Here is a 72,089-nt window from a genome sequence, read left to right as displayed (position 1 = left end):
GTCTCCTCCCTGATGGGCAAGATTCTACCATAGAGCTAAGTCCCTAGCCCTCACATGAAAATATTACAAAAAAAAATCATTTAAAGTTAACATTTGAAGGTTCAATTGTTGTAAAATCAGTGGCTGTTCTGTGTGGTGAGCCGCTTCTGCCGTTTCTGCAGACTATGGTCACCATTACAAGATGGCGCTGGCTCCGCTGTGGTCTGTGACAAACAACTCCTTATTTGGGAGAGTTGGCACATGGTTTTTCACCACCCTATGAGAAAGTTCCACGTGGCAGCTTCGCATTGGGGCTTGAGATGCTTTATTAAGGCTGGAAGGGGCATCCGAGAGAAAGAAGAAGAAATATCAAAGGCCTGAATAAACTGCTGAAAGAAGATTCCTGAGTTGCGTCTTCCTTGCGGGCAAGGGGTCGCGACAAGTGGTGCTGAGACCCGGGAACCAGAACTTTCAGCAGTCAGGGGTGGTGCACCGGTTAGTCCCAGGTAAGTGGGATCCGCGACCAAAGCGGGGTTAGTCCCAATAAGTGGGATCCGCGATCAAAGCGGGGTTAGTCCCAGGTAAGTGGGATCTGCGACCAAAGCGGGGCAGCTCCTCTGTAAAGAAAGAGAGAGCATTACATTTTATTGCAGCTGCACTGTGTACTTTCGCTTCTACTTTCGCTTTTGTTTTCTGTGTTTCTTTTGTTGTGTCATTTCGCTTTGTTTTTTGTGCTTCTTTTGTTGTTGTGACGACAGGGACGCTCCCCTGTAAAAGGAAGAGAGCGGGGACTTTTGTACTTTCACTTTCTTTATAGCTCTAAAAACATTATGGGCGTTGCTTCTTCAAGCCCAATTTTGTTGGCCCTAGATGGGTTGTTACATTCAAAAGGACTTAAGATAAAGCAGAGTACTTTGCAGATGTTTTTAAGAGAAGCTGATATAGCGGCTCCTTGGTTTGCTTTTTCAGGGAGTCTTACGGTTCCCAGCTGGGACAAATTAGGGAAAGATCTAGATTTTGCTCATGAGCAAGGTACCTTGCAGGGTGGCATTATACCACTTTGGAAGTTAGTTAGAGGATGTATAACAGATGGTAAATGCCAGGAAGCTGTGAGTGAGGGTCAAGCTATTCTTGAGCAACTGCATGAGGAAAAATCTGAAGGATCATGTAGTGAAGTGGCAGAGAGTATTAAAAGTAACAGTAGTGAGAAGGCAAAAGAGCCTGAAGATAAAAATAGGAGAAGGCTCTACCCAGACTTGACCGAATGAAAAACGCCTGAGAACACAAGCGACTCAGAGAGTTCTGAGGACCTTGATATATTGTTACAACAACTACATAAGATAAAAATGAAAAAGAAGAAAAAGGAGACACAGGGCACGCAGGCCTACTGTAAGAAGGGGAAGGGAGTTAATATCGGTCAACAAAACTCTGAGGAGGAGGAGGTAGAATATCTAGAAGAAGATATGGTGCCGATTGCCCCACCTTCGTATGTGGGGGGGAACCAAGGTTCCGGGAGATCTTTTCATGCACAAGTTTGGAGGACAGTTAATACAGATATGGGACTTGCATACCCTGTATTTCAGGACAATAACAGGGGAAGATATCATGAGCCTTTAGACTTTAAGATAATTAAAACCTTGGCAGAATCTGTCCGCACTTATGGCATAGATGCCGCTTTCACTCTCACTCAGGTGGAGGGACTTACTAGATTTTGCATGACTCCCTCAGATTGGGCTAGTCTAGTCCATGCTTGTGTTTCCCCAGGGAAATATTAGGAGTCCAAAGTTGGCTGTTTAATGTTTCTGGCAGTACCCAAGACTTGGAGCGAGGTAGGAGACTTAAAATTACTTCACACAATTCACAATTGTTTAATGCTACATTACCCTCCACAGCAGTCTGTCTCCAATCTCCGTTCCTGTTTCTTTTGGCTAATGTTACATTACAGGGGATGCTTAATTGTTCTAATATTACCTGTTATTTGTCTGAGTGTTGGAATGGCTCCTGGACTATGGCAGTGATTATGAAAATTCCAACCTTTGTCCCGATCCCGGTTACTGCAGATCCAGAATCCTTTCCTATTGTTGAACTGATTAGAGCCCGTAGAGAGTTTGGAATTACGGCAGCTATAGTGACAGCTGTGGCAGTGTCTGCTGCTGCAGCAGTTACAGCTGGAGTAGCCATGGCCAGCCAGGTACAAACTGCTGCCACTATTAATCAGGTTATTCAACAAACATCCACCATACTTGAGTCTCAAAGTAAAATTAATCAACACATTTTATCTGGGATTCTAGCTGCTAATCAAAGGATAGATCTGCTTCAAGCTCAAGTTGAGGAATTGTCTGACCTAGTACATTTGGGTTGTATTGATCAACGTGCACATTTATGCATAACCTCTGTCAGATTTAATGATTCCAGGAATGCCTCCCGCATCATTGGCGAATATTTGGCCGGAAATTGGTCCATGGCAGCGGAAGACATGATCCAGTCTCAACTAACCCAGATAGCTGTCTTGAACAGTACCCGTGTCGATCCCGTGACTTTGGGTCAATTCACCGATTGGATATCTTCTGCTTTTTCCTTCTTCAAAGAGTGGGTGGGGGTAGGCATTTTTGGTGCAATGTGTTGCTTCGGTATGTTCCTCTGTTTGTGGTTTCTCTGTCGCCTTAAGGCCCGCAGTGCTCACGATAAGGCTATGATCATACAAGCTCTTGCAGCTTTAGAAAATGGCAACTCACCTCAAGTCTGGCTTGCGCATCTTAAACAGTAAACCTTTGACATGGTCGTTACACCCCAAGTTATTATAACATTGCACTGGGATCGACATGACTTTCCTTGTTATTCTCTTAGTGTTGGAAAGCCCTTGCACTTTGCCGGTCTTACTGCCATTGCACGCAGATGGGTTTCCACACTAGTGCTTTTCTATCGCCTTAAAGTCTGTGCCTTTCTTTCAGGGTGCTGTCAACTTGTTTGTCATTATAAATAGCCACAGTTCAGCCTCAGCTATCCCCCTTCGTCCACCATCGTCACGATACAGGATGCGAGGCAAGGCACTGCACTTGAGTGATCCTTGACGTGGACCTCAAGGAGAGCATGTCCTATTGCATGCGGGTTAGACGCGTCCACGCCCCGCCCCATGAAAAAAGGCGTCGGCTGATATGGCTTCAGATCTGGGGAAGGGCCCTCCTTAGGACTGAGCCATACTATGCAGCCACTTCTGCACAGTGGGATAGGACCTCTACTCTCGCCTGTATTGTTTTAAGAAAACAGAAAGGGGGAACTGTGGTGAGCCGCTTCTGCCATTTCTGCAGACTATGGTCGCCATTACAAGATGACGCTGGCTCCGCTGTGGTCTGTGACAAACAACTCCTTATTTGGGAGAGTTGGCGCATGGTTTTTCACCACCCTATGAGAAAGCTCCACGTGGCAGCTTCGCATTGGGGCTTGAGATGCTTTATTAAGGCTGGGAGGGGCATCCGAGAGAGAGAAGAAGAAATATCAAGGGCCTGAATAAACTGCTGAAAGAAGATTCCTGAGTTGCCTCTTCCTTGCGGGCAAGGGGTCGCGACAGTTCTGTACCAATTACTGGCAGTAAGCCTTATGATTGATGTTAAGAGCATTGAGAAACCACACGATAAACCTGTAAATTGGGTCAAAAACCATGGTTAATGCTTTTTAGAGGAATGTCACATCTCCATGAAACTGAGCTTCTTTTTTTTTTCTTTTTCTTTATAAAGGAAGTTTTATTATCAAATAAATTTGAGAATCAACAGTAAATATTCTTACATTTATTGTCTGTTGGTTTTTGCATAAGACATCTGACATTAGGCTACTAATGTTTAATGATTGTTTGGCAAACATTGTTCTCATTAAGTTTTCTGGACAATTGAACATGGATAGCAATTTCAGACAATGTAGAATCTTCCTTTCTAGACAGCTTTGCTGAGTCTCGTATCCATGTGCATATCTAGAGTTCCCATCTACTTCATAAAAAATTTCTGGACCTTGAAGTGTCAGAGGTATGCGCCTTAAAGCCCATTCCCTGGATGGGCTTATGATTGCTGATGGGGCATTCTTAGTTACCACTTCCTTGAGGGCAGAAAAGCCCTTATCCCCACCACTCTACATTGTGGGAGCCATTCTGCCTGGGCCCAAGCTGAAAAGAAAGAATTCTAGGGATTATAAGGTTCTGTTTTATGCATGAGGAAAAAATAGGATGGGGATGCTGATGACTAGGCAAATAATAGTGGTTTTTTTTTGAGAGTTTTGAGAAATTCCATCATGCCTTTTTTTTTTTTTGTGTGTGTGTGTGTGTGTCATATGCAAACTAAAGGCAATTCCTCCTAGACATACTTGAGTAAAATTTTTCTTAATTCATTCTTTTTCCAGCATAGAAAAATAAAATTGTTCTGATTCTCTTCACTTAAGAAAATAGAAAATAGAAAAGAAAAAAGAAAAAAAAAACATGGACACGGACTTCTGGAAGCCTTCCAGAGTGAACTCACCTGCTCCATCTGCATGAATTACCTTAAGACCCAGTCACCATAGGCTGTCGACATAGCTTTTGTCACCCTTGTTTCTGCCTTTACTGGGAAGAGCCCAAACTCCTGACCATTTCCCTATGTCAGGGAGCCATCACAGCAGACTGACTTCAAGAGCAACACTTGTTTGTTTGAAGAATCTGGAATGCATTTCCAGACAAGCCAGTCTCAGGCATTTCCTGAGCTCTAAGGATCACATGTGTGTGACTCACAAGGAGAGAAAAAGATCTTCTGTGAAGAGGAAAAGACCCTGCTGTGTTGACTCTGGTCCAACACTCAGGAACACAGGACTCAAGGACAGTGTCCCATTGAAGAGGCTACTGAAAAGTAACTGGTAAGTGATGCTTCAAGGGCACTGAGAAAGCTAAAGTCCAGGATGACTAAGACTATAAGGCCAAGAATCACCATTCTTAACTGATTGTCACATAGAACTGTGGGTACCAGTGATAAATTGTGAATAAAATATGAGAGCATATCTGCCTTCATGGAGCCTGGGAGACTGATGAACCTAATTTATTTTAACTTCTTATATAAATTGATTACATGGCATACTGCTTAAGACATTTTAAAGTTCTAATGAGTATAAAGAGTTTTTTATAGTAAGAAAACTAAATGTTTATCTAGATGTGTTGGTGCACACCTGCTATCCCAGTTACATGAGATTAAGGCAGGAGGATACTCAGTTCGAGGATGGCTTGGGAAACTTAGGCCCTGTCTCTAAGCAAAATAGTAATAACTTTAAAAGATGACTGGTGATGTAGCTCAGCAGTACAGCACTTTCCTGGCATGCATGAGCTCCTGGGTTCAATTGGTAGCACACTGTGCGGGGAAGTGGTACTACAAATTCAAAAGGCTTCCATAGAAGATACAGTACATTGAAACTCACAGAACATTAGTGTCATTGCATCTAAATTCTGAAGTGAATTGCCAAACTATCTAAGAATTTACTAAGCTTTTGTATATGCCAATTTATCCAGGGAAATGGTTTATTACATTGTATGATTTTATAGTGTGAATCTCCTAAAATTGATAATTATCCATATCAATCCTAGAAACATCATCGTTATCTTCCCCCTAAAGGTTTTTTTTTTTTTTTTTAAACCTAACATCACTTGAAATTTTCCATCATTATGGGACTGAAACCAAAATCTACTTGCTTGTCTAATGCTCAAATTTTGTTCTCTTACAGGAGAAGTTCCTAAACAAATGAGATATTTTTAGAAAATGATCCAAGGAAACCAGAGAAATATAAAGGAGGAAGCTGAAAAAAATCAACCAATGGGTTGTAAGCATGAGAGTCTATTTCCCTCTGAAACAACTTAAGACAGGAAAGGTAGACATTTATCAATTCATCACATGCATTGGAATCATCACAGGATTGTAGGAAGATCTTTGTTGATGGCTTCTATTTGTGGGAGTACCAAACAATGCTGCCACTTGAAGAGAATGATTGGGTTATAGATAAGGGAAGGTTTGATAATATTGACCTACTTACTAACAGAAATAAAATTGTTGTGTACAATTATTTATGCATTATTATTTTTCTCTATATAGAGAGAAAACCATATTTTTTCTTCATCTGAGAAACCTCTGGATCATGTTGGTATGTTCCTTGATTTTCATAGTGAAAATATGAGTGCTTTGAATGGTGCCCAGGGTTCCTTTATATGGAGATATTCTGCAGGGTCTCTGAATTTCCCTGTCAGGCTTTTTTGTTTTGTTTTGTTTTGTGTTGTGTTGTTTATGTTTGTTTGTTTTGTTTTGTTTTTTCCCCGTAGTACACACATAATCACAGATAGTTCAGGAACCAGACTTCTCTGCCTTAGAAATCCATATTGAAAGGACCCATTCTTAGTTGAACAAAGCAATGATATTTTAGCTGTATTCTTTTCTTATCTTAATCTAACCCCATTTTATTAAATATGAACATATGATACAATGTAAAATTTTGCTGGCTCAAATTGCCTTTAATAAAAACCATCTTTAGTAGTCCATTATCTTTAGTAGTCCATTATCTATAATATAGGCTATGGTTGACTTAATGTTTTGTTACCTTTGTATGATTACAAAAACATGGGTTTGTAGTTCCAAATCAATTTCTGATGCAGGAACACAAGAATTTGCACATTTACACCAATCTGGCTATCCACAACACACCTGTCAGTTTGAAATCTCCCTCTAAATCTAATAAGTCCTACCAATCAGTTCACCTTAAGGGGAGAAAAGGCAATATAGGTGCATGTGTGTGTGTGTGTGTGTGTGTGAGTGTGTTTGTGTTAAAATCATGGTGTATGGGTGTGCACATATTTTTTTTTTATGTTGAGGTGCTGAGGCTATTGCTCATTAGTAGAAGATTTGTACTGCATGAAGGTTTGATTTCTAGCAGGGGTAGTTGTGTGGGGAGAGGTCCTAAGCAACTTATCAAGACCCTGTCTCAAAAGTAAATAAGAGTTGTGAGTGTAGCTCAATGGTTAAGTACCCTGGGTCAATACCCAGTATGAAATAAAACAAACAAACAAACAAAAACAAAATAAGAAAACCATTAATACTACACTAATCATAAATAAGAAGCTGGCCAGGAAGAAATGAACTGTCTTGAAATAAGGTGATTATCTCCAAATGAGCTTTAGCTTTGGGTTCTGTGTGTTCCCTCTCAAGTGAATCATCTCAAGTAATAGACCAACATTAATTCCAATGACTATGATATCAGATAATATAATGCAAGTAGAGTTTACCCAAAAACTTAAAAGAGTATCCAAAAATAAATATTGGCAGCATATATTAAAATATAATTAATAGAACCCCCAGCCCTTAATATGCATTTTCTTCACTGCTTTCTACCATTGACTGATCTACAGAGTCAAGTGCTCCAAACAAGCCCAGTTGACCTTCTTTATTCTCAATAGATAAAGTTACAGTCTACCCTGCTAATAAGATAAAATTTTTGCATTCATGTTCATATCATGTATTCTTAACATTGACAGTAGTTGCATTAGTGCATTTCAGTTGTGTTCACATAAAAAGGAACTTAACATTAATTTATATTTTTTCCTATAGAGTACATGTTTTATGAAAATGACTGTCTTATGCTTAAAATGAATTGTTATGCCCTAGGTCTGTACAGTTTTCTGTATCCCCCTACTAACATTAGAATTAAAGCATAGCGTAAGCACATATTTTGCTAGCTTGAAGAAAGTTTCCAAAGTGCTGATAACTTAACAAGACAGGAAAATGTCAATGAAAGGCAAGAAAGAAAGAGATTTTTAGATTTGCATGTTAAAGAGAATCCACTATTTTCAAATTATTACCTTATTTTGTAGTGTAAGGTTGATTTTGTCATTTCCCAAGTGGTAAAATATGTACCAGTGGAATACGAAGATGTATAGTGATAAGGAAGCATAAAATTTGACTTTGTCTGATGTAGACAATCAAAAATAAAATTGACATATTATTAAATCACTTCCTACACCAAATTGCTATAAATTTCCTCTATTGTGTTAAACACAAAATGCTTTTACAGTTTAAAGACTAATACAGATGAAAAAGAATATATATTTTTATAACAAATGAGATATCTTAATGAGATATTTTAAAAAGAAAGAAAATATCTATTATGGGGGCATATCCATGAGAAAAATAATGATTTGTGAAGAAATTGTACAATTCCACCAAACTGAGGTTTCATTTCTCTTTTCTCTCTTTTCTCTGTGTTGATATTGTAAATTGTACTCAGGGGTTCTTCACCCCTGAGTCACATCCCCAGCCATTCTTCTTCTTATTATTATTATTATTTTTTATTTTGAGACATGGTCTCAAGTTACTTAGCACCTCACTAAGCTACTGAGGCTGGCCTCAAACTTGTCTTCCTCCTGTCTCAGTCTCCCAAGTTGTTGGAATTACAGGTGTGAGCATGTGGCCTAGGGGGTTGTTTCTCCAGACACTCAGTATAAGTTAAAGCCTCTCATGGGATCTGTTAGGGCACAGGCCAATTAATGTCAATTTTAAATCAATTGGCCAGTGTTTTGTTCTCACTTGTTTCTTGAAATATAGAAGATGGTTAAAAGGAAGAAAACAACTGGGATTTTATCTGTGGATGCAATAAAAGGCAATTTGTTGCCAAGTGCCATCCAGTAGGAAAGCTGAAAAACATCCTTTACAAGGAAGCTTGACTTGGGAAATGGCTTGGTGTTTTCCACAGCATATCTGTTTCATCCTATAGGTTCAAACTTATCCTATGATACACCAAGCTACAAGATATTTCTTGGTTATCTGCATAAACAATGACATGGATTTATTTAGAAGGAAAAAAAAAGATATTCACAAAAGAATAAACATTCAAGAGTTTATATTCAGTGCAATAACGTAATTTTTTTTTCCAGTATTGAACCCAGGAGCTTTTAACAACTAGACCACAGCCCCTGTCTTCTTGAATTTTTTTTTAACATATTCTGGTGGAGAATGGGATCTCACTAAGTTGCTGAGGGTCTCAGTACTTTGCTGAGGCTGGCATTAAACTTGTGATCCTCCTGACTTTGCCTCCAGAGTGGCTGGGATTACAAGTGTGGGCTACTGTGTGCACCTGAAATTAAGGTGATCTTTAATCAGGAATGTGAGGATTCTTGAGCTGCAACCAGGAATGAGTACAATTCAAGAGTGAATAAATTTTATTTTTGAACCTTGGTGATGTGTTGAGTGTTCTTATTTATGGTGTGGGTAAGTGAGGGTCATATGGCAAGGAACAGCTTACTTACATTTAATTTTAACTGAAACAGGATAAATTCTACAAATTATCAAAATCCTTTTCAGAAATGTTCCCTTATTTTTTTTGAGATAATTTGTTTTTTATTAGTTCTAATCAGTTATATATGACAGTAGAATGCTATTTGATTCATTGTATACATATGGAGCAGAACTTTTTGCTTCTGTGGTTGTACATGAAGTAGAGTCACACCATTTGTGCAATCCTACATGTAACTTGGGTAATGATGTCCATATCATTCCACCATCTTAATTACCCCTTTGCCCCATCCAAAGTTCCTCCACTTATCCCAAATATCCCCCACCATTATGGATTAGCATCCAGTTTTCAGAGCATACATTCAGTCCTTAGTTTTTTGGACTGGCTTATTTCAGTTAGCATGATGTTTTCCAACTTCATCCATTTATCTGCAAATGCCATAAATTTATTCTCTTTTAATGCTGAGTAATATTCCATTGTGTACATATTGAGGTAATTCATTTGGAAATAATGTGGACCACAATATTCTGAATCACTTGTGAGCCATCAAGGCTTTGCATACAGTCAATTATATACTCTTTTTTTTGATATTTATTTATTTTATTTTTTTTATTTAGTTGCTCAAGACAATACAATGGTCTTGACATATCATACATTTGATTCAAATGGGGTATGAATTCTCATTTTTCCACTTGTATTGATTGCAGGATCACATTGGTTATATAGCCACCTATATACATACAGCAATACTAGTGTCTGTTGTATTCTGCTGCCCTTCCTATCCCCCCTCCCCTCCCCTGCCCTCCCATCACCTCCCTTATTCTTATTCGCTGTATCAACTAGACTAAATAGTTGCCTCTCTCCTTCTGTTCATTTTACATAGTCCTTTATTAGCTAAATATATTATTGAACTTTTTCCTCAATATGACCAACATATCTGACAAGAACAACTTAGAGGATGAAGTGTATTTGAGGCTCATGTTTTTTCATAGACTTCAATCTATTAAAGGTTTACTTCATTGCTCTGGGTTAAGAGTTAAACAGTACTTCAGTGAGGGAGGGCCGAGCTAGAGGAAAGCTGCTCCACTTGTGGTGGCTGCAAGAAAGAAGTCGGGGGAGGGAATGAGACCAGGAAAGATGTACCCCAGGAAAAAAAAAAAAAAAAATATATATATATATATATATATATATATATCAATTTGGTAATTTTTCCAGCCATTATAGCAAGAACTTCTTACTCTAATGATGCTTCTATAAATATTTAATTACATTTTTTAAAACTTTTGTGATACTGGAGATTAAATCCAAGGGCACCCTGCAAATGAGCCATATCCCCAGTCGTTTTTATGTATCTATCTATCTATTTATTTATTTATTTTAATTTTGCTGAGGTTGGCCTTGATTTTGTGATCCTCCTGTTTCAGACTCCCAGATCATTGGCATCATAGGTGTGTACCAGTGCACCCAGCTTGCTACATTTACTTAATGTCTTTCAGTTCTTTAGACCTATATTAGAATTATTATAACCTGGCATACATAACAGAGAAGTGAAATCAAGGCATAACACTGGAATCCTTATCAATTACAATTTTTTATTTATATGCCTCTTTTATTTCTTTTCTGGCAGAAGAATAATTCTTCATAGAAATAAGAATAAAAATTGATGTAGAAAACATACCATGTTAGAGTTCTACTGGAGCAGATGAAATTGTGAGAGGGAGAGTTACAAATTGAAAAAGAAAATCTTTTGGACCTACGCAGGACCCAGGCTCACAGTAGGCCTGGGTCCATCCCACCAACTGCAGACACCAGCTGGAGCTCAGGCTCTGGCACAGGACTGCCTCTTCTGACCAGCAGACTACCTTGGGAGCACAGGACCAGCCCAGACCTGCCCACACTGGCTTATGCAGAATCCAGGCCCAGGGTAGGTCTGAGTTCTCCACCCCCCACACACACACCTGGGAGCGCTACTTCCATCTTGGGACACTGCAGCCATTGCCATACCCTTCCCTGTGAAGTAGCCCCTATGTTTTTGATAACAGACAGGGCCTAGAAGCAGCTATATCTCAGAGCAGGCATCCCAAATACAGTGAAAAGACCACCCTTTCAACCCCATCTTTGTAAGACACTGCATCAGTCTTGGGGCACTTCCATTATTATCTTGAGTTACCTCAGTTATTGCTCCTTTCATTTTTGGTTGCATAGCATACACTGAGGGATACCAGGAAGGTCTGGGAGACCAACATCAAGGTGAGGAACAGACAATCTGCACAGGTACTACAGGAATATAAGATAGAAAGTGTAGTAGCTCAGATCCACACAGAAATAAAAAAAATAAAAAAAGATACATAGACAACACAAAAAACCAAGGGAGCAAAGTACCCCAAACAAACCAGGATACTACAATAACAGAACCCATGGGCAGTGAAGTTGATGAAATGTCAGAGAAGGAGTTCAGAAGGTTCATACTTAATGAGAAAATATGAACAAAAAATTATCACTCCAACAAAGAAATAAGAGAGCAAATTCAGGTACCAAAAGATTACTTTATGAAAGAAAAACAGAGTCTGAAAAAAAAAAATCAGGAATGCTTCAAATGAAGGAAACAATAAACCAAATAAAAAACTCAATAGAAAGCATAAACAACAGACTAGATCACTTGGAAAGAAGAGGTTCAGATAACAAAGACAAAGTATACAATATGGAAAATAAAGTTGATCATACAGTGAACATAAGAAACCATGAAGAGAACATCCAAGAATTATAGAACAGCATCAAAAGACCAAATATAAGAATGATCACAATAGAGGAAGGTGTAGAGTTTCAAACCAAAGGAATGCACAATCTCTTCAAGGATATATCAGAAAATTTCCCAAGCATAAAGAACAAATTGAAAAACCACATATTAGAGGCTTACAGAACAAAAAATGTACAAAATTACAACAGATCTACACCAAAGCACATTACAATGACAATATTTAGCATACAGAATAGAATCTTAAAAGCTGTAAGACAGAGGAATCAGATCACATATACAGAGAGACTATTTCGTATCTCTGCAGATTTTTCAACCCAGACCCCCAAAGCCAGGAGATTGTGAAACAACATATACCAAGCTCTAAAAGAAAATGGATGCCAAACAAGAATCTTACATCCAGCAAAATTAAGCTTTAGATTTGATGATGAAACAAAATCGTTCCATGATAAACAAAAATTAAAAGACTTTACAACTAGAAAGCCTACAGTAGAGAGCATCCTCAGCAAAATTTTCCACAAAGAGGAAATAAAAAACAATGATAAAAATCAACCAAGGGAGGTATTACACTAAAGGAAAAACTAATGAGAGGAGAATTCAAATCAAGTTAAACATTCAAAAATGGCTGGGAACACAAATCATCTCTCAATAATAACCCTGAATGTTAATGGCCTAAACTCACCAATCCAAAAACATATACTAGCAGAATGGATCCAAAAACAACAACAACAATAACAATATGCTGCCTGAAAGAAACTCATTTCATAGGAAAAGACATCCACAAACTGAAGGTGCATGGTTGGGAAAAATCATACCACTCACATGCACTGCAAAAGTAAGCAGAGGTTTTCATCCTCATATTAAATAAAGTAGAATTCAAGGTAAAGTTAATCAAAAAGAATAAAGAAAGACACTATACACTGCTGAAGGGAACCATACACCAACAAGACTTAACAATTGTAATTATATGTGCCAAACACTGGAGCATCTATGTTCTTCAAATAAACTCTTCTCAAGTTCAAGAGTCAAATAGTCCACAGCAAAATAATTTTGGGTGACTTTAACACACCTCTTTCACCAGTGGATACATCTTCCAAAAAAAAGCTAAACAGAGAAACTATAGAACCCAATAATACAATCAATAACTTGGACTTAACAGACATATATAGAATATTTAATCCTTCAAAGAGAGAATACACATTTTTCTCAGCAACACTTGAATCCTACTCTAAAATACATAATATGTTATGTTACAAACCAACTCTTAGCAAATAAAAAAAAGTAGAGATACTACCCTGCATTCTATCAGACCATGATGGAATGAAATTGGAAATTATGATAAAGTAAGAAATAATACCTATTCCAACATCTGGGGACTAAATAATATGCTACTGAATGAACAATGGTTGCAGAAGACATCAAGGAAGAGATTTTTAAAAAATTAGAGGTGAATGAGAACACAGAGAAAACATACCAAAATCTCTGGAACACTATGAAGGCAGTACTAACAGGAAAGTTCATTTTTTTTTTTTTTTTTTTTTTTAATTTTTTATTGTTGGCTGTTCAAAACATTACATAGTTCTTGATATATCATATTTCACAATTTGATTCAAGTGGGTTATGAGCTCCCATTTTTACCCCATATACAGATTGCAGAATCACATCAGTTACACATCCATTGATTTACATATTGCCATACTAGTGTCTGTTGTATTCTGCTGCCTTTCCTATCCTCTACTATCCCCCCTCCCCTCCCCTCCCCTCCCCTCCCCTCCCCTCCCCTCTTCTCTCTCTGCTCCCTCTACTGACATTCGTTTGTCCCCCTTATATTATTTTTCCCCTTCCCCTCACTTCCTCTTGTATGTACTTTTGTATAACTCTGAGGGTCTCCTTCCATTTCCATGCATTTTCCCTTCTCTCTCCCTTTCCCTCCCACCTCTCATCCCTGTTTAATGTTAATCTTCTTCTCCTGCTCTTCGACCCTACTCTGTTCTTAGTTACTCTCCTTATATCAAAGAAGACATTTGGCATTTGTTTTTTAGGGATTGGCTAGCTTCACTTAGCATAATCTGCTCTAATGCCATCCATTTCCCTGTAAATTCTATGATTTTGTCATTTTTTAATGCAGAGTAATACTCCATTGTGTATAAATGCCACATTTTTTTTATCCATTCATCCATTGAAGGGCATCTAGGTTGGTTCCACAGTCTAGCTATTGTGAATTGTGCTGCTATGAACATAGATGTAGCAGTGTCCCTGTAGCATGCTCTTTTTAGGTCTTTAGGGAATAGACCAAGAAGGGGAATAGCTGGGTCAAATGGTGGCTCCATTCCCAGCTTTCCAAGAAATCTCCATACTGCTTTCCAAATTGGCTGCACCAATTTGCAGTCCCACCAGCAATGTACAAGTGTACCCTTTTCCCCACATCCTCGCCAGCACTTGTTGTTGTTTGACTTCATAATGGCTGCCAATCTAACTGGAGTGAGATGGTATCTTAGGGTGGTTTTGATTTGCATTTCTCTGACTGCTAGAGATGGTGAGCATTTTTTCATGTACTTGTTGATTGATTGTATGTCCTCCTCTGAGAAGTGTCTGTTCAGGTCCTTGGCCCATTTGTTGATTGGGTTGTTTGTTCTCTTATTGTCTAATTTTTTGAGTTCTTTGTATACTCTGGATATTAGGGCTCTATCTGAAGTGTGAGGAGTAAAGATTTGTTCCCAGGATGTAGGCTCTCTATTTACCTCTCTTATTGTTTCTTTTGCTGAGAAAAAACTTTTTAGTTTGAGTAAGTCCCATTTGTTGATTCTAGTTATTAACTTTTGTGCTATGGGTGTCCTATTGAGGAATTTGGAGCCCGACCCCACAGTATGTAGATCGTAGCCAACTTTTTCTTCTATCAGACGGCGTGTCTCTGATTTGATATCAAGCTCCTTGATCCATTTTGAATTCACTTTTGTGCATGGCGAGAGAAAGGGATTCAGTTTCATTTTGTTGCATATGGATTTCCAGTTTTCCCAGCACCATTTGTTGAAGATGCTATCCTTCCTCCATTGCATGCTTTTAGCCCCTTTATCAAATATAAGGTAGTTGTAGTTTTGTGGATTGGTTTCTGTGTCCTCTATTCTGTACCATTGGTCCACCCGCCTGTTTTGGTACCAGTACCATGCTGTTTTTGTTACTATTGCTCTGTAGTATAGTTTGAAGTCTGGTATCGCTATACCGCCTGATTCACCCTTCCTGCTTAGCATTGTTTTTGCTATTCTGGGTCTTTTGTTTTTCCATATGAATTTCATGATTGCTTTCTCTATTTCTACAAGAAATGCCGTTGGGATTTTGATTGGCATTGCATTAAACCTGTAGAGAACTTTTGGTAATATCGCCATTTTGATGATGTTAGTTCTGCCTATCCATGAACAGGGTATATTTTTCCATCTTCTAAGATCTTCTTCTATTTCTCTCTTTAGGGTTCTGTAGTTTTCATTGTATAAGTCTTTCACCTCTTTTGTTAGGTTGATTCCCAAGTATTTTATTTTTTTTGAAATTATTGTGAATGGAGTGGTTGTCCTCATTTCCATTTCAGAGGATTTGTCGCTGATATACAGGAATGCCTTTGATTTATGCGTGTTGATTTTATATCCTGCCACTTTGCTGAATTCATTTATTAGCTCTAATAGTTTCTTTGTAGACCCTTTTGGGTCTGCTAGGTATAGAATCATGTCATCTGCAAATAGTGATAATTTAAGTTCTTCTTTTCCTATTTTGATGCCTTTAATTTCTTTCGTCTGTCTAATTGCTCTGGCCAGTGTTTCAAGAACTATGTTGAACAGAAGTGGAGAGAGAGGGCATCCCTGTCTTGTTCCAGATTTTAGAGGGAATGCCTTCAATTTTTCTCCATTCAGAATGATGCTAGCCTGAGGCTTAGCATAGATTGCTTTTACAATATTGAGGTATGTTCCTGTTATCCCTAGTTTTTCTAGAGTTTTGAACATAAAGGGATGCTGTACTTTGTCAAATGCTTTTTCCGCATCTATCGAGATGATCATATGATTCTTATTTTTAAGTCTATTGATGTGGTGAATAATATTTATTGATTTCCGTATATTGAACCAGCAGGAAAGTTCATTTTATGGATTACATTCCTTAAAAGAAGAAAAAGCCAACAAATAAATGACTTAACTTTACATCTCAAAGCCCGAGGAAAAAAAGAACAAATCTATATCAAAAGCAGTAGAAGACAGGAAATAATTAAAAACATAACTAAAATATCTAAAGCAACCCTTAGCAAAAAGAGTGAAGCAGGTGGTACCATTATTCAAGGTCTTAAACTGTACTATAGAGTAATAGTAACAAAAACAGCATGGTATTGGCACCAGAATAGACTTGTAGATCAATGGTATAGAATTAAGGACACAGAGTAACCCACATAATTACAGTTATCTTATAGTTGACAAAGGTGCCAAAAACATACATTGGCAAAATATAGCCTCTTTGACAAATTGTGTTGGGGAAATTGGAAATCCATACGCAAAAAAAAAAAAAAAAAAAAAAATAATAATAATAATAATAAAATCCCTACCTCTCATCATGTACAAAACTCAGAGTGGATCAAGGATCTAGAAATTAAACCAGAGACACTGCATTTATTAGAAAAAAGTAGGCTCAAATCTCCACCATGTCAAATTAGGGCCCAAGTTCCTTAATAACACACTTATAGTACAAGAATTAATATCAAGAATCAATAAATGGGACGAACTCAAACTAAAAGCTTCTCAGCAAAAGAAACAGTCATTGAAGTTTATAGAGAGCCTACTAATTGGGAACAAATCCTTAGCACATGCATGTCAGATAGAGCACTAATCTCTAGACTATATACGGAACAAAGAATCTTAACACCAAAAATAAATAAATAAATAAATAAATAAATAAATAAATAAATAAATAACCCAATTAAGAAATGGGCCAAGAAAATAATAGACACTTCTCAGAAGAAGATATATAATCAATCAACAAATATATGAAAAAGTGTTCAACATCTTTAGCAATTAGAAAAATGCAAATCAAAACTGCTCTAGATTTCATCTCACTCCAGTCAGAATGGCAGCTATTAAGAATGCAAACAACAGTAAGTTTGGTGTGGATGTCAGGGAAAAGGTACACTCATACAGTGCTGGTGGGACTTCAAATTGGTACAGCCAATATGGAAAGCAGTATGAAGAATCCTTGGAATACTGGGAATGGAATCACCATTTGACCCAGCTATCCCACTCCTAAGTCTATACCCAATGGACTTAAAAATAGCATACTATAGAAACACAACCACATCAATGTTAGTAGCAGCACAATTCACAAGAGGTAAACTGTGGAACCAACCTATATGCCCTTCAGTAGATAAATGGATTTTAAAAATATAGCATATATACACAATGTAATATTACTCAGCAATAAAACAGAATAAAATAATGGCATTTGCAGGTAAATGGATAGAGTTAGAGAAGATAATGCTAAGTGAAATTAGCCAATCCCATAAAAACAAAAGCAAAATTATTTATCAGATTTAAGGATGATGATTCATAATATGCTGTGACCCTGGCATAGGGTGGGAAGGATTAAAATGAACCCTAGATAGTAAAAAGAAGAAAGGTGGAGGAAGAGAAAGGGAGGGACCCTATGGGTAGGAAATACGGTGGAATGTGATGGTCATCATTACCCTAAGTACATGTATGAAGACATAAAGGATGTGACTATACAATATGTACAACCAGAGATATGAAAAATTGTGCTCTATATGTGAAATATTAATTGTAATTAATTCTATTGTCATATATAACAAATTAAAATTTAAAACATATTTAAAAAAATAAAAACCAACAAGTGAAGGGGCTGTGGCTAAGTAGTAGGGTGTTTGCCTAGTATGCATAAGGCAATGAGTTCCATTCTCAGCACCAAATATAAATAAATGAATTACATAAAAGAAGAAAAAAAGAAAAAAAAAACACCAAGTGAGAATGTTACGTTAATGGTCAATATTTAGTTTTGTTTCAAAATAGTAGGGCTACATAAGCCATGTTTAAATACTAAGAGAAATGAGAAAAGGAAAGTGAATTAATACTGGAAGGCAGTTATTGAATAATGTCTCTGAAGATAGTGTGGAAGTCAGGGAAGAAATGGAACAAGGAGCCTTTGACAACAAGAAGCTAGCAGCATAAAAAGAGACAAGGATCTGGGGAGCATGCCATTGTGGACCTGGAAGAAAAACATTTAGATAAGATCTCACCTTACCCTATGAAGGAATATTTACCATTATTTTATCAGGATGATGTGTAAGTCTGTAACTAAGATATTGGAAGATAAAGTAGATTAAAGGGATTTAGTAATCAGGCAGTTCCTATATAACATAGAATTATTAATTATTAAATCATACTATTTATTTTTTTAATTATAAATTACTATTTTTAATAAAATGTGGATGTTTGATGGAAATTAATTGGAGGTAAGATATTGCCTTATGGTACAACACAATAAACAAATAAATAGAAAATAAGGGATAAGAGAAAGAAAAATAATCCTTTTGTCCCCCCTTTTTTAAGTGAATGTGGACAGTTGGTGAATATAAGAAGACAAGGTATATTTAGCTTTACTTTCTGAAAATTTAAAATGTTTTTTTTTTTTCCAGGCTAAGATGCCAGTTGATAAGAGTTGTTGTTTGCAAGAGAGTATGTGTTTCATGAAGAAAATTAACATTCCTGATATAAAGTTTATATAAAAGTTTATACAAGACCTGGACAAAAGCAGCCTGAATACATGGTCTAATGAATTCATTGTCCCATCAGTGTTATGTGAATTTATGGAGGAAGATAATCTATGCTGACTATTGAAAGGTGTGCCAACCACTCTATGAGGAAAGGCATCATCATGTAGAGCAATTGGAAAAGCAAAGCAGAGATTTTTCAAAAACTCAAGGAAAGAAGACAGGCTTCCCTGAAGGGGAGGCTCATAGGAGAGATGTATGAGGAATTAAAGGAAATGTGTCATAAAGCAGATATGGAGTTTCTCCAGGTAGGAACTGAGGAAGGGAGGGAGTCAAGGTGTGCTGGGAAATAAGGACCTCATTCTTTTTCCCTTCTATTGTTTGTTTGAAAAGCTGCTTCCTCAAGATATATGAAAGGATTGCCTTTGCAGGTAATAAAGAGAGGCCAAGTAAGATTTTCCTTTTTCTGAAGAAAGAAACAATAACAAGACTTAGTGGAAGAAATAGGAGTAATCAATCACTCATGGAATGTTTTCTTCTAAAATTTATTTGATTTCTCAAAAACAGCAATAGAAAATTTTCTTTTTTTTTTTTAAATTTTTTCTTGTTGGCTGTGCAAAACATTACATAGTTCTTGATATATCATATTTCACAATTTGATTCAAGTGGGTTATGAGCTCCCATTTTTACCCCATATACAGATTGCAGAATCACATCAGTTACACATCCATTGATTTACATATTGCCATACTAGTGTCTGTTGTATTCTGCTGCCTTTCCTATCCTCTACTATCCCCCCTCCCCTCCCCTCCCCTCCCCTCCCCTCTTCTCTCTCTGCTCCCTCTACTGACATTCGTTTGTCCCCCTTATATTATTTTTCCCCTTCCCCTCACTTCCTCTTGTATGTACTTTTGTATAACACTGAGGGTCTCCTTCCATTTCCATGCATTTTCCCTTCTCTCTCCCTTTCCCTCCCACCTCTCATCCCTGTTTAATGTTAATCTTCTTCTCATGCTCTTCAACCCTACTCTGTTCTTAGTTACTCTCCTTATATCAAAGAAGACATTTGCCATTTGTTTTTTAGGGATTGGCTAGCTTCACTTAGCATAATCTGCTCTAATGCCATCCATTTCCCTGTAAATTCTATGATTTTGTCATTTTTTAATGCAGAGTAATACTCCATTGTGTATAAATGCCACATTTTTTTTTATCCATTCATCCATTGAAGGGCATCTAAGTTGGTTCCACAGTCTTGCTATTGTGAATTGTGCTGCTATGAACATCGATGTAGCAGTGTCCCTGTAGCATGCTCTTTTTAGGTCTTTAGGGAATAGACCGAGAAGGGGAATAGCTGGGTCAAATGGTGGCTCCATTCCCAGCTTTCCAAGAAATCTCCATACTGCTTTCCAAATTGGCTGCACCAATTTGCAGTCCCACCAGCAATGTACAAGTGTACCCTTTTCCCCACATCCTCGCCAGCACTTGTTGTTGTTTGACTTCATAATGGCTGCCAATCTAACTGTAGTGAGATGGTATCTTAGGGTGGTTTTGATTTGCATTTCTCTGACTGCTAGAGATGGTGAGCATTTTTTCATGTACTTGTTGATTGATTGTATGTCCTCCTCTGAGAAGTGTCTGTTCAGGTCCTTGGCCCATTTGTTGATTGGGTTGTTTGTTGTCTTATTGTCTAATTTTTTGAGTTCTTTGTATACTCTGGATATTAGGGCTCTATCTGAAGTGTGAGGAGTAAAGATTTGTTCCCAGGATGTAGGCTCTCTATTTACCTCTCTTATTGTATCTTTTGCTGAGAAAAAACTTTTTAGTTTGAGTAAGACCCATTTGTTGATTCTAGTTATTAACTTTTGTGCTATGGGTGTCCTATTGAGGAATTTGGAGCCCGACCCCACAGTATGTAGATCGTAGCCAACTTTTTCTTCTATCAGACGGCGCGTCTCTGATTTGATATCAAGCTCCTTGATCCATTTTGAATTCACTTTTGTGCATGGCGAGAGAAAGGGATTCAGTTTCATTTTGTTGCATATGGATTTCCAGTTTTCCCAGCACCATTTGTTGAAGATGCTATCCTTCCTCCATTGCATGCTTTTAGCCCCTTTATCAAATATAAGGTAGTTGTAGTTTTGTGGATTGGTTTCTGTGTCCTCTATTCTGTACCATTGGTCCACCCGCCTGTTTTGGTACCAGTACCATGCTGTTTTTGTTACTATTGCTCTGTAGTATAGTTTGAAGTCTGGTATCGCTATACCGCCTGATTCACACTTCCTGCTTAGCATTGCTTTTGCTATTCTCAGTCTTTTGTTTTTCCATATGAATTTCATGATTGCTTTCTCTATTTCTACAAGAAATGCCATTGGGATTTTGATTGGCATTGCATTAAACCTATAGAGAACTTTTGGTAATATCGCCATTTTGATGATGTTAGTTCTGCCTATCCATGAACAGGGTATATTTTTCCATCTTCTAAGATCTTCTTCTATTTCTCTCTTTAGGGTTCTGTAGTTTTCATTGTATAAGTCTTTCACCTCTTTTGTTAGGTTGATTCCCAAGTATTTTATTTTTTTTGAAGATATTGTGAATGGAGTGGTTGTCCTCATTTCCATTTCAGAGGATTTGTTGCTGATATACAGGAATGCCTTTGATTTATGCGTGTTGATTTTATATCCTGCCACTTTGCTGAATTCATTTATTAGCTCTAATAGTTTCTTTGTAGACCCTTTTGGGTCTGCTAGGTATAGAATCATGTCAGCTGCAAATAGTGATAATTTAAGTTCTTCTTTTCCTATTTTGATGCCTTTAATTTCTTTCGTCTGTCTAATTGTTCTGGCCAGTGTTTCGAGAACTATGTTGAAGAGAAGTGGAGAGAGAGGGCATCCCTGTCTTGTTCCAGATTTTAGAGGGAATGCCTTCAATTTTTCTCCATTCAGAATGATGCTAGCCTGAGGCTTAGCATAGATTGCTTTTACAATATTGAGGTATGTTCCTTTTATCCCTATTTTTTCCAGAGTTTTGAACATAAAGGGATGCTGTACTTTGTCGAATGCTTTTTCCGCATCTATCGAGATGATCATATGATTCTTATTTTTAAGTCTATTGATGTGGTGAATAACATTTATTGATTTCCGTATATTGAACCAGCCTTGCATCCCAGGGATGAATCCTACTTGATCATGGTGCACATTTTTTTTGATAAGTTTTTGTATCCGAGTGGCCAGAATTTTATTGAGGATTTTTGCATCTCTGTTCATTAGAGATATTGGTCTGTAGTTTTCTTTCTTTGAAGTGTCTTTGTCTGGTTTAGGTATCAGGGTGATGTTGGCCTCGTAGAATGAATTTGGAAGTTCTCCCTCTTTTTCTATTTCCCGAAGTAGCTTGAAAAGTATTGGTATTAGTTCCTCTTTAAAGGTTTTGTAAAACTCTGCTGTATACCCATCCGGTCCTGGGCTTTTCTTAGTTGGTAGTCTTTTGATGGTTTCTTCTATTTCCTCAATTGATATTGGTCTGTTTAGGTTTTCTATATCCTCCTGACTCAATCTGGGCAGATCATATGACTTAAGAAATTTATCTATGCCTTCACTATCTTCTAATTTATTGGAGTATAAGGATTCAAAATAATTTTTGATTATCTTCTGTATTTCTGAAGTGTCTGTTGTGATATTGCCTCTTTCATCCCATGTGTTAGTAATCTGAGTTCTCTCTCTTCTTCTCTTCGCTAGCATGGCTAAGGGTCTGTGGATTTTGTTTATTTTTTCAAAGAACCAACTTTTAGTTTTGTCAATTTTTTCAATTGTTTCTTTTGTTTCGATTTCATTAATTTCAGCTCTGATTTTAATTGTTTCTTCCCTTCTACTTCTTTTGCTGTTGTTTTGCTCTTCTTTTTCTAGGATTTTGAGAAGAAGTATGAGATCATTTATTTGTTGGTTTTTTCTTTTTTTAAGGAATGAACTCCAAGCAATGACTTTTCCTCTTAGAACTGCTTTCAATGTGTCCCATAGATTCCGATATGTTGTGTCTGTGTTTTCATTAATCTCTAAGAATTTTTTAATTTCTTCCTTGATGTCTTCTATAACCCATTGATCATTCAGTAACCTATTGTTCATTCTCCAAGTGATGTATTCTTTTCCCTTCCTTCTTTTATCGTTGATTTTCAGTTCCATTCCATTATGATCAGATAGGATGCATGGTATTAACTCTACTCCTTTATATTGTCTAAGAGTTTCCCTGTGACATAATATATGATCTATTTTTGAGAAGGATCCATGTGCTGCTGAGAAAAAAGTGTAACTGCTTGATGTTGGGTGGTATATTCTATATATGTCAATTAAGTCTAGGTTATTAATTGTGTTATTGAGTTCTATAGTTTCCTTATTCAACTTTTGTTTGGAAGATCTGTCCAGTGGTGATAGAGGTGTGTTGAAGTCTCCCATGATTATTGTATGGTGGTCTATTAGACTCTTGAACTTGAGAAGAGTTTGTGTGATGAACATAGCTGCACCATTGTTTGGGGCATATATATTTATGATTGTTATGTATTGTTGGTGTATGGTTCCCTTGAGCAGTATGTAGTGTCCCTCTTTATCCCTTTTGATTAACTTTGGCTTGAAATCTGTTTTACTTGATATGAGTATGGACACTCCTGCTTGTTTCCGAAGTCCATATGAGTGATATGATTTTTACCAACCTTTCACCTTCAGCCTATGTATGTCTTTTCCTATCAAATGCGTCTCCTGCAGGCAGCATATTGTTGGGTCTTGTTTTGTGATCCATTCTACTAGCCTGTGTCTCTTAATTGGTGAGTTTAAGCCATTAACATTTAGGGTTATTATTGAGATATGGGTTGTTCTTCCAGCCATATTTGTTTATTTATGTTACTAAACATGGTTTGTTTTCCTCTTTGATTATTTTCCCCCCTTTAGTGTCCTACCTCCCACTGTTGGTTTTCATTGTTATTTTCCATTTCCTCTTCCTGTAATGTTTTACCAAGGATGTTTTGAAGAGATGATTTTCTAGCTGCAAATTCTTTTAACTTTTGTTTATCGTGGAAGGTTTTAATTTCATCTTCCATCCTGAAGCTTAATTTCGCTGGAAACACAATTCTTGGTTGGAACCCATTTTCTTTCAGTGTTTGAAATATGTTATTCCAGGATCTTCTAGCTTTCAGAGTCTGTGTTGAAAGATCAGCTGTCATCCTGATTGGCTTACCCCTAAATGTGATCTGCTTCCTTTCTCTTGTAGCTTTTAAAATTCTCTCCTTATTCTCTATGTTTGGCATCTTCATTATAATGTGTCTAGGTGTGGGTCTCTTATGATTTTGCACATTCGGCGTCCTGTAGGCTTCTAGGATTTGGGGTTCTGTCTCATTCTTCAAGTCTGGGAAGTTTTCTCGTATTATTTCATTGAATAGATTGCTCATTCCTTTGGTTTGAAACTCTGTCCCTTCCTGTATCCCAATGACTCTTAAATTTGGTCTCTTGATGTTATCCCATATTTCTTGGATGTTCTGCTCATGGTTTCTTAACAGTCTTGCTGAGCTGTCTATGTTCTTTTCAAGTTGAAATACTTTATCTTCATTGTCTGATGTTCTGTCTTCTAAGTGTTCTACTCTGCTGGTAGTATTCTCAATTGAGTTTTTAAGTTGGCTTATTGCTTCCTGCATTTCTAGGATTTCTGTTTGTTTGTTTTTTATAACCTCTATTTCCCTGTATAGTTGATCTTTTGCTTCTTGGATTTGTTTATGTAATTCATTGTTGAAGTGATCTTTCATTGTCTGATTTTGCTGTCTGATGTCTTCCTTGAGACTCCAGATCATCTGAAGCATGTATATCCTGAATTCTTTATCTGACATTCCATCTGCTGCAGCTATTACCTCTTCTAATGTTGAGTTGAACTGCAATGCTTGTGGTCCTTTCTTTCCTTGTCTCTTCATACTGTTTGCATTCCTTTCTACTTGGTGAAACTGTTGTGCTATTGAATTTTCCCCCTATATATTTATATTGGTCTTGTATAGTTGCAAAGTCTCCCTCGCAGGCGCGGGCGGCGGCTCTGTCCCTCTGCGGGCCGCTAGGCTTGTTCTGTCGGTGGTCACAGTTCTGTCTACTTTGCAGGCGCAGGCAGCGGCACTGCCCCTCTGCAGGCCTCTGGGGCTGTACTGCCAGTGGGTTGCAGGTCCGCCTACCTTGCAGGCACGGGGGGTGGCGGCTCTACCCTTCCTCAGGCCACTGGGCCTGTTCTGTCTCTCGGTTGCAGGTCTGGCCTGTTCTGATGGTGGTCACAGTTCAAGCTACCTTGCAGGCACAGGGGGGAGGGGGTGGCTCTGCCTCTCAGCAGGCCGCTGCTCCTCTTCTGCCGGTGGGTCGCAGGCCCGCCTACCTTGCAGGAGTGATTGGAAGCTCTGCCACTCCGCGGGCCACTGGGCCTTTTCTGTCAGTGGTCACCGTTCCACCTACCTGACAGGAGCGGGGGGTGGGGGGCGGCTCTGCCCCTCAGCAGGCCGCTGGGCCTGTTCTGTGGGTGGTCACAGTTCCCTCTACCTTGCCGGCGCAGGGGGAGGGGACAGCTCTGCCTCTCAGCAGGCCGCTGCTCCTCTTCTGCCGGTGGGTCGCAGGCCCACCTACCTTGCAGGAGTGATTGGAAGCTCTGCCACTCCGCGGGCTACTGGGCCTTTTCTGTCCGTGCTCACAGTTCCACCTACCTGGCAGGCGCGGGGGGTGGGGTGGTGGCTCTGCCCCCCAGCAGGCCGCTGGGCCTGCTCTGTGCGTGGTCACAGTTCCCCTACCTGGCAGGCGCGGGGGGTGTGGGGCGGCTCTGCCCCTCAGCAGGCTGCTGGGCCTGCTCTGTTAATGGTCACAGTTCCCTCTACTTTGCTGGCACAGGGGGAGGGGGCGGCTCAGCCTCTCAGCAGGCCGCTGCTCCTCTTCTGCCGGTGGGTCGCAGGCCCGCCTACCTTGCAGGAGTGATTGGAAGCTCTGTTCCGCCGCGGGCCATTGGGCCTTTTCTGTCCGTAGTCACTGTTCCACCTACCTGGCAGGCGCGGGGGGTGGGGGGGCGGCTCTGCCCCTCAGCAGGCCGCTGGGCCTGCTCTGTGCGTGGTCACAGTTCCGTCTACTTTGCCGGCGCAGGGGGTGGGGGCGGCTCAGCCTCTCAGCAGGCCGCTGCTCCTCTTCTGCCGGTGGGTCGCAGGCCCGCCTACCTTGCAGGAGTGATTGGAAGCTCTGTCCCACCGCGGGCCACTGGGCCTTTTCTGTCGGTGGTCACCTGGCAGGCGCGGGGGGTGGGGGGTGGCTCTGCCCCTCAGCAGGCCGCTGGGCCTGCTCTGTACGTGGTCACAGTTCCCTCTACCTTAGCGTTGCAGGGGGAGGGGGCGGCTCTGCCTCTCAGCAGGTCGCTGCTCCTCTTCTGCCGGTGGGTCGCAGGCCTGCCTACCTTGCAGGAGTGATTGGAAGCTCTGTCCCACCGCTGGCCACTGGGCCTTTTCTGTCCGTGGTCACAGTTCCCTTACCTGGCAGGCACGGGGGGTGGGGGGCAGCTCTGCCCCTCAGCAGGCCGCTGGGCCTGCTCTGTGCGTGGTCACAGTTCCCTCTACCTTGCCGGTGCAGGGGGAAGGGGCGGCTCTGCCTCTCAGCAGGCCGCTGCTCCTCTTCTGCCGGTGGGTCGCAGGCCCGCCTACCTTGCAGGAGTGATTGGAAGCTCTGTCCCGCCGCGGGCCACTGGACCTTTTCTGTCAGTGGTCACAGTTCCACCTACCTGGCAGGCGCGGGGGGTGGGGGGAAAACTTTCTTTGAGGGTATTTGGAGACTTGCTTGAAGACATTGGTTATTTAGAAATTTAAGAACTAATGCACTGTATTTCTCCTATTTCCATGTACTTGATATCAGTTCTTATAGACTTTGGGCTCTTCCATCCTTAGGAAATAAAAAAGTGAGTCTCTACTATGAATCTTGTGCTGGAAACTAAGATGTTCTCTTTTCTGTTTATACCATTTGAAACCTTGTTCAAAAGGTAAGTTCACTAATTTTTTGAGTTTTTTGTATACTCTGGATATTAGAGCTCTATCTGAAGTGTGAGGAGTAAAGATTTGCTCCCAGGATGTAGGCTCCCTATTTACCTCTCTTATTGTTTCTTTTGCTGAGGAAAAAACTTTTTAGTTTGAGTAAATCCCATTTGTTGATTCTAGTTATTAATTTTTGTGCTATGGATGTCCTATTGAGGAATTTGGAGCCCGACCCCACAGTATGTAGATCGTAGCCAAATTTTTCTTCTATCAGACCGCATGTCTCTGATTTGATATCAAGCTCCTTGATCCATTTTGAATTAACTTTTGTGCATGGCGAGAGAAAGGGATTCAGTTTCATTTTGTTGCATATGGATTTCCAGTTTTCCCAGCACCATTTGTTGAAGATGCTATCCTTCCTCCATTGCATGCTTTTAGCCCCTTTATCAAATATAAGATAGTTGTAGTTTTGTGGATTGGTTTCTGTGTCCTCTATTCTGTACCATTGGTCCACCCGCCTGTTTGGGTACCAGTACCATGCTGTTTTTGTTACTATTGCTCTGTAGTATAGTTTGAAGTCTGGTATCCCTATACCACCTGATTCACACTTCCTGCTTAGAGTTGTTTTTGCTATTCTGGGTCTTTTATTTTTCCATATGAATTTCATGATTGCTTTCTCTATTTCTACAAGAAATGCCGTTGGGATTTTGATTGGCATTGCATTAAACCTATAGAGAACTTTTGGTAATATCGCCATTTTGATGATGTTAGTTCTGCCTATCCATGAACAGGGTATATTTTTCCATCTTCTAAGATCTTCTTCCATTTCTCTCTTTAGGGTTCTGTAGTTGTCATTGTATAAGTCTTTCACCTCTTTTGTTAGGTTGATTCCCAAGTATTTTATTTTTTTTGAGGATATTGTGAATGGAGTGGTTGTCCTCATTTCCATTTCAGAGGATTTGTCGCTGATATGCAGGAATGCCTTTGATTTATGCGTGTTCATTTTATATCCTGCCACTTTGCTGAATTCATTTATTAGCTCTAATGGTTTCTTTGTAGACCCTTTTGGGTCTTCTAGGTATAGAATTATGTCAGCTGCAAATAGTGATAATTTAAGTTTTTCTTTTCCTATTTTGATGCCTTTAATTTCTTTCGTCTGTCTAATTGCTCTGGCCAGTGTTTCGAGAACTATATTGAACAGAAGTGGTGAGAGAGGGCATCCCTGTCTTGTTCCAGATTTTAGAGGGAATGCCTTCAATTTTTCTCCATTCAGACTGATGCTAGCCTGAGGCTTAGCATAGATTGCTTTTACAATATTGATGTATGTTCCTGTCATCCCTAGTTTTTCTAGAGTTTTGAACATAAAGGGATGCTGTACTTTGTCGAATGCTTTTTCTGCATCTATCGAGATGATAATTAGACAATAAGATAACAAATAACCCAATCAACAAATGGTCCAAGGACCTGAACAGACACTTCTAAGAGGAAGACATGCAATCAATCAACAAGTACATGAAAAAATGCTCACCATCTCTAGCAGTCAGAGAAATGCAAATCAAAACCACCCTAAAATACCATCTCACTCCAGTAAGTTTGGCAGCCATTATGAAGTAAAACAACAACAAGTGCTTGCGAGGATGTGGGGAAAAGGGTACACTTACACATTGCTGGTGGGACTGCAAATTGGTGCAGCCAATTTGGAAAGCAATATGGAGATTTCTTGGAAAGCTGGGAATGGAATCACCATTTGACCCAGCTATTCCCCTTTTTGGTCTATTCCCTAAAGACCTAAAAAGAGCATGCTACAGGGACACTGCTACATCGATGTTCATACCAGCACAATGCACAGTAGCAAGACTGTGGAACCAACCTAGATGCCCTTCAGTAGACGAATGGATAAAAAAAAAAAATGTGGCATTTATACACAATGGAGTATTACTCTGCATTAAAAAATGACAAAATCATAGAATTTGCAGGGAAATGAATGGCATTAGAGCAGATTATGCTAAGTGAAGCTAGCCAGTCCCTAAAAACAAATACCAAATGTCTTTTTTGATATAAGGAGAGTAACTAAGAACAGAGTAGGGATGAAGAGCATGAGAAGAAGATTAACATTAAACAGGGATGAGAGGTGGGAGGGAAAGGGAGAGAGAAGGGAAATTGCATGGAAATGGAAGGAGACCCTCAGGGTTATACAAAATTACATACAAGAAGAAGTGAGGGGAAAGGGAAAAATAATACAAGGGGGAGAAATGAATGACAGTAGAGGGGGTAGAGAGAGAAGAGGGGAGGGGAAGGGAGGGGAGGGGGATAGTAGAGGATAGGAAAGGCAGCAGAATACAACAGACACTAGTATGGCAACATGTAAATCAATGGATGTGTAACTGATATGATTCTGCAATCTGTATACGGGGTAAAAATGGGAGTTCATAACCAACTTGAATCAAAGTGTGAAATATGATATATCAAGAAGTATGTAATGTTTTGAACAACCAACAATAAAAAATTAAAAAAAAATGAATTGGTCAGTGTAGGCAGAGATGATTCACAGTTGATTTGAATCTTAAGCATGTCATTTTAATAGAAAATCTCTCCTCCATGAGGTAAGACCATGTACAGGGAAGACTTAAATGTCTGAAGCAATCCCGCTGTCAGTCAAAAGTCAAGAGGTAGATTTGGGTGAGACTCCAGAAATTTTCCTGGAATGCCCAATAAAGCAGGTGGGCAGGAAGGACATGTTGACTTTTTTCCTCTGTAAGGGCCCACTATCTCCCTTGAGAGTGTCCCCTTTTATTCTTTTCCTATTCCTTCTAATAAACTTGTGTCTACTATTAAAAAAAAAAAAAGAAAAGGTAAGTTCACCCTTATATTCAAGGACTGAAGGTTATAAGAGTGATCAATCTGTTGGTATTGAAGTAGAAACATCATTTATTAAAATAATATAACCTCTTTTTTCAGTGTCTGTGTGTGTGTGTGTGTGTGTGTGTGTGTGTGTTTGTTTGATTTTGATGTACTGGGATTGAACATAGGGCCACTCCACAACTGAGCTACAGCCCCATATTCACTTACCCACTTTTTTTGAGACAGGGTTTTGCTCTATTGCCCAGGCTAGCCTAAAAATTCGGATTCTCTTGCGTCAGCAGCCTGAGTTGCTGGAATTTCAACTGTGTGCCACCACATCTGAATGTTTCAGGGTATATTTAGCTTCTCTTTCTGAAAATATATAAAGTTTTTGTTTCCCAGGCTAAGATTCCAGTTGGTAAATGGTGTTGTTTTCAAGAGAATATGTGGCAGTTTCATGAATAAGAGTATTATTCCTGATGTAAAATTTATGTAAAGAAGATGACATATAGCTCCAAATTATGCCAGGAATTAGGTTGAAAAAATAGATATTTCAGAAAATTGAAAGTAGAAGCAGGGTGTCTTTCTTTCTTACTTTATTTTTCTTTTCTTTTTTTCTTTTTTCTTTTTTTGTAGTACTAGAGTTTGAACCCAGGGCCTTTCATATCCTAGGCAAATGCTGTACTACTGAATCATATCCCTGGGCCTGAAGCAGGACCTAAAGAAATTAGAGGGAGAATACTCCAGGTTCTGGCCTTCCTCATGTAGCACAGGGAAGACACAAACTTCATATTGGAAAGCTGTTGATACTTAGGGAAGCTGGATCTAAGTAAGCAGGATCTTTCCCCAGGTTAAGTTGTTAATCCCTGGCTTATGGGTACAGACAATGAACATCTCAGTGGGAACAAATTTGGATCAAAATTCAGAATGCCCTTCTTGAAAGTCTTCAAATTCAGGCGAATTTGCACAGTATAATGATCGGGAAAGAAGAAACAGATACACTCATGATTATGGAAATTCTGCAGTAGGATTCAAGTGTTAATACATGAATTGGAGTGGATGTCACTTGATTTTCATAAAATGAATTGGCATTTGCTATATCCTGGAGTTTGTGGAGTTAAATTTATACTCCTGAAACTAATTTTGAGGAGTTTGATGAACATTTTTAGAGGGACAAAAATGTCGTAATCTTGATGAAACCTTGAGCGAAGAAAGAGGATTTAGTCTTATCTGAATGAGTCTGTGCAGATGCCCATGCCCCAGACTTTGAACCCAGAGCTCAGCTCATAGTCATTACCTGGACTGATGGACATGCTCAACCAATTCAGAAGTAATAGGCAGCCTTTTGGCAAGAAACCTTTAAATTTTCTCCAATACAGTTTTGTTCTATAATGGAAAATTTCCCCAGTTGCTCAAAATATTGAACTATTGTTCCTGAGAAATTTGATGACCAAGATTTCCATTACAGGAAAAATATGTGAAAAAAATAATTGAAATGTTTAGAACATCTAAGTTTGTCATTCTATCTCTCCCCTCTGTGCCTTATTTTCAAAGACCCCAAAACACTCAACAATAGATAAAGATTGTATGGACTGCTACATGCTGAGATTTAGTTTTCAACCCTGTAAGAAACAAATGAATATCAATCTACAGTTAGAATATTTCATCTGAAGTTGAACATGGCCATTGTTGAATTGTCAGAAGCTTGTGTAATAGTTATTATTAATTTTCTGAGATGACAAGGTATTTTAATTAATGACATTGAATTATTAATAATTCCATGATTTATGTGTTTCTCAGACAGGAAGAGAGTTTATCAATGTTCCTGTTTTATATACAGTCCAAATAATTGGATTTTTACTTTAATATATTCTAAGTTACTCGATTTCTTTCACTTATATGGTTAAAGATTTGATTTTAAAAATATGGACTAGAAGTCCTTGACCATCAGTCAATTTCAAGAATTCTTGGCTGCCCTGATGCACATTTCCAGCAATAAAATAGTATAACTGACACTATGGAAAACAATGTCTCTCAAAAATTCATAACACATTATAATGCAATTTTTTTGTAGCAGGAACATATCACCTGGGATAATGAAATAACTACTTGTTCCCTTCCTCTGTTTGAAGACCTGAGATGTTTGTTCTTTACTCTGGGTCATCTTGATGTCACACATAATCCAACAAGACCTCTGTGTTTTCTTACATGGAGAAACCAGATACACACTTCTAGCTGTATTACTGGTAGGTAGATGTGGGAACTTGGTCATTAGAATTTGTAATGATTTTTTGACAATGGAGAATAACATGCTTGTTAATTCTGAGGGAGTTTTTCTACTTTTCTGTGTCAAAAAAGACAATGGTGCCATCTCATTACCTCCTCCCCACTAGTACCTCAGTACATAGAAGTGCCACTAGGTCATATTGGGGTAATCCTGGATTACGAGTTTGCCAGGGTGAATTTTGCTAATGTGGTCAATAGTTACCCTTTTGGTAACTTCCTCCTATGTTCTTTCTCTTTGCCTCTCAGAACTTTTCTCTGCTTTGGGTTCACATGATCAGTCACAAATCAACCATGCATATCAGGAATGCCATTAAGGTGAGAAGGTCAGTTTAACTCATACTTGATTGGCTTTAATTTTATGATGTTCATGCAACATATCATTTGTACTATTTTTCTCATATTATATTGGTATATTATATTTTTATTTTTTATTAATATATGAGAGTGGAATGTATTACAATTCTTATTACACATATAGAGCTCAATTTTCATATCTCTGGTTGTATACAAAGTACATTCACACCAATTTGTGTCTTTATAAATGTACTTTGGATAATATTTATCATCATATTCCACCATCATTTCTAACCCCATGCCCCGTCCCTTCTCCTCTAACCACTTTGCCCTATCTAGAGATTTTCTATTCCTCCCATGCAACCTCTCCATATCCCACTATGAATCAGCCTCCTTATATCAAAGAAAATATTTGTCATTTGGTTTTGGGGGGGATTGGCTAACTTCACTTAGCATTACCTTCTCAAACTCCATCCACTTACCTGCAAAGGCCATGATTTTATTCTCTGTTCTTGCTGAGTAATATTCCATTGTGTATATATGTCACATATTTTTATCCATTCATCTATTGAAGAGCATCTAATTTGGTTCCACAGTTTAGCTATTGTGAATTGTGCTACTATAAACATTGATGTGTCTGTGTCCCTGTAGTATGCTGTTTTTAAGTCCTTTGGGTGCCAAAAACATACACTGGAGAAAAGATAGGCTCTTCAGCAAATGGTGCTGGGAAAACTGAATATCCATATGCAATAAATGAAATTAAACCCCTATCTCTAACCACACACAAAACTCAACTCAAAATGGATGGAGGACTTAGGAATAAAACCAGAGACTCTGTGTCTAATAGAAGATAAAGAAGACCCTAATCTCCATCACATGGGATTAGGCCCCAACTTTCTCAATAAGAATCCTGTGGCACAAGAATTAAAAACAAGAATCAATAAATGGGATAGATTCAAACCAAAAAGTTTCTTCTCAGCAAAAGAAACAATCTGTGAAGTGTATAGGGTGCCTACATGTTGGGAGCAAATCTTTACCCATCACACATCAGATAGAGCAGTGATCTCTAGAATATATAAAAAACTCAAAAAGCTAAGCACCAAAATAACAAATAACCCAATCAATAAATGCACAAGGACCTGAACAGACACTTCTCAGAAGATGATATACAATCAACCAACAAATATATGAAAAAAAATGTTCATCATCACTAGCAATTAGAGAAATGCAAATCAAAACCACTGTAAGATTTCATCTCACTCCAGTCAGAATGGCAGCTATTATGAAGACAAGCAACAATAAGTGCTGGCAAGGATGTGGGGAAAAAGGTACACTCATATACTGTTGGTGGGACTCCAGATTGATGCAGCCAATTTGGAAAGTAGTATGGAGATTTCTTGGAAAATTGGGAATGGCATATTATACTACAAATAGTGGTGGAATTCACTGTTACATATTTGTTCATGCACATACCACAACAATATAATTTGATCCAAATCATGTGCCACCACCTCTCTTTCTCCTCTTTCACTGGTCCCACTACTCTACTGATCTCCTCTCAATTTTCATGAGATTCCCCCACCCACCAAATTTCCTTTTTCTCATCTCCAGCTTCCACTTGTGAGAGGAAACATATCACCCTTGACTTTCCAACTTTAGCTTATTTTTTAACAGAATTTTTCTCAAGATTTATACATTTACCTTCAAATGGCATAATTTGACTTTTATGCAAGGTGAGAGATAAGAATCTAGTCTTCTTCTGCATATGGATAAACATTTTTTCCCAAGAACATATGTTAAAAAGAATGTGTTTTGTACAGTATGTTTCTGGCACTTTTTTTTAAGTGTTAACATTGTTAAGTTTATTAATTCTTTGAAGTTCTAAAAATAAAAATTTCTCTCTTAGAATACTTATTCACCAATCTTTATGCTGTGTTACGTCATTTGAATGATAAGTCAGCTGAAGTAAAGGAATAACCTATATCCAATGAGTTCTCTATAACTGTCACATGAACTGTCTGCAGACACAGAACTCAATACAATGACAAAGATACAGATAATAAGACTGAAAATATGGAAAACTTTATAAGATTTTAGTGATAACATTTCTGTAGACATGGTCACTGGAGACACATACTTAGTAGGAGAGATAGCAAAACTCATATATTGTTTTATAACAGAATAATTGGGAGCCATATTCCACTTCAGTTAAGTTCAAAATTTACTTAGATTGTAGAAGTTTTCAAAGGACAGGTGCATTAAAATATCCTTATGACTAAAAATATTTATCCATGTATCTTTTTCATAATAATAATACATATATAACATTTATATGATTATATATGTATATAAACAATTCAGGTCCACACATGTATTCCCACTGGCTCAGAGGCCTGAGGATTACAAGTTCAAAGCCAGCCTCAGCGACTTATTGAGGACCTCAGCAACTTAGCAACACCCTTTCTAAAAATAAAACAAATAGATCTGTAGATGTTGCTTAATGATTAAGAGAACTTGAATTCAATCCTTGGCACCAAAAGTAAAAATAAATAATACAATTTAGTAAGTTATCTTATTGGATTGCAGAGAGCATAGTAAAAGAAGGAGGGGTGTTGATCCTGTAGGATGTGGAACTGATCTAGAGGTGGAATGACAGATGAGTTGAAAAATAGATTATGTCAATGATAGTAGCAATGCAAACATACAATTGTGTAGTAATTCATATTTCAATATTATAATGTCCTTGACCATCCTCATCTTGAAATAATCTCATTTATATTAGAATAAAAAGATTAGAGAAATAAAGAAAAATTACTAACCTTGCTTGTGGAGAAATAAATGCTCAAGTCTCTATAATATACAAAGATAACCTATGCAGTTTTTCATGCATACTTTAAATTATCTCTTGATTGATTATACTACTGACTATAATTTAAATGATAAAGAAATATATACTAAGTGAATAATGGCAAGAAAATAAAGTCTGTAAATGGTTAGTATAATTACAACCATTATAAAATTAACTATTTAGAACATGTCAGGAATGATCTATTTTTAAAATTTTACTTGACAAATAATGATACACATTTATGTGGTAGAGTATATTGTTTTAGTACATGTATATAATGTTAAAAATCAAATGAGGGTAATTATCACATTCATTACCTCAAATATATATCATTTCTTGTTGGGGACACTCAAAATCACTTATTCTAGCTATTTTGAAATATGCAATAAATTACTGTTGACTCTACCACACTCCATGCTGTACAACACTGAAACTTACTCATGACATCTAACCCTATGCTTGATGTTCAGCCTCTCTAGTTCCCCTCTCTTCTACTCTTTCAGGCTCTGTTAACCAAGATTCTACTCTCTACCTGTGGGAGGTCAGTTTTTTTAGATGCCACATGAGGGCAGCATGTGGTATTTGTCTTCCTGTGCCGGATTTATTTTACTTAAAATAATGTCTTCCAGGCTCATCCACGATGCTGCAAATAACAGAATTTCACTCTTACTAAGGTGAAATAATGTTCAATTGTGTCTATATACCATATTTTCTTTGTATGTTAATCTACTGATGAATACCTAATTTGATTTCCTTTCTTGACTATTGTCAAGAGCCCTGTAATACATATGGTAGTGCAGATATGTCTTTTGACAGCCTGATTTTCATTCTTTTGGAAAATATAAGAGGGGTATTTTGAAACATTTTGCAAACCCCTTTAATGTCTGCCTTCATAGAAAACATCTGGATTCATATATTTTTTTTTTTTCTTTTCTGCTCAATCATTTGTGATATTAAGTGTGATGTAGCCCCTGGAAAACACTCTTGTACACTCATTAGACAAATCATGTATAAGTATTATAAAAAATTTAAAAATTTTATGAACCTCAAAGGTTCTCAGAATGATACTTTGATAACACTTGTAGAGCTGGGCATGGTGGTGCATGCCTGTAATACCAGAATTTCAGGAGGCTGAGACAAGAGGATCACAAGTTCAAATCCAGCAGCAATTTAGTGAGACTCTGTCTCAAAATAACAAATAAAAATGGCTGCAGGTATAGTTCAGTGGTAAAGAACCCCTGGGTTCAATCTCCAATACCTCAAAAAAGAGAGAGTACCCTTATAGTAAATGTCCACCCCTGATCACCTACTAGTTTATTTACTAGCTGTGGGTTTGGGATTCATAATGGAATAGTCCAAAGATGGGAATTCTTAGCCCCCTGAACACAGGACCTGTATCTGTTTCCTTTTTCTCCTAGGCCCTAAAAATCCAGGATGCTGTACAGTACCCATTCAGCCTTCCCAAGATGCTGCAGCTGCATGGGCAAAAGGGGATGATTTTCATGCTTTTTCATCACTTTCTTCTCCCAATTACAGGCAACAAGAAGTTATAGAAGTAATTCTACAGCCTGTACTTCAATGTTTGTGTTTTCTCAATATATACACACAAATACATACAAGCAAATATGTGCATATTCATAGGTATATGTGTATATGTATGTATTTTTTAAAAGTTTTCCATTCAAATACAATCTAAAAGTGTCTTATTTAATATCCAGCTAAATCAAAGATTTTCAAATTATGGTCCAGTGATCAGCATCACTAATAGCATCTTATAATTTGTTTAAAATTTGAACATTTTTCCCCATCCCAGATCTACTGAATAAAGACACTCTATTGTCAAGGTCAGCAATCAGTATTCTAACAACTTTTGGAGGTGGTTCTGATGCATGTACTAGGTAAGTACCTTGATATTCATCTGAGAAAGATTCCAGCTCAGATGCAAAGTACTTGACAGATGGTAAAAAAAAAAAAAAAACCCTTAGCTCTCTGCTGCCTCCTCCTCTTCCAGGATCTGGATGGTTTGGTCTGACAGAATTTCAGCTCTGGTATGGTGGGGAGGGGAGGTGGTTGGAAGGTGGGGAATGGTGGTGAGGTGGGGCAGACAGGATCAGACAGTAGAGGCTTCTCAAGGAGAAGTACAAACTGGAAGGTAAGTACAGTGACCTGTATTCTTCAGATTTTCTGGCTTCTGATTACTGTTAGATTTGAACTGCATCTGCCTCTGGAGATTCACATCCAGGCCACCTTGGCAGATTCTGGGCTTCACTTCTATAAAGGAATTTTGTTACTGTTCATTCAGAGTTCTATGGCTACTATTGGATAGTCATCTACCTTAACTCTTCCAGTACAATTAGACACAAGTGGTTTTGCTATTTGCAAAAAAAGAAACACACACACACACACACACACACAACAAAAAATTGCCTGGGGTTGAATGGGAAGTCTGTTTCTATATGTATTGAGAGGAAGAGAGAGAAGATTTAGTATGAAATCAGTTGTACTTAATTCCCATTTTAAAATAATAATAATTTAAAACATTTTGGATTAAACCCAGATGTGCTTTACTACCACTTTAAATCCCTAGTCCTTTTTATGTTTTTTCTATGAGTTAGCATCTTGCTATCTCCCTGAGGATATTTTTGAATTGCTGAGGTGGCCTCTAACTTGCAATCCCTTGTCTCAGCTTCCCAAATGCCTGGGACTATAAAGTCTGCAATACCACACTTGTATCATGTGATTGCATTTCTATAAGTGCCAGATGCTGCTGGACCTAGAATGAAACTTTGAGAACCACAAACCTGGATCATTTGTTTATTCCACATTATCTTAGCATGTCCTATTCAATTGGTGCACCCTGTGTTTTAGAAGCCTTTTTAATATTTCATAGCATTTATTTTCATTGCTATTCTCTATTATTAGTTGGTTTTTCAAAGAACAATTTTGAAGAAATAACTTTTTTCCTTTCATAAATGTTATTTAGTAAAGATATTAAGTCTTCTGTGATGCCATAGCAGAGATTATGTAACAGCACACTGTAAATGACCACTGTTTAAAACATAACAATTGTTCACTCATTAATAATAAATCAAATATTTGTTAAGTTCCTATTATATTCTAGACATTGTGAAACTGCTGGGAATGGAGGCTAAATATAAGGCAATTTATCTTTTGTACTTTATTCTATTATAAAAGAAAAGAACCAGCTATTTTTTTTTCCTAATCATGGCAGTCAGAAGTTTTCCTGTAAAATAATTTTTTTTCTCTCACTTAAGGATGAATTGATGTGCAGTATTCACTAGATGAGTGATAAGATCTCAGACTGACATTTGCATTGTGGAAAACCATGATGGTCCACAATATGTAAACTTCATTTATTATTTTCTTCAACTGAGGACTTGCAAGCTTCATTTCTTTTATTAGATCCTTAAACTAGGAATACACATTTCTGTATACTCAGAACTCCAGTAAGCTCACAAAGCAGGTGAGCAAGCACATATTATACTTTAGATAATGGGCGAGAAGAGATGCTCTGAATTTAAAATAGTCCAAAATTTGCATTTCACATTATCTTCGTATTTAATAATAAAATGAGGTTACAATAAAGTCAAAAAACAGTAAAAGAGTGTACAGTATTATTTATTTTCTTCAACTGAGGACTTGCTTAGACATGGAGTTCCCATACAATCAAGATCCTGACTTATCCTTGATTATTGTGGCCAGTGAAAAAGGCCTGACAGGAAAATTCAGGGAACCAGCAGGGTATGTCCCTATAAGGGAACTCAAAAAACTCACACTTTTGGTCTCAAAATCAAGGAACACACTAATCTGGCACAGAGGCTTCTCTATATATTGGCAAGTCACTGGGGGAGAGGTCAAAATTCTATAATGATCACTTTCTTTCATGCACACGAGGAAGAATATTTTCTTAGATGCAAACATAGTACCAATGTTTGTCGAGGACAACTTACAGACTCCTCCAGCCCAGTCTCAAGAGTTATCCACATCCATCTCCCAATAGTGTTTCCCAGAAATGAAGATATGGGCTCCCCATGCAGCAAAATATTTGGAGATTCATCTTGACGGTCTTGTCTAAGTACAAATGTTCTCACATCCTCAAAAAGCCTGATATTATGATTGCTTATTTCATTACTGAGGGAAATTTCCACTGTGAAAAGAAAAGAATACTCCAGTCAAAATTCATTATAAAGAATAAAGTTATCAGGGGAAAGATTTATCAATGAGTATAAAATTATAATTAGCTAATAGTAAGTTCTTATGTGGTATTATACAGTAGTATGATTTTAGAAAACCATAATGTTCTGTACATGTAAAAAAGCTGTAAGAAAGTAGTTTACATGTTTTTACCAAAAACAAAAATGATAAATATTTAAAGAGACAGATATGACTAACTTGAGTTAAATATTATACAATGTATATATGCATTTAAATATCTCACAGAAGCCCATAGATATGTCTAATTTCTATTTTTCTGTATCAGTTAAAAACAAATTTAAGTTTAAAAAGTAAAATTAAATTATCTATGATAAGACAGTCTAGCATTTCATTGAGAAGTAGGCCAAGACTACAAAGGCTGTTCTAGCTACAAAAATAACAGATTCAAATACAAAATATAAAAACATATGTATAATAATAAAATTTTTGAAAAATCCATGAATTATAAAGGGAAGGGAGGCAGTGCCTACTTCTTTTAGAAGCTATACAATAAGGTCTTCCTAAAGCATCTAAGCCTAAGGTTTCTAAAGCATTAGGGCCCTCCTGAATTTTACCTTTTTACTTGAGGTTGCAGGCTATATATTGCCCTGTTACATTAAGAGCATTAATCCTCATTTCATTGCCTATCTCCTCTCAGTATCCACTCCCACTCACCAGTCCTTTGTGTTGTGTCTCCCCACCTCCCAGCTTTTTAATATATTCTATTTTCTCCTTGAACCCATACTGTTTGGCTCCTGTGCAATCTTTTCAGCAGCACAGGTGCACTTCCCATTTTGATGTTTGCACCTCTTTTCTATCTCCAAGAGCTCATTGTCTTCATCAGCAAGAAATACACTGAATGCACAATTATATGCTCTTGAATTTCTACAATTCATCTCCTACCTCAGCTTCTGCCTTAAATACCTATGACAGGTCTTCAATACTGATTCAACTGTCAAAACTCAGATTGATCTTAGATTTAAGAATTTTTTTTTCTGAGCTCCTTAATGTTTACTGAATGTCTTCAAATCCCTGTATGTGCCTTCATCTTTCCATTTGCTGAGCTTTGTTTTGATGTCATTTTTTTTTTTTTGTGGCTGTTAATACAGGGTCTAGAAATAGTAAGTGTGAACTTACATTGAAAGGCAAAATTATTTCTCCTGTTGTTCTACAGAGGACCCTTAGGTCACATGATGACTTCAGTTCATTTTGCCTTACATAGAGATAGAACCCATGACCCAGTAAATGTTAGGCAAGCATTCTGCCACTGAGCTACAGCCCCAGCCCTCTGCACATGTTCTTTTTTTTAAGAGAGAGAGAGAGAATTTTTTTTAATATTTATTTTTCAGTTTTTGGTGGACACATCTTTATTTTATGTGGTGCTGAGGATAGAACCCAGCACCCCACGCATGCCAGGTGAGCGTGTTACTGCTTGAGCCATATCCCCAGCCCCTGCACATGTTCTTAAAGGGGAAGTTTGTAGCACAACTATCTCAAGCTGTTTCCTAGGGCAACAACTCTGATACTTACATCCCATGTTAGAATTTTTCTTTTCTCCTCATTCAGATTTCTCTTATTTTCTTGGATTTTTCCCCATAATGATCTCATTTGCTTCAATAGCTTCTCCTATAAGGGAATTATAAATGTAAAGTAAATATACATGTTTCCTAACAGATGGAGAGAGTCAAGGGATGTAAAATAAAAGTACTTCACTGAGAATAAACTGCACCTGTGTGCCTGATTTACCTCCTAAGTTTCTATTATGTAACAGACTAAGAAAGTTTATGTAGTTGGCTACCTTTCAGATATGGCATCTTGCCTCATTATTTTATCTGCTAATGCTTCTCTCTATTGATCTCCTTCATATTTGTCTAGTATTATTAAATGTATTTCCAATATAAAAGCCTCTTTCAGCTGGTCAAGGTGGTGTATGTCTGTAAATGCCAGTGACTTGAAAGGCTAAGTCCATAGGATCAGAAGTTCAAGGCAAGCATCAGCAATTTAGTAAGGCCCTAAGCATCTTAGTGAGGGTTTATCTCAAAAATAACAAATAAAAATGGCTAGGTATTGCTGGGAGCCATTAGCCAAGTAGGTATGACAATTTCCTTCCCAGCGTACCCCATGTTGCTTAGTGGAAGGACTCGTGGAAATAGGCTTTTGCAGTGACATTGCATCTAAGGTGATTTGCTCAAGGACCAAGGCGGATCCGAGTTTAGGGCGTTCCTGGTTTAGGACTATCGGGGTTTAGGGTGGTTCCAGGTTTAAGATTATTCCTGCTGGGAATATGGTGTATCCTGCTGCCTGAGTTCCCCTTGAGTTCTCACAGGATTCAGACAGTATTTTTTGGGAGACAGAAGCCCAGTGGGGGTGGATTTGAGCAGAGAAAGTGGATTTCCCCAGAACGTGATTGTAGACGGCTGGTGTGAGTTTGGGAATAAAGAGTTGCTATTTGAATCTACAAGCTGTGTGGTGGCTCGTGATTTTGTGCCCAGCCAGACTGCGGCATTTGGCGTCCTGTGCGGGGAACTTCTGAAGCTTGGAGGTAAGTGAAATTGCTCGTCCCTGAGGAAGAGCAAAAGAATGGGTGACCATTTCAAAAAAAAAAAAAAAAAAAAAAAACAGTGTGTGCTTGTTTTGATTTATCTTGTTTTTGTTTCAAGCTGCCTATCCCTAGAAACTTCTCAGGCAAACTGGAAAAAATGGTTGACTAAAGGTTTGAAGTTTGTCGGCCCTGAGGAAGAGAAAATTGATACAACGATTTTTTATTCCGTTTTTATTTCATTCAGTTTCGGTTTTGTTTTGTGTTATCTTATTGGGTTGCATTATCTTCATAGTAGATTAGAAATTAGTAAAAAAAAAACCGAAAAGATGTTAAGTTTAAATTGTTAGAGGTTCAGACCATGGAGAAAGACATTTTAGATCAAGCAAAAGAGAAGGTCTCTCGAGCTAGTCAGACAGAGGAAGAAAATTCAAAGGAAAAGGGGTTGTTAGGAAAAAGGCCACAACAGGAGGCTGTTACTAACTCCGTTTTATCACAAGAGGGCATAATTCAACCAACAGCCCCACCAATGGAGACAGCTAAGTGGCCCTCAAACCCCGTAGTTGATAAATGGGATCCTGAGACAGGACCTCAAAGATTAGCATGCCCTGTACTTGAACAGGCAGGAGGGCAGAGAATTCACCATGCTTTAGATTTTAAAACAGTGAAGCAGTTAGAGGAGGCTGTAACAACCTATGGTCCCCAAGTTCCCTTCACGGTAAGCATGGTCGAGTCCATTACTAACTTAGACATGACGCCAGCAGATTGGGCTAGCATGTGTAAATCTGTACTAAATGGAGGAAAATATTTGTTATGGAAGGTTGCCAATGAGGAATTTTGCGCGGAGACAGCTAGGCGAAATGCAGCAGCCGGTTACCCTCAAAGAAATCTAGATATGTTGTTAGGAAAAGGACCTTATGAGGGTCAACGGCAACAAATTGAATATGATCCTGCTATATATGCACAAATTGCTGCAGATGCAGTTAGGGCATGGAAGACTTTACAAGGACATGGAGATTTACAAGGTCAGCTATCTAAGGTAATATAGAGAGCTAATGAACCTTACGCTGACTTTGTAGATAGGCTAATTCAAACGGCTGCCAAAATTTCGGGGGATACAGAACAAGCAATGCCATTAATAAAACAACTGGCTTATGACCAAGCAAATCGTTGCTGCAGAGAGGTTATTAGACCATGGAGACATGAAGATTTAAACACACATATTAAATTATGTAGAGATATTAATGAACAAGGGCAAGTCTTGGCAGCTGCAGTACAACAGGCTTTAGATGACAGGCCAAAACCATGCTATGATTGTGAACAAACAGGACATTTTAAAAGGAATTGCCCCATAGGAGGAGGGTTTAACAAAAGTAGGTATCAAAGGAATAGAATACCAGGTATTTGCCCACGATGCGGTAGAGGGAGACATTTGGCTAATGAATGCCGTTCTCAAACCACCATAGAGGGTACTCCCTTATCAAAACACAGACAAAGACCAGGTATTTATCCATGATATCATGGAGAAAGGCATCAGGCTCCATTGCCAAAAAACGGACAGGGGGGCCCAATGCTCCGGGGCCCACAACCACAAATCTACGGGGCAGTGAAGGAACCCAGCAACACCATCACGGTAGTGCCCAGGACACATTGTCCATTAAATCCCTCATCAGACAAACCCGAGGGAGCGCAGGGTTGGACATCTGTGCCTCTGCCAGAACAGTATTAACTCCAGAGATGGGTGTTCAAATCATTCCCACAGGAGTAAAAGGACCTCTTCCCCAAGGAACAGTAGGCTTATTATTGGGACGTAGTTCATCTACATTAAAAGGACTTATGATATGTCCTGGGGTAATTGATCCCGATTATGTAGGTGATATAAAAATTATATCTAGTTCTCCAAGAGGTATATCAGTAATTTCACCTGGAGATAGAATAGCACAGTTGTTAATAATACCCAGCCTACATAATAAATTTCCTAGTTGTAGTGTAGAAAGAGGTTCCAGGGGATTAGGCTCCACAGGTGTAGATTGGGCTATGTTGTCTTTAAATTTAGATTCTCACCCAATGATAAAACTAAATATTCAAGGTCATGAGTTTAATGGGCTACTGGACACAGGAGCTGACCTTAGCATCATATCTCGTCAAGAATGGCCAAAACATTGGCCATTACAACAAGCCACTCAAACACTTCGAGGCCTAGGAGTGGCGACTAATCCCCATAGAAGTTCTATGATATTAGATTGGAAGGATCCTGAAGGATGTGAAGGAACTATACAGCCATATGTATTGGATCATCTTCCTATAAATTTATGGGGATGAGATGTCCTAGATCAATTAGGTTTGACGTTAACAAATAACATCAATCCTAATGTGCCCACTACTAGGGCTAGACAAGGCTTTAGGAAAGAAAAAAGATTAGGAAAACAAGGGCAAGGTATAGCAGCACCAATACAAAGAGATCAAGGAACAGACAGACATGGGTTGGATTTTCAGAAAGGGCCACTGAGACAATCAAAATTACTTGGAAATCAGAAAGACCAGTGTGGGTTCCTCAGTGGCCCCTGATTAAAGAAAAGATACAAGTAGCCCATGATCTGGTCAAACAACAATTAGCGGAAGGACATATACAACCTTCCATATCTCCCCATAATACTCCCATTTTTGTCATCAAAAAGAAATCTGGTAAATGGAGATTATTGCAAGATTTAAGAGCCATTAATAATGAGATGGTTATTATGGGACCTGCTCAATCAGGGATTCCTCAATTGTCTGCTTTGCCAAAAACCTGGCATGTTTTAACTATAGCTATTAAAGATTGTTTTTTTTTTTTCAATTCCAATTGATCCCGAGGATATTCCATGTTTTGCATTTACTATCCCTGCATTAAATCATGAAGGTCCTGATCAGAGATATGAATGGAAAGTACTCCCTCAAGGGATGGCTAACAGCCCAACTATGTGTCAAATATATGTTAACAAAGCAATCCAGCCACTTAGAAATCAAAATCCTGAACTACAAATATTTCACTATATGGATGATGTATTATTGGCACATAAAGATAAAAACATATTGCTGGAATGTTATGCCACACTTACAAACTTATTAAAAAATTATAATCTAGAGATAGCAATAGATAAAGTACAATTAAATTTTCCAATTAATTATTTAGGAGTTCTATTATCCTCAACCATGGTCCGTCCACCAAAAATTCAAATACGAGTAGATCAACTCAAATCACTTAACGACTTTCAAAAGTTATGGGGAGACATAAATTGGATAAGGCCTTATCTAGGTATACCAACAGGAGAGTTGGGACCTTTATTTGATATTCTAAAAGGTCCATCAGATCCAAATTCACCCCGCATGTTAACTCCTAAAGCAAGAAAGGCATTAAAAATTATTGAAACATATATGGAAAATATGCATTTGGATAGAATTGATATAAGTTTGCCTTTATTATTTATAGTACTACCAACAAAAAATATTCCTACAGGAGTATTTTGGCAAGAAGGTCCATTATTGTGGATACATTTATCTTATTCTCCTAACACTATTCTTATTAGGTATCCTGAGGCTGTAGGACCATAAATACTCAAAGGAATAAAAGCAGTGAAGGGAGTGTTTGGAATTTCTCCCAATAAAATTATTACTCCATATACTATGGATCAAATTGATGAGTTAGCTAATGAGTTAAATACTTGGGCAATAATCATGTGTAAATCTAATGTTACATTTGATAATCATTTACCATCTAATCCTTTGTTGTCTTTTTGGTCTAAGCATCCTGTAGTTTTTCCTAAATTGACAAGAAAAACACCTATCATGAATGCTCCAAATATATTCACTGATGGGTCTAATAATGGTATAGCAGCAGTAGTTACCCCAGATCGAACTTTTACATTTTTAGTACCCAAACAATCAGCTCAAAAGGTAGAGCTTAATGCAGTTTTACAAGCTTTTTTGATGTTTAAAGATTCTGTATTTAATTTATTTTCTGATAGTCAGTATGTAGTTAATGCTATAGTATCTCTTGAAGATGATGGTAGGATTTCCCCTTCTTCTACTGTTTCCTCTTTGTTTTCCACTATACAAAGTCTAATCTGGGACAGAAAAGATACATTCTTTATAGGACATATTAGGGCACATACAGGATTGCCTGGAGCCCTTAGTTTAGGCAATGATTTAGCAGATAAAACTACACATGACAGACATATTTTCTCTACATTTGAAGAAGCTACAAATTTTCATAAAAGGTTTCATGTTAATGCTAATACTTTACAAAAGCATTTTAAAATAACTAAGGAACAAGCTAGACATATAATAAAACAATGTCAAAATTGTGTGACCTTTTTACCACAAGTTAATCTTGGAGTCAATCCTAGAGGACTGATACCTAACCATATTTGGCAGATGGACGTCACACACTTGCCAGAATTTAGAAAATTAAAATATTTACACGTTACAGTTGATACTTCTTCCAGATTTTTGATGGGCTCTCTTCATGCCGGAGAAAAAACTAAAGATGTTATAGCTCATTGCTTACAAAATTTTGCCTCTGTGGGCGTTTCTAAACAGTTAAAAACCGATAATGGTCCTGGCTATACCTCTACCTCTTTTAAACAATTTTGCTCATCATTTGGTATTACTCATATAACAGGAATCCCATACAATCCACAGGGACAAGGCATAGTTGAAAGAGCTCATCAAACTATTAAAACGTACTTATTAAAGCAAAAAGAGGGAATTGGAAGGGGGTATATATCCCCCAAAGATAAACTTAAAAAATAACGCTTTTTACTCTAAACTTTTTAAATTTGAATTCATCAGGACTTAGTGCTGCAGAAAGACACATATATCAAAAAAATGTACATAAGCCTAAAGTACTTTGGAAAGATATTCTAACAGGACAATGGAAAGGTCCTGACCCAGTGATTGTCTGGAGTTGGGGGTCTGTTTGTGTTTTTCCACAGGGAGAACAGCAGCCGATTTGGATTCCAGAGAGATTAACTAAAACAATTTCTACAGATCGAAAAGAAGATGATTTGACTCAAATCCATAACAGCTGATATCCAGAACTCCAGCTTGGCCATTCTTACATCTGTGACAGTGATTAACCAGGATGCTTTTTTCAATAGCTATTTTATTATTGCATTTTTCCACATCATAAGGTTCTATTTTTATTTTTTGAGCTCATACAAACCTAGGTTAATGTTTTTCTGATCAGTTTTATTTTTTTGACTGTGGAGTTTTTAAACATTGCAATGGAGATTTCACCTAGGTAAAGCTACAAGGCCTTTACTATTTTCTAATGTGTTGTACGTTTGTGTGCACATTTGTGTTTTGTGTTGTATGTCTGTATGTGCGTATGTCCATATTTCTTATATGAGGAGTGCTAATGAAAAAATGGATCAGAATTATTATTATTTTTTTATTCACGTGATTTAAATGGTTTAATTTAAATTAGGTAAACAGCTGTAAAGGATTGTTTTTAAAGTAGGTTAACAGATCTGTTTGTTTACTTTCACCTTTCCTTTTCATTATATTTAGTAATTCTTTTCAGGATAATGTCTCTTTAGCATCATTGCCAGAATTCCTATCTTCATCCCAGTGCCGGTGAAGACAAAGATAAAACCAAACTACAACTTCTATGATAGCTATCACAGTAAACTGTATAAACTGATGCATCAATGAATATAACTCAACAAGTAATGCTCAATCAAGGAGTCAACTTACTTTGGGAGGAAACGGATTTTGGGAGGAAATGGACATATTGATAGATTCCTCCACTTTGAACTGCTTGCAAAACTTGCCTGGACTATGTAACTATCGTTTAGTGCAGCGAATTGTGGTAATGCTGGCATATCTTTGCTGATGGTGTCACCAGTGATGCAATTTTTATTTCCTTGCCAGCACACCCCATGTTAATTGTGGTAGTGCTGGCATATCTTTGCTGATGGTGTCACCAGTGATGCAATTTTTCCCAAGGAGCCGTCAATTGGCTTGGTGTCATGGCATTTCTGTATCCTCCTCCCTTCTACTAGTGATGGTCTAAAATTTGGGGGCCAATGGCTGTATGCTGGACTGGTAGTTAGTGACGGGTATGATCCAATTGCAGTGGTATCAACCTAAGACAGGAGGCTGACGCCTAAAGGTCAGTTTTCCGATGACGGGTAAGAACCATATGTTGAATTGGACAACCTACCAGGCACGGTCCTTAAGCCACATTGCTTGTTGTTTAATTAATCAGAAGGGCGGGAGATGCTGGGAGCCATTAGCCAAGTAGGTATGACAATTTCCTTGCCAGCATACCCCATGTTGCGTAGTGGAAGGACTCGTGGAAATAGGACTTTTGCAGTGACATTGCATCTAAGGTGACCTTGCTCAAGGACCAAGGCGAATCCGAGTTTAGGGCGTTCCCGGTTTTGGACTATCCGGGTTTAGGGTGGTTCCAGGTTTAAGATTATTCCTGCTGGGAATATGGCGTATCCTGCTGCCTGAGTTCCCCTTGAGTTCTCACAGGATTCAGACAGTATTTTTTGGGAGACAGAAGCCCAGTGGGGGTGGATTTGGGCAGAGAACGTGGATTTCCCCAGAACGTGATTGTAGACAGCTGGTGTGAGTTCGGGAATAAAGAGTTGCTGTTTGAATCTACAAGCTGTGTGGTGGCTCTTGATTTTGTGCCCAGCCAGATTGCGGCAAGGGATGTGACTCAGTGGTAAAGCAACCCTACATTAAATTCCCAGTACAAAAAAAAAAAAAAAAAAAAATCTTTTATGTACTCTTGGTCACTAGTGTCCTTCTTAAAATGGGGTCTTTAAGATGTCTTAGCCTAATTCTGCTAAATATAGATTGAAATGATATTTGTTGACTTTATCAGCCTCCCTTTGGAATGCTAGCCTCACAAAGACAGGTATATTTAAAAATTCTATTGATATCCCTATCTTTATGTCTTATACGGTATCTGGTTCCTATTAGGCTCTTGGTAAAGACTGGATTAATCATCATGAGGACCATCACTTACCCAGTATGCCTCAGCAGCCTCCTCAATGGGACAGTGTCTGTGACCCCTATATTCCTGAGAGTCGGAGAAAAGCAAACAGAGCAGGTACTTGTCTTCTTCACGGAAGATCTTCTTTGTCTCCTGATGGGTCACACATATGTGTTCCTTGGAGCTCATTATTTGCCTTAGACTAGCTTGTCTGGCAAGTAAAGACATCCTCTTCACACAAATATCTGGCTTGAAGTCTCTCAGCTGTGATGTCCTCTGGTATACATGGCAACAGGCAGGAATTTGGGCTTCTTCCCAGGAAAGGCAGAGACAGGGCCAACAAAAGCTGTGCCCACAGCCTATGGTGACTGGGTCTGAAAGGTAGTTCATGCAGAGAGAGCAGGTGAGTTCTTTCTAGAAGGGTTGTGGGATTTCTGATTCCATTGTTCTGAGGGAAGAAAACTAGGAAATTTTTTTCATCTATTCTTGAAGAGAGAAAGGCCTGAACAAATTTGTACTCAAGTTCTCATTCAATAACACACATCTACTTAGATCAGAAAGATAATTAGAACAGATTACCTATTGTATTATGCCAAACCCTATTCTCCCCCAATAAATTGTACTCCTATTTTGTTGAGGTACAATTTCTCCCTAATTGTTTGACCTTTAGGCATTTGATTCAATATATAACTCCAGGGTGTAAGTCTGAAGTGAAATGAAATAATCCTAATGTTCCTTGGTTAAGTAAAGGGCATGTGCCTGAGCTTTAACTTTATTATTGTCTTTAACTTCATAATCATTCTATCTTGGTGAAGCCTTTGACTTTTTTACTAGTAAGTGTTGTAGCTAGAACACATTTTTTTTTTAGCTTGGAGATATTTTATTAAAAATTTTTGGATTTTTTTTTACTTTTTACAAATTAAAAATGCATTTCAATAAAAACATATATACTGAAGCCATTTTCCTTTGTATAAAGAAATATAAATGAGATGTGCATTAATATTTAATAGCAAAGTACTTCACTAGCTATATTTCAAATATGTCAAGAGCCCAACAAATTCTAAACACACTAAGAATATATAGCTCTTTCAATATTTTGAGGGAACAGTGATTCGCCTGCCTATGGCTTAGGATCTGCTTCCATGCTTGTTTCTTGAGCTTCTTCTATTTCTGAGAGTTTTTCATGATTTTCCAATGTTTGCTGAAGTTCATGGATAGTACTAAGAAGAACATGAAACTGTTTCTGGCTCGATTCTAGCTTATCTTCAATGCTTTCTTTAATATGTGAAAGATGCTCTAATTCTTTTCCTAGAGCCTCTAATTCTTTTAATGTCTCATGCCTGTCTGGATGATGCTGGATCACTTTTGCCAAAGCATCATATTCTTGAGGATTTTTTCGTATTCGTTTCGCTTGAAGAATCTGCTTTTTGCACTCAGCAATTTTTTCATGACCTCCATCAATGCTACATTCTATTTCTTTATAATTTTTTTCATAATTTTCCATTTCTCTGAGATTGCTGTCATACAGCAGCAAAGTTTTGCTCATTGAAAATTCACATTGAGATAGTGTACTCAGCGTCAATTGGTACTGGCTATATCCTTCCTACTGGGATCCAGAGTTGCACCACTTAAGGAAACTTTTCAGTAGCAAATTAATTCTTCGATCATCTCCAGCACCATCTCCATCAATAAGGAGAGGCTTCTGTATCACTTCGTCGTCAGTCATGGCTCCCATGGCATGAGCAGTGGCAGCGGCAGTGGTGCAGGTTGCAGCACACAGTTGGCGGAGGTGGAGATGTAAAACACAAATTTTTGATCAACATTAAAATAAGGTAACAACTAACACATTATCTTCTCAATCAATAATGGTAATTCAATCACCAATAATTCTCTAGTGTATAGATTGTTTCAGATATTGTCTAGCAAATTAAGGTTATCATGTTTCAGTTTACATCCTTATAAATGAATTATAAGTTTTAAAAACACATTAATAAAATGCAGTGCACAATGCCACTCATTTGCATGTATTCTTTCACCTATAATCCAGAAAATATCTTTCTTGTAATCCATTGATAAGAATGCAAAAAAAAATCTATGACCAAAATTTCCCTGTGCTATCTTTTGTTGTCTGAAATGGATCCCCATCCAAAATCAACTTCTGAATATATAAAAATTAATAAAGACTAAAGTGAACTTTGTCAAATTGGATATTTCTTCCAGCATCTTTATATTTGAATATACTGAACTGTTGAATCTCTCTATGTTTCTATTATCTATCTACATGCCTGAATTAAAACAGATCAATAATTAAGAAAATGGGAATGGTAATAGCTTTCTGTCCTTTAAAATATTTCCCCAAGCACATTGTAAAAAAGGTTAATTATCATGTAAAAAAATTATTTTGCAAAAGCTAAAAATTGAGGTCCTAATTTCTACATTATGTAATTACAAATTGCCTTTTCCTTTATACTCAGGTTTCTTTCTGATAGCCAGTGTCACTTTCCTGCAGGCCTATACATTCCCTTGCTTCTTTAGAATTTAAGTTAATAAACCAACCTCTAAAGAGATAATATTCCCACAACCAAGAGGAATACGTTTTTAGCCATTTTATGAACTATTTAGTTATATTTTGAGAATACCTTTGCATTATTTGTAAAGTAGTAAATAATACATGTATGATCTGTTTACAGAACAAAATGTTCCTAACCAATTTATAGAATCTACACCAAATACAAGACTATGAGACATCTGGCAGCGTTTTTTTTTTTTTTTTTTTTTTTTATCCTTACTATTCATATGAACAAACCAAGGAATACAAAAAATAATAAGCAAAAGTTATGTATTAAGATTAGATGACCAATTTGTTTAATTTTGTATAGCTTCTAGAAAAGGAGGTATTTTTCGAAACTAAGCAAAGAACATCAATTCATTCAAATGATTTTAGTTTACAGATTTATACATTTTGAAGATTTGTTTGTTTCAGAAAATAGTTGAACAGGGTATGGTGGTGCATCCCTGTAATCCCAGTCACACCTGAAGCTGAGGTAGGCATATCTAAAGTTCAAAGACAACCGCAGCAATGCAGTGAAACATTTTTTCAAAATAAAACATACAAAAAAGCCTGGAAATATGACTCAATGGCTAAGCACCCTTGGGTCCAATTGCTGGTACAAAAAAGAAATAATAATAATAATAGGAACATCTCCTTTGTAAATTATATACTCACCTAAGGAATGTGGCTATTGTCTCACCAATGCTTGCTGTAGAGGTGATATGAAGTCTGTCTGGGGATCAGTGCTTCACACAGAAGAACCAGTATTTTTCAGGGGTCTCCAAAGCTAGGTGAGTTCCAAAACTACTCTGATCTGGAGAGGAATGAGGTTAGCTCCTCCTGCAGTTTCCATTTATTGAGGCTCTGAAGACCACACCCTGTTCTCCAGGTGATTAGATTTCATGAAGCTTCCAATAGGAATTAGTATGAGTGATTATGATAGTATAAGTAATTAGGTTAGTAAGATAGTTTAGGCTAGGATCGTTTTTAATTTCAAAATAGAGAGGATTGATTTAACACTTTGGCTAATCTTGATCAACAAACCTTTACAAGCACCACCTCACACATACTTCCTGAAACATCTTGGCACTCCAGACACACCCCGTGTAACCACATTGATCACACTGGCATAGATGTTTGTAAGGTTTTCTGGCTCCTAAATTTCCTCCTAATGTCTTGAATCCCAAATTCCCTGCTTGAGCCAGGGGTTACCCAGCTTTTTCTTCCTTTTCTTCCACAGCAGACAGGGCACACTATTCCTTGGCAAACTCTAGGCAAGATTTTCTTGTTATGAGAGTATATAATATGTCTCAAAATAGAACAACAAAAAATTTCATTAACATTTTACTAGCTAGTTACACATTTCAAACATGTGCACATTCCATATATGGGCCTCAATTTGTTTTCTTACTTTGGTTCCACAAATATGAAATATCTGTTGAAATTTTAAAAGATCTCATTGAAAGGTTTCTAGTCAAAATTATGAGCCTGGTGCTATGGGTACAAGTTGTAAAGTAAAAGCATGTGTTGACAGCCATGTTTTCTGAGTCTAGAGCCTGTTCCCAAGAGACTGTCCGCAAATTTCTTTAACTATTTACACAAATTGCATTGTAACAACAACAACAAAATTAAAGTAGTGTATACAGTGGCAAGGAATACTTTAAAACAACTAGTTTTTGTCCCAACTTTCCCAAAACTTGATAATTGAATTTAACATGGATGCCGCCGTTTTCTTATGCATTCTTCAACTAATGATTTAGTTCTGACTGTGCCACATTTTTTTGGGATACGTGGAAATCATTACTTGATCTCTAAACCTTTTATTATACTGTTTTGTATATTTCAGGAGAATGATTGTATTGAGTTTTAACAATTGTGCTTTTAACAAATTATCTTGGATTCCAAAGGCAAAACTAATCTTTCCTGGGGACCATGATTTTTATAAATACCCCCAAGAATTTTTTTCTATTGCTTTACTAATTTTTCTAGTATCATCCTTTCCTTGGTATACTATAGTATCTATTAACAAAATAATATATATTATTAGAAAATATTAATAACTTTTATACGATAAAAGGTAGACTACACAGAAAATATTTGCCTCAGAAATGGTTAATCGTTAAGTCTAGGTTAAACATTGTTTCAATAAAGATTTAAAAATTTAAAGAAATATCCAAAAGGATAGCAATCTTTTCAGTAGCAGAGCTTGCAAACAGCACTGAAAAATATTAATAGACACACAACAATAGGCTTGTGTCTGTGAGAGATCCTGAGGCCTGGACATTGACTGTGAAAAGGGAACTCATAACATGTCAGTGGTAGGTTGCCCATCTCCCAACCCTCCTCTTCTCTGCTGTCTCTTCCTTGGGGTCTCTGGATCCTGAAGTACCTTTTGCATTAATTGTAAGATTGTCCTTCCCAGGTCAGTCTTCCTCTTTTATGTGGTGTTGTGGAACAAACTCAGGGCCTTGCCTGTGCTAGAGGAGTGCTCTACCACTGAGCCACAACCCCACCTTGAAGCATATTTTATTAAACAAGCTTTCAACAATTATTCAGCTATATAGTCTTTTATATTCCAGATATTCAGATGATAATAGAACCTTTTTCCCCCATGTGTAAAATGTTTATTGATGGTAGCTTGCTAACTGAAGGAAAAGTCCTTGACAATGAAAATGCAGGGATCTCCAGAGTGCTGTCCTTGTTACTGCATGCATTGAGTAAACATTTGGAATGAAGGGTAGAGACATATGTGCATATTATGTCCATCTGGTCCAAGAATATGAAATCATCTGCCCAGCAAATTTGACAATGCAAATGGTTTCTCCACTCCAGAGGGGGAAAAAAAAGTTATAATTTGCTCATCCTGGAACAACATTCTGTGCAAAGAGAACACATGAAACTGGGCATGGTGGTACACTCCTGCAATGCCACCAACTCAGGAGTCCAAACAGGAAGAGTCTAACTTTGAGGCCAGGCTCAGCAACTTAGAAAGGCCATAAGCAACTTAGCAAAACACACTATCTTAAAAAATAAAAAGGGCTCTGAATGTGACTCAGTAGTAAAGCAACTCTTGGTTTAATTTCTAGTAACTACCTGCCCCCTCACATAAACTATGAATATCATTTTGGATATATGAAAATGGTGACTGCACAGAATGCAAGATTGAAAAGCAACAATAAAGAGTGTATGAATTTTGGAAAAAGAAGAATAATACAGGTAATATTAGTAGTAATGTAAAATGGTAAAAACACAGTGATTTCTTTTCAAATTTATGCTGCTTCAATTTCTTTTTCTCTGAAACTTATTGAGTAACATTTTTTTTTAAGTAGACATCAAATCCAAAGGTGCTTACACACAAAAAAAATGAACGCACCTGTTTATTTTTGTTTTGACATGAGTCTCATTACATTATTTAGGTCCTTGCTAATTTACTAAGTCTGGCTTGTGATCCTTCTAGGCTGCTAAAGTTACAGCTGTGTGTCATTACACAGGGCTAATGACCATTAAAAAAATCTTCATCTCTTAATAATCTCTGAATCATGATATTATCTAACTATTCTTATTTTAGCATAATTCAGTTAATGCTTTCTTCCCTATTACCTAAGAAGGGAGAAAAGAAAAACAATATTTAGTGATCAGATCAAAGGAAATTAACCAATTGAATCTAATAAATAAATCTAATAAGTCAATCTCATCTAATAACTCAATCTCATCTAACAAGTCAATCTAACTTAATCTAGTAAGTCTATCTAATCTAATTAGTCAATCTGATCTAATAAGTCAATTTAACCTAATTAACTTTTTTTATCTCTGGGTTCTTCCCTATTCTAGGGAAGTTCTTGACAATCCAAGGAATCAGTACTCTGTGAAACTCCTCTGAACCAAGTTCTAATCACTAGGCTCCAGCTCAACTCTAGGATTTCCTAATCAGGGATTTTAGAGGCTATCTGTAGGGTCCTGAAGGAATCCAAGTGCTATGAATTCTCTGTACATTCATGTGGGCAGTGAACACTGTATACAAATATTTTATTATTTAAACTATTTAAATGCTGACTAACAGGAAAAAAAAGTGTGAATAGAAAATTAGCAAACAAATTTGGAGAGATAAGCCTCACACAGTGGCAGAGGCCTGTAAACCCAGAGGCTCCAGAGGTGGAGACAGGACAATTCCAGGTTCAAAGCCAGCCTCAAAAATTCAGAGAGGCACTAAGCAACTCAATGAGAACCTGTCTCTAATAAAATAAAAAAATAGGGCTGGAGATGTGGCTCAGTGGTCAAGTTCCCCTGAGTTCAATACCCACCATATATATATATATATATATATATATATATATATATATATATATATATATATATATATATATAAATTCTGAGGGATTAAATCTACTAAGAAAAATAAAAGAACATGTACTACAAAATTATTTAAATTGCTAATGTTCTTTCTTTTGAAGAGTCATAAACCCTAAAACAATAAGGGAAACAAATGAGAAATGAGAAAGAAAGTTTGGTGAGAAAAGAAAGAATGGGGTAGGTAGGGCAAGAAGGAGAGAAAGGATTATTCCTATGTCCATTTTTATCATTCAGCATCCAAAATATCAGTCAATATATATATTGTGAAACTTTATTCCAACTTTTACATTAGATAACGCCTTACCAACCTACTTGTGTACGGTTAACAAATGCAAGTAGACTATTTCTAGAACACATGTTTTGGCTTCCTGACACGAGGGGATTATTTCTAAACTAAGGGAAGTTTCAGATAATTTAATCATAGAAGCATCTACCCATTTGATTAAAGAATTTAAAACTTTCATTTACACCAGAGTAAACTCACAAAAGGTTTTCCCCATGTGATAAATGTGGTATACGAAAGATGAAGAAATCTATTATGGGTAATAACTCAGAATTACATGTTGGCAGCAGGTCAACCCTGGCCCCTGGAGCCCTACCTCCACTAGTTTGTTCTGCATGCCAGTGTGGCCAGCTCACAAGGCCATGGCGAACTTGCGGTTTTTCTGTTCCTGCTTGTCCGTCTGAGACATATGTATCCCACGGGAATGCCTTGACCTTTTCTGGTCTGATGGACTTATTGTTAAGGGAGGTTTCGGTACCTGACAATAATAGATGTTGAAACTAAATTTCTCCCCCCTCCCTCCTGCTTTTGGGTATATTTCCAATTCTGCTGCTTGGGGTATAAAAAAAGGTGTGTTAGCAATAAAGGGTATTGACTCCTGGATGAAGAACCTTGGTGTCCTGTGTGTCTCTTAACCTCGCCGTCCCTCACTGGACTCGGCTCCCTTGGCCGGACGCGGCAATTGGAGGTTCCCACCGAGATCCGGAAAGCAGGGGTAAGCGGACGGGGCTCACCTTATAAGAAAGAAGGGGGAGGATTGGTTTAAAGATAATTTAAAGAGACAGGGTACGTACCATGGGTAACTCAACAGCGAAGGTTCGTCTGGCCAACGAACTGAAAGAGCTGTTAAATACACAAGGAACAGGAATAAAAACTAAGACTGCAACCGAATTCGTTGAAATTCTTGCCCAGGCTTGTCCTTGGTTTCTGACAGGAGGATTTCTTAATAATAGTGACTGGGACCTGGTGAGACATGACCTTCAGAAATTATTGAGGGACCGGGGCTCGGACAGTGTCCCAGTTGCCACCTTTTCCTTATGGAGGTTGGTAAAGGATGCTTTATTAACAGATAAAGTAAAGATCAAGAATCAGCTTGCTGAATGTGAACAGGCCCTTAATCAGGTGCAGGAAGAGCAAATGGCAGAATCCTTAAAGGATGAGGGTCCCCTTGAGGACTCGGGCTCGGAGGGTAGGAAACGCCTCCAGATTTCTAAGCCCAAAAAGTATCCTGAGGACCTCAGTTCTCTCTCTGAGGAAGAGGAGGGATTAGAAAGGGAGATAGAGGAACTAGAACATCGCCTTAAAAGGGCAAATGTGAGGGTGCCTAGGGCCCCCTCAATTGCCGCACCTCCTCCCTATAATCCTGATTGGAATGAGGACGCCCCTACTAGATGGGCGGGGGTCCACTGGGGTTCTAGAGCAGCTCAGGTTTTTCCAATGATTGAAAATTCCGATGCTGATGGACAGCCGGCCAGAGCCCATGTCCCCCTAGCCTTCAAGGACATAAAACAGCTTAAGGAGGCGGTCAGTAATTATGGACCTCATGCCCCTTTCACATTGACCCTCTTCGAGTCTTTCTCAGCCAGTCAACTAATACCCAATGATTGGCAGCAACTTTGCAGGGCTGTGTTACCTGGAGGGGATTTCTTATTGTGGAAAAGTGAATATCATGAAAGGTGCTGCGAGCTGGCTCAGATTAACCTGAATGCGGGCCATCAACGGCGAAATGCCGAAATGTTGACAGGAACTGGGCAGTATGCCACCATAGGCCAACAAATTAATTACGACCCAGGTGTTTATGCTCAAATAGCCTCAGCTGCAGTCCATGCCTGGAAAGCCCTGCCCGTTTCTAAGACTGAAGCAAAAATTTCCAAGATCTCTCAAGGGCCCTCTGAACCTTATTCGGACTTTATAGCCCGCCTAATGCAGGCAGCTGGAAAAATATTCCCTAATCTGGAACAGGCTATGCCACTTATTAGACAACTGGCATATGAAAACGCTAACACTTACTGCCAAAATGCTATTAAGTCCTCCCGGGCCAAAAGTATAGATGACATGATTCGAGCATGCAAAGATATAGATGGGCCTCATATTACTGGTCAGGTTTTGGCTGCTGCCCTTAAGACTGGAATGCAAAAATCTGATAACAGGGGAACCCGCTCTAAGGGGTGTTTTAAATGTGGAAAAGAGGGACATATAAGGAGAAACTGCCTGGAAAGGAGCGAGGGTGCTGGCAGAGGGATGCCTGGAATTTGTCCTGGATGTCATAAAGGAAATCATTGGAGCAGTGAGTGCAGGTCAAAATTTGACATCCAGGGTAACCCAATACCGTCGGGAAATGGGAGCAGGGGCCTGCCCCGGGCCCCGGAAGCCAAAGTGAAGGGACAGAACAGTGCCCCAGGGAGTGGGCGTCTCCGCTGCCTCCCACTGACCAACCCCTTTCTATCTGGGAACTCCCCAGGGGAACACCAGGAAGCGCAGGACTGGACCTCAGTTCCACCCCCCAAGTGGTATTAACTCCCCAAATGGGACCTCAGATGCTGCCTACTGGGGTTTTTGGACCCCTGACAGAGGGGACGGTGGGACTAGTGTTGGGACAAGGTAGCGCAACTCAGTGGGGCTTAAAGATTCTTACGGGGGTTGTTGATGCTGATTATCAGGGAGAAATAAAAATAGTAGTAGAAGCTACCCAAGGAATTGTTATTCTTCCCCCCGGGAAGCATATAGCTCAATTGCTGCTGCTACCCTTAGCTTCCATTCCTGGGCACGCCCTCTGTGGGTCCCGGGGCGACGGCAGCTTTGGCTCCACTGGAACTCCCCAGGCCTTTTGGGTAGCTCATTTGGATTCGCGTCCCAACCTGACCATTGAGATACAGGACAAGGCTTTCAAGGGAATACTAGATACGGGGGCGGATGTCTCTGTCATTTCTGAAAAACAATGGCCACCTGCCTGGCCCCTCCAGAGTCCCTCGGCCATATTACAGGGGATAGGACAAACCTGACCAAAAAGAAGTGCCTCCTTTTTAAAATGGAGAGATGGCGAAGGACATAGTGGCCATTTCCAGCCTTATGTAGTGACTGGACTCCCCACGAACCTTTGGGGGAGGGACTTGCTTCATCAAATGGGGGCTATTCTCACTACCCAGACTTTGAAAGGAAATAATGACTTTGTTAATGATGCAATGCTAGACATGGGATGGATCCCTGGAAGGGGACTAGGAAAGAGACATGAGGGCAGAATATCACCCGTGGATCCAGCAGAACAGGTTACCCGGCGGGGAAGAGACCGGAGAGGACTGGGAAATTTATCCTAGGGGCACTGAAGTGCGGCCGCCTCCACTTTCCATTACTTGGTTATCAGATGACCCTGTGTGGGTAGAACAGTGGCCCCTAACTAGGAACAAATTACAGGCCGCTTCCCTATTAGTTCAAGACCAGCTCGAGTTAGGACATGTGGTGCCCTCTACCTCGCCTTGGAATACCCCTATTTTTGTTATACAAAAGGGGTCTGGGAAGTGGAGACTTCTTCAGGACCTACGGGCTATCAATAAAACTATGCAACCCATGGGACCCTTACAACCAGGGCTACCCTTTCCTACTGTGATCCCAAAGGATTGGCATCTTATTGTCATAGATTTAAAAGATTGTTTCTTCTCTATCCCCTTAGACCCACGAGACCGAAAGCGTTTCGCTTTTTCCTTGCCTTCCACAAACTTTAGGGAAGCTTACCAACGGTATGAATGGACCGTCCTACCTCAAGGGATGACTAATAGTCCTACAATGTGCCAATATTTTGTAGCTGAGGTTTTACGACCCTTTCGACAGCAGTTCCCACAGCTCTACCTCATTCATTATATGGATGACATCTTACTGGCAGGGCCCAAGAAAGAAAGGCTTCTTCAATCTTATGAAGTCCTCCAATCCCTTCTAAAAGGGGCAGGGCTGGTCATAGCACCCGAAAAGGTGCAGTTTCAACACCCTTACAATTATTTGGGATACATCATTAATAACATAGGAATCTTTCCCCAGAGACCCCAGTTCCAGATAAATCAGCTCAAAACTTTACATCAGTGGCAGACATTCCTCGGAGAAATACAGTGGCTGCTCCCGTCCTTTCATATTCCAACTGGAGAGCTCAAACCCCTCTATGACCTCTTGCGAGGAGATCCTTCTCCTACGTCGTGTAGAGTACCTACACCAGAAGCCTTACGAGCACTGAGGCTAATAGAAAAGGCTCTGCAGGACATGCAGATTACGCAGATAGATTATTCTCTGCCCTTGTCATTTATAGTTCTATCTTCTAAAATTACTCCCACGGGAGTGTTCTGGCAAACGGGTCCCATTTATTGGGTCCACTTGCCGGCTTCTAACCCCCGGGTATTGACTCCCTTTTATGAACTCGTTATTAACTTAATTTGGAAGGCTAAATATTTGGGTGATGCATTATTTGGAAAAACCTTTGACATACTTATTCAACCTTACACTCAAGATATGATACACAAGTTACAACAAGAACATGACCTTTGGTGTCTTTTCCTGTGCAACTTCAAGGGTCAGATTGATAATCACTTCCCTAAACATAGACTTTTGGAGAGCTTTAAAAGGTGTCCCATTATCTTCCCAAAGATTATGAAAAGGGAACCTATTCCAAAGGCCCGAACTGTATATACAGATGGGGCCAAAAATGGATTTGCCGTCGTTTTTGATGGATCTCAACTTCTCCAACAACCTGTGTCAGGTCAGTCGGCCCAAAAGGTGGAAGTTGAAGCTTTAATCATAGCTTTCAAAGTCTATAGTTCTATTCCTCTTAATGTATATACTGACAGCTTGTATGTAGCCAATCTGGCTCTAGTCATAGAAACAACATCATATATTGGAAAGCAATCCACCGTCACAGAACAACTACAGGTAGTTCAGCTTCTCATTTGGGCTAGACGAGATCCTCTATACATTGGCCACATCCGAAGCCATTCAGGGCTCCCTGGACCTTTGTCAGAGGGCAACGCAAAAGCAGACGCTGCTACTCATGCTGTTGGCCTTTCCTGTGTGACGACCAAAAATGAGAAGGCCTTATAATTCCATAACAAATTTCATTTAAATGCACAGTCTTTACACTTCCACACAGGATGTTCATGAGACCAGGCTTTACAAATTGTCTCATTATGTCCAACCTGTGCACCATTTATTCATTCTCCTTTCCTTGGGGTTAATCCAAAAGGATTACAACCTAATGATGTCTGGCAAACTGATGTTACACACTTCCCTAGCTTTGGTAAACTCTCCTTTATACATGTTTCCACTGACACATATTCTGGCTTCATTTTTGCCACCTTACATACTGGAGAGAAGGCTAAGGACGTAATCAGTCATCTTCTAAAAGCCTTTTCCTCCATGGGCACCCCACGATGCCTCAAAACCGATAATGGTCCCACATATGTAAGCCAGGCGGTTCAATGGTTTTGCACCCAATGGGAAATTAATCATAAGACTGGAATCCCTTATAATCCACAGGGACAAGCTATCGTGGAACGAGCCCATCAACATTTAAAAACTTATTTACAAAAAACAAAAGAGGGGGAGATATACCGGAATTGTCAGGGACCACAAGCACTTCTAAGCATAACCTTATTTACTTTAAATTTTTTACTCACTGACACTGGAGGGCGCACGGCTGCACAACGCCACTTTTCCCCTCCCACTGTACAAGATGCTCAAATAAGGTGGAAAGATTTATCCACTGGAAAGTGGCAACCCCCGGCTCCACTCTTAGCTAGAGTGAGGGGAGCTGTATGTGTTTTTCCCCCAGGAACTGAGAAGCCCATTTGGATCCCGGAGCACTGCACCAAACCGGTGAATGAAAATTCAAGACAAAATGAAGTTCCCAAGATGGCTGATCCTGCCGCTGTTGTTCTCACCCCTTCAAGTGAGTGCCCAGACACACCTCATGAGCTGGACCCCGCTTGTGGCATTCCTTCTGGACAGGTTTGTTGAAGGAGGGCTTGACCCCCCACCTGGGAATATTCATGAATATCTTTTTGGAGCCCCTTGTGAGTGTAAGGGAAGGCCCCGGCACTCGGCCCCCTCTGGTTATATCCAGAGCATTGATTGTGGGACTAAAGTAGCCTACATGGCGGCTGAACTCAATGAAAGCATCGGAGGATTTAAGCAACCAAAATGGGTATGTGTTAATAAGCCCGGACTTGTTGTCCCTAATCCGACCGAGACTCTTGGAAGCTGTCCCGCCACTTGTCATTACACCCTGGCAATACACATCTCCTGTTATACATCGGCCTCAATTTGTGTTAATAATCAAGGAAAACAGTATTTTGAGGCCATCCTAACTAACACCGGTGGAGAATGGGGGACCACTTATAATTATATTCCTTTTCTTGGTGACCGGGGAGGGGAAGGCATCACGACTCGGTTAACGGAGGCGGGATGTGAGGGCGTCATGGGTAAACCCTCCTGCTGGCCCATGCAGGCCCCTATCAGAATCTCTGATGGAGGGGGACCCACTGATGCTATCAAACACCTTCAGGTGATTAAGCTTTTAAAGCCAGAGATCCCTAAGCCTACATACCACCCCTTGATATTGCCCAAATCCCAGTTTCCTGATTTAGATGCCAATACATTAGATATCCTAGAAACTACCTTTTCTTTACTTAACAGTTCCAACCCTACCCTTGCTGGTGATTGCTGGCTCTGCATGACAGCAGGTGCAGTCATGCCATTGGTGGTTCCCATCAATTATACCATTGATGATGACAACACATGTCAATCTGGGCTACCCTTTTTTTTTTTTTTTTTTTTTTTTTTTTTTTTAATTTATTTATTTTTAGTTCTCGGCGGACACAACATCTTTGTTGGTATGTGGTGCTGAGTATCGAACCCGGGCCGCACGCATGCCAGGCGAGCGCGCTACCGCTTGAGCCACATCCCCAGCCCCTGGGCTACCCTTTAAGGTGCAGCCTCTGGGTGGTTTTATGTCATGCCTTCTGGGCATGATGCAAAATAATACCTATGATGTTGATGTTGAAATCTCTTCCTTTGGAAACTGCTCATTAGTAAAGAATTACTCCTCACCTATTCCGCGCATTTGTCCCCCTAATGGTACAGTTTTTTGTTTTTTTTTTTTTTTTTTTTTTATGGTACAGTTTTTATGTGTGGTGGAAATTTAGCTTTTCCCAGGCTCCCAGCAAATTGGACTGGTGGTTGCGTTCTGGCATTACTGCTTCCTGATATCACGATTATCTCAGGAGATGAATCCCTACCCATTCCTAGCCTAGACATCTTAGTTAGAAGACACAAGAGAGCTGTGCAGGCCTTACCACTCCTTGTTGGCCTTGGAATAACCGCTGCTATGGGTACAGGCATGGCAGGATTGGGTATGGCTATACATTCTTACCGCCGCCTATCTCAACAGCTTATAGATGATGTGCAAACCCTGTCGGGAACCATTAAAGACTTACAAGACCAGATAGACTCTCTAGCAGAAGTAGTTCTTCAGAACAGGAGGGGTTTAGACTTGCTTACTGCCAATCAAGGGGGAATTTGTTTAGCCCTTGGGGAGAGGTGCTGTTTTTATGCTAACAAGTCTGGCATAGTTCGCACAAAAATTAAACAACTCCAAGAAGACCTAGAAAAAAGGAGGAGGGAATTATTTGAGAACCCTCTCTGGACTGGACTTAATGGATTTTTGCCTTATCTTCTTCCCTTATTGGGGCCATTGTTAGGCCTCCTTCTAGTAGTGGCAATAGGACCCTGCATTGTAAATAAGATAGTACAATTCATTAAGGATCAAATTAATATCTTAGCCTCTAAGCCGATACAGGTTCACTATCAACGCTTGAAGATGGATGATCGCCCCTCTGAGATATACTTCAGACCGATCCGAAGATGAGTGTCCTCCTTAAAAGAAGAACTCCTGCCATATCTTTTCTCTATGCATACCTCTCCCTCTTGCCTTCCTGTACTAGGATCTTTGCTGTCTAATCTCTTGGTCCAATCACATCTGCCATTCGGCTGTGATGGTCATGGGTCCCGTAGGTGGAGACGGTTAAGCGTTCACCGCAGTAATGTCTTGATAGGTCATAACACTTACACTACAAGCTGATCTTGTAGTACCCAGTGACGGGCAACTTTCACGCTTGCTGTGCGACCTAAGCCAGGGAATCGGGGCTTTCCCAGAGACGGGTAAACATCGCAAGGGCTGTGAACGACCTAAGACAGGGGCTACTTGATTCCCACTGGCATGCAAAAAACAAAAGAGGGGGACTTGTTGGCAGCAGGTCCACCCTGGCCCCTGGAGCCCTACCTCCACTAGTTTGTTCTGCATGCCAGTGTGGCCAGCTCACAAGGCCATGGCGAACTTGCGGTTTTTCTGTTCCTGCTTGTCTGTCTGAGACATATGTATCCCACGGGAATGCCTTGACCTTTTCTGGTCTGATGGACTTATTGTTAAGGGAGGTTTCGGTACCTGACAATAATAGATGTTGAAACTAAATTTCTCCCCCCTCCCTCCTGCTTTTGGGTAGTTTTCCACTTCTGCTGCTTGGGGTATAAAAAAAGGATAATTCTAAATAAAAGTTTAGAAAAAGTATTGATTTCTAATATTTACACACACATACTTACACATATATAATAGATGTTATATATATATATATATATATATATATATATATATATTTACACACACATATACATTCATATATGTATGTATAGTCACTCCTCCACATAAATATGATCCATTATATTTCCTTCTACACTAAAATAAAATTGTAAATTTGTACCATAACCATATGAAAACTCATTCACAACTAAATATCCTTTCTGATTTCCAACCACATTTCTGAAACCTCCTAGCTCCTGGCTCACCTGATTTTTCAGTCTTTGTCTTGGGTCAATTTGTATTCTCTCATGGAGGACTATTTTGACCTCTTCAATGTTATTCAACTTGATTACCATATAAGGCAATACCCATTACTTTCATGGAATTTGATAATATTTCAAATATAGCTTTAATACTCTTATTATTTATTATTTTCTGATTTTCCAACTGTGATGGTTAATTTTATGCATTAGTTGCACCAAGGTTTTAATCAAAGTAATCAAAATGTGCTGGGCAAAATTTTTTAGACCTGTTTAACATTTAAATTAATAGACTTGGATTAAACCAGGTTAACTTCCAAAATGTGAATGGGCCTTATCCAATCAGCTGAAGGTCTCAGAGTAAAGGACTAAGGTACCCTGAAGAGAAAGAATTCTGGTTGCAGGCAGTCTTCAGGTTTGAGACTGCAACATCAACTTTTCTCTGGGTCTACAGCCTATTATTTTACCCTGAAGATAGACTTGTTGTTCTCTATAGACACATGGACCAATCTCAGGTATACATATTCAAATGGATACAGATTTGATCATAGAAATATATATATATACATACTTATTTGGGGTTTTTTTGAGAACCTTAATACACCCACTAAACAATCTAAGAGTTTTGAAAACTGCTGGCTTAACTCATTTTTTTTTTTTGTAGTTATCAATATGCATTGTTTCAATAATGCATAAAATGGTTCTTGAAACTTAATAAATAAATACATGTTCATCAATAACAAGCAGACCCTGTCATAGAGATGAAAACAAGAAACAATTTGGATGTATAATATTTCTGTTTTCTAAAACTACATTAATTATGACTTTGAAAAATTCTATCTAGGATCTCTCATTTATAATAAAAATAACATTTCTCAAATCATTCATTAATAAATTTTTTTGTGAGGTAAGGGAGAATTTCATGGTGTGACAATGTTTTTTCAGCCTATAACGTAATTAGTAATAAGTTTCACAGAATTTATACTTTAAACAAATACACATTTTTGGTGTATACAAAGACCTGCAATATTTCTACATTCATCACTATTTGGAGAGTATGAATAGTCAAACTTTGAAAAAACTGACTATATTGATAATGTAGCTTCATTTCATTAAAACTTCTTTCAACAATAATATCTTCTTGGACTATACTCTTCTTGGACTCGAGATTCTTGCAGAGTATTTTGATGTCTTTCTATATTTGGCTTATTTCATTATATTTCATGCATCAAAATAAAAACAACTAAAATAAGAAAAAAAAGATCCAGACTCTGAAATGTGTTCAATTTATAGATGTGTTCAGAGACAATTTTTTATGATTATAAAAATTAAAAACTCTCTAAACTTGAACAGAGACACTTTTTTTTTTTCGTATATTTCGGCCAGCAGCAGAGGCACACATTTGTAACTCCAGTGTTTTGGGTGACAGAGGCTGTAAGATCACAAGTTCCAGATACCTGCAAGACCCTATATCAATTAAAAAAAAATAGGTAAGGCCTAGGGGTAGAGTGCCCTTTGTTTAAATCCCTAGTACCACAAAACAAACAATTAAATGTGTTTATTTACCTGGAAAGCATACATTTTCTACACAATGAACAATAAAACAGCAATTATGATTTTATTAATCTGTCTGTGTAAAAGATTTAATTTCAAGAATGGGGAATAATTAATTCTTGTGACACTGTATTTCTGGACAAACTTCTAGTCAAATGTTGAATAGAAAGTATGTTGGCTTTACTAAGACATGCAAACTCCAAACTATCCGAAGGTGGCTCTAAGGGGAGAATCTCAGTAAGATGAAAGTAATTTTGCTTTGAATTTTACATTATTATTTTTGTTGTTATTGCTGTTTTGTTTTCCAGGGATTGAACCCAGGGTTGCTCAACCACTGGTACACACTCAGCCCTTTCATATTTTCTTCAAAGACAGGATCTCATTAAGTTGCTGAGGCTGCCATTGAACTTGTGGTCTTCTTAACTTTAGCCTCCTAAACCACTAGGATTAAAGGTGTACACAACCACATCTGGATGAATTTTACATTCTTTTGATGTTTTTCTTTATATCAGTGCTATTATTTTGCAGGCCATAAATTAGTGTGTGTCTAGTCTCATTATCTTTCAAAGTAAAACTCCAAACTGACAGTTTTAAACTCAGGCCTGCTCCAGTGTGTCTGTTGGATAAGGGTGGGAATACCAGATGGAGGGGGCAATTAAAACTGACTAAAATCTACACAATCAAGTTTTCAAGGTTTATTTACACACTCTCAGTTGATATTTTACTAATACCAGTTTAGGATCCTTGTTCCTTGGTCTTTATGTAGAAAATCCCAAATCTGTTTCACACAGTGTTTACAGCTACCCTTTGTTTGGTTCTATCTTGGTAGGACATGTTTCCAGAAATTTGTTTAAGATATTCCAATTTGTTGGCATATAATTAAGAAAAATATTTTGTAGTCATCCTTTGAATTTCAGTGGCATCTTGTTGTGATGTTTCCAATTTCTCTAATTTTATTTATTGTGGTATTTTCTTTTTCTTTTGATTATTTAGGTAAATTTTGTCAATTGTGTTTATCTTTTTAAAGAACCAACCCTTTGTTCCATATATGCACTGTATTGTTCTTTTAATCTCTATTTCATTTATTTCTGCTCTGACCTTTATTATATCTTTCGACCTACTGACTTTAGGTATTGTTTCTTCTGGTTTTTGTAAGGCCTTGAGATGCATTATCTTTTAAGAGGTATAATGCTTGTCCTTTTTAATTTTATTTAATAGGTTCAAGTGATATTTTGCAGAAGGTAGAATGAAGTAGGAGGTGAAGATTTTTAATAGTTCAAATCCAGCAGATGAAAGGCAAGCATAAATTCAATTCAGAAGGACTCACTTTTATATACACATTAATAACAATAAATAAATTATACAAGGGACATACTGCAAGTGAGATGTGATGATTTTTCTCTATTTATCCCATGGAATGAGAATAACTTTCTTTTTTTCCTCTGCCAAAATCTGGAATCAATCATGCTACAGGATTTAAAAAAAAAATAATTTTTAATTTGTTCTAGTTAGTTATACATGAGTAGAATGCATTTTGACATATAATATGTAAATGGAGTATAACTTCTCATTCTTCTAGTTGTACATGATGTAGAATCACACCAGTCAAGTAGAAATGTATGTACATAGTGTAATAATATCCAGATCATTCTACTGTTCTTCCTCTGTCCATATGCCCTACCCTCCCTTCCCTTCCCTCTGCCTAATCCATTCTCTCTATCAGTCCCCACCCCTTATTGTAAGTTACCATCCTAATATCAAAGAAAATATTTGGCCTTTGTTTTTTGGGGATTGACTTATTTCATTTAGCTTGATATTCTTCATTTCCATCCATTTCCAGCAAATGTACTTTCATTCTTTTAGGATGAGTAACATTCCATTTTGTAAACATACCATATATTTTTAAAAAAATCTATTCATCTGTTTAAGGGCAACTAGGTTGTTTCCATCCTTTAGATCTTATGAGTTGAACTCTTATATGGCTACACCACTATAGTATGCTGATTTTAAGTCCTTTCTGTATAAACCAAAGAGTGGGATAGCTTGGTCAAATGGTGGTTCCATGTCAGGTCTTCTGAGGAATCTCCATACTGCTTTCCATAATTGTTGCACTGATTTGCATTTCCTCCAGTAATGTATGAGTACCTTCTGCCCACACCCTTACCAACATTTGTTTTTGCTTTTATTCTTGATGATTGTCATTCTGACTACAGTGAGATAAAATCTTAGAGTAGTTTTGATTTGCATTTCTCTAATTGCTAGAGATGTTGAACATTTTTTCATATATTTGTTGATTGGTTGTATTTGTTCTTCTGTGAAGCGGCTGTTCAGTTCCTTAGCCTTTTTATTGACTGTTATTTGTTTATTTTATGTAAAGTTTTTGAATGGTTTTTATATCCTGGAGATTAATGCTGTATCTGAGGTGCACATGATAAAGGTATTTGGTGAAGGTGATCCCCCTCTCACTATCTTGACAAGGTCATAGTGAAAATAAGTGCTGGCAAAGTGGCTCTCCCACTGTCTTGACAAGGTCACAGTGAGAATGAATGCTGGCAAATCCATGCTGGTTGGTGGGAAACTGAAACCATGAGACCGTTTTTTTATGTAATTGGGATTTTCATTTTCATGCTCATGTTCCTGACAGGAGGCATGAGTATGTTAAATGCCAAACCAAATTAAATTTCAGATGGCTAGAACATGACAGATAGTTCATGCCTTGAAGGCTGTTCTACTACCCTCAGCATATCAAGGACAAAGTAGAAAGCTGCTCTTCTATCTCAGCACATTGATGACAAAACTGATAATGGAAAACAAACATTTTCTGAAATGTCACAAGAATTTTAGGCACCACATTGATTATATCAACTAGAACCCAAGCCCATATTTCCAGCCTCTTAAAAAACCTAATCATTATGCTCATTTACAAAACCCACCATATGTAGTTTCATTCTTGATTAAGGAAAGTTATGTTATACACTTAGGAAAGTTAAGACATATAAGGATACATTATTTTCATTTCTATAAACCCTCTTTTACATCACATAGGGATTTATAATGAGCATACTTAATATTGGCAGAAAGTGGACTGATGTTTAGAACTTACTTTTTATTGAGAAAGATTATAAAGATATAAGAACTAGTGCACCTTGACTGAGAAACAAAGAAACTCTTTGAGAAAGCAGCTCAACCAGTTTTATGAGAATAAATTTAGGAATTAATTAAAGTAGCTTTATAAGACATATTTTTAGATTAATGTTAGAAATATTATTCTACTTAGATTCTTGGGTTTAGAATTCTTAAGTTTTTAGTTGTATGGGTTTCTGATATATTTTAGGAATGGTTTATAAACTTCAGTTTATTTTAACTATAAGATTTAAGGGGACTTTTTTAGATTGAAATTTTAGATTAGAAATAAAAGTGCAAGTATACTTTAAAACTTAAAGGTCAATGATAGGTTAGGAGACTTAGAGTCTGGTTATGTAGTTTGGCATTAATTAATGAGAAAATAGGATATCTTGGGGAAAATAGTACATCTTGGGAAAATCTGAAAAAAATGTTAATTAGTGACACATTTTATTAATGATTGATAACTAATAGTCACATCCTGGAAAATGCAAATTGATGTTACATTTTTCTGTGTCCCTAGTTTTGGTTAAGGAAATGTTATGTCTTGGAAACATTTTGAAATTGTATAATCAATGACATATTCTGAATCTATAATGATGAGAAAAATTGCAATAAAAGATGACCCAGAGAAAGCTGCATTAGAGCTCTTTCTCTGGAAATTGCTCCAATGGAATGACTCCTGTCTCATATTTTTGCTTATGCCACTCATCCTTCAGGACTTCCTGGACCCTGCTAGGGCAGGACCCTAGCAGTTTTTCTTCCATTTTATAGCCTCTATCTTCATGTTATTGATTGTTTCATTTGCTGAGAAGAAGCTTTTTAATTTGAATCCATCCCATTTATTAATTATTAACTTTACTTCTTGCACTTTTTGAGTCTTTTTAAGGAATTCAAAGCCTAGATTAATACGGTCAAGATTAGGGACTACTTTTTCTTCTATTAGGCATAGGGTCTCTGTAGAGCCTAAATCTTAAAAATCCCCTTTGAGTTCAGTCTCATGAAGGGAGAGAGATTGGGGTTTAATTTCATTTTGTTACTTATGGAGGTTCAATTTTCCTGGCACCATTTGTTGAATAGGCTATCAATCCTCCAATGAAAATTTTGGGAACCTTTGTCTAGTATGAGATAACTATATTTATGTGGGTTTGTCTCCATATCTTGTATTCCAAACCATTGGTCTATGTGTCTGTTTTGGTATCAATATCATGCAATTTTTGTTATGCTCTCTTAGCATAATTTAAGTTCTGGTATTATGATGGTGCCTATCTTACTCTTCTTGATAAAGGTTGCTTTGGCTATTCTGTGTCTCCTATTTTGCCTAATAAATTTATGATGGCTTTTCTTGCTTTATAAAGAATATCATTGAGATTTTAATAGAAATTGTGCTAAATCTATAAAACCCTTTTGGTAGTATGGCCATTTTGATCATATTAATTCTCCCTTTTCAGGAGCATGGGAGGTATTCTTCTAAAGTCTTATTCAATTTCTTTATTGTTCTTCAGTTTTCATTGTAGAGGTCTTTCACCTCTATTATTAAATTTTATGCCAATTTTTTTTTTTTAGGTTATTGTGAATGGGGTAGTTTTACTGATTTCTCTTTCAGTAGATTTACCACTGATGTACAGGAATGTGTTGATGTATGAATATTGATTTTATGACCTGATATTTTGCTGAATTTATTTATTAGTTCTAGGAAGTTTTATTGGCAGAAATTTCTGGATATTCTCAAAATAGATCATGTCATCAGCAAATAGTGATGGTTTGAGTTCTTCTTTTCTATTCATATCCCTTTATTTTTTTTTTCTCTCCCTAATTGCTCAGGCAGGAGTTTCAAGGATGATGTTGAATAGAAGTGGTAAAAGAAGACATGCTTGGCTCCAGAGGAGAGGCCCACCTGCCCTGCCACCCCACACCTGGAGATCTGGAGGCAGGCCACATCCATGTGTGGAGAGCCACCTGTGCTGGGGTTCACCAAATTGTGGCTCCACAGTCCAATATCAGGGTTGAAGCTTGAAGCTGCCATCACAACAAAACTGGGATATTACCACTTCAATCAAGGGATAACAATAAGGACCCGGTAATACATCACCAAGGTCCCTGGGGACCTGGCTACGCCAGAGGTTTCTCTACTAGGGGTGCTAACAGTTATCCTGTTGCTGAGGTAAAATGGGGTCTTGCATGGGGTTGCCTATCTCTTGTTTCTCCTACTAATAACCAACTTCTTATGATTACCCTCTCACTTTTTATATAATCTGTTACTCAATATTCTCACCATTCTACCTCATAAACATCTCAGCCAACCCCACATTCCCCCTTCCACCATTAGAAACTGTAAACCATTATGCAAATCTTTTGACTATATGATAGAAGATAATCAAACTCATCATTTCTGATTATAATGACAAAACTGTAAATGTAAAAATAGAAGCTAAATGATATATGGCTGAACTTTGGGTAAATTGAGTGCTGTGATATTGATCTCTCCCTTCAAAGTGAGGTATTGATAACCTATAGGGACACCATAAAACAATAGGGCAGAAGCTGTAATAGCTCTGATGTACACTGCAAGAGAGGAAGACA

General features: G+C 38.2%; 2 pseudogenes; both read right to left on the bottom strand.

Annotated features, from left to right (window-relative positions):
• Nucleotides 1-38,719: 38,719 nt before the first annotated feature.
• Nucleotides 38,720-49,221, bottom strand: LOC124089365 (tripartite motif-containing protein 43-like; annotated as a pseudogene).
• Nucleotides 49,222-49,897: 676 nt separating this feature from the next.
• On the bottom strand, nt 49,898-50,512 carry LOC124089341 (THO complex subunit 7 homolog; annotated as a pseudogene).
• Between the last annotated feature and the right edge of the window lie 21,577 nt (nt 50,513-72,089).

The sequence above is a fragment of the Marmota monax genome, unplaced genomic scaffold (genome assembly GCF_021218885.2).
Source record: "Marmota monax isolate L192 unplaced genomic scaffold, Marmota_monax_Labrador192_F-V1.1 WCK01_AAM20220418_F8-fsc00096, whole genome shotgun sequence".
NCBI lineage: Eukaryota > Metazoa > Chordata > Mammalia > Rodentia > Sciuridae > Marmota > Marmota monax.
Note: the sequence above shows the minus strand (reverse complement) of the source record. Positions and strands in the feature narration are given on the sequence as shown.